The sequence below is a fragment of the Carassius gibelio genome, chromosome B6 (assembly GCF_023724105.1).
Source record: "Carassius gibelio isolate Cgi1373 ecotype wild population from Czech Republic chromosome B6, carGib1.2-hapl.c, whole genome shotgun sequence".
Classification (NCBI taxonomy): domain Eukaryota; kingdom Metazoa; phylum Chordata; class Actinopteri; order Cypriniformes; family Cyprinidae; genus Carassius; species Carassius gibelio.
Window position 1 is genome coordinate 3468714 of NC_068401.1, and position 51323 is coordinate 3520036.

At 36.6% G+C, this 51323-nt stretch overlaps 3 protein-coding genes and 1 long non-coding RNA gene across 6 annotated transcripts; 3 read left to right on the top strand and 1 right to left on the bottom strand.

Annotated features, from left to right (window-relative positions):
• Positions 1-498: 498 nt before the first annotated feature.
• On the top strand, positions 499-16114 carry LOC127959371 (guanine nucleotide-binding protein G(I)/G(S)/G(T) subunit beta-1). 3 transcript variants are annotated; one of them, XM_052558508.1, is made up of 11 exons: positions 499-935; positions 8211-8318; positions 9541-9579; positions 9721-9827; positions 10264-10327; positions 10891-11053; positions 11511-11577; positions 12284-12485; positions 12621-12837; positions 13235-13378; positions 15330-16114. In XM_052558508.1, exons 2-10 carry the CDS (start codon positions 8262-8264, stop codon positions 13339-13341), a joined length of 1023 nt encoding a protein of 340 aa, XP_052414468.1. In that variant the 5' UTR covers positions 499-935; positions 8211-8261; the 3' UTR covers positions 13342-13378; positions 15330-16114. The 3 variants fall into 3 exon arrangements, with proteins under 3 accessions (XP_052414468.1, XP_052414470.1, XP_052414469.1); XM_052558510.1 differs by having other exon boundaries at positions 568-935; positions 13235-13350; XM_052558509.1 differs by lacking the exon at positions 499-935 and adding an exon at positions 4546-4582.
• A 562-nt stretch (positions 16115-16676) lies between these two features.
• LOC127959372 (uncharacterized) lies at positions 16677-20621 on the top strand. The gene is made up of 2 exons (XR_008154249.1): positions 16677-17884; positions 18384-20621. It is a non-coding gene; the product is annotated as an uncharacterized LOC127959372 (long non-coding RNA).
• On the bottom strand, positions 20207-24283 carry LOC127959370 (cysteinyl leukotriene receptor 2-like). The gene is made up of 2 exons (XM_052558507.1): positions 23856-24283; positions 20207-22673 (listed from the first exon to the last, which is right to left on the bottom strand). Exons 1-2 carry the CDS (start codon positions 23860-23862, stop codon positions 21502-21504), a joined length of 1179 nt encoding a protein of 392 aa, XP_052414467.1. The 5' UTR covers positions 23863-24283; the 3' UTR covers positions 20207-21501.
• A 381-nt stretch (positions 24284-24664) lies between these two features.
• On the top strand, positions 24665-38632 carry LOC127959404 (RNA-binding protein 5-B). Its single transcript, XM_052558569.1, has 25 exons — positions 24665-24912; positions 25474-25511; positions 25617-25806; positions 27710-27865; positions 28414-28483; positions 29068-29141; positions 29902-29985; positions 30514-30574; positions 31041-31106; positions 31314-31474; positions 32634-32731; positions 32844-32931; positions 33022-33090; positions 33173-33242; positions 33377-33477; positions 34123-34249; positions 34338-34429; positions 34510-34683; positions 36180-36320; positions 36411-36479; positions 36569-36742; positions 37223-37297; positions 37397-37497; positions 37609-37738; positions 38212-38632. The coding sequence occupies exons 2-25, from the start codon at positions 25495-25497 to the stop codon at positions 38335-38337; spliced, it is 2514 nt and encodes an 837-aa protein (XP_052414529.1). The 5' UTR covers positions 24665-24912; positions 25474-25494; the 3' UTR covers positions 38338-38632.
• The last annotated feature ends 12691 nt before the right edge of the window (positions 38633-51323 follow it).

A 51323-nucleotide genomic window follows, 5' to 3' on the forward strand; every position in this document is an offset into this window, starting at 1 on the left:
TCAAAATTCCTGTTGGTCTTAGCTCATTACTCTAAATTTGGAAGTTGTCCGTCTTTATAAGAACAATTTATTTGCCGAGTCTGGTGTCTGTAGCTAAAACTACCCCCCCCCCCCCCCCCACCACCACCACCACCACCACCACTACCACCACTTTTGCCAAAATGTGGTGCTATAGATTCCCTCCTCCACGCCTTTTAATAAGACCAAGGAGTGAATTCAAAATGCTTTGAATTCAGCATCTTATTTTTACTCGTTTTGTTTGCAGACAAATTCTTTGTGTGTGTGAAAGCAAGCATATTTGGCAATAAATCTCTTCCTGATTCTGAAAAAGTGTGACTACTAGCCCCGTCTTCTCCTCTAAAAAAGACTGTTGTTCAAGTGTATCTTATAAGTTTGTTATAATTGTGTATCTGTTTTATAATAACACCATCTCTATGCAACTGTAGAAGACATGTACCTGTGTATATACATTTTGCTAAACTGTCTTTGAAATGTTTCTGCCAATTCCATTCCTGCGTAAGAGCGCCGCTGTTCTCGCTCGCGCGCGCGCGCGGGGTTTCCCAAAGCAGACTGCAGGGTTACCGCGCCCATCTCCGTCTGATGGCCGGATGAGAGGTGAACTGAACTGGAGAGAAGTGCTCCTTCAAGGAAGGCAACGGGAAGTGGCCACCGACGGATTTATTCGTTGACCAAAATCTGCAATCGGACATTAATGACTGCAGTTTTTCATCGCAGTTGAGATCCCCTCTCAAACAGGCTCATTTCCCGCCCGCTGGAGCGAGTTTTGTCGCTGTGGCAGTTGGACTCGGTACTTCTCCCGCTGCTAGTTAGCGAGCTAGCTCGTCTTGTTCGTTGATGCGTGGATTTGACAGCCACACCATCGTTTTTTTTCGGTCAATGCCATATAAACAAAACCCATTTACGACTGAGAACAGGTATGGAACACTAAATACCTATTTAAAGTGTGTGGAACTGGTTGTTTCGTTTAAAACAAACGAATTTGTTTGATAAAATGCTGGTCACCATAGAGAATGAAGGGGGGTGGGGTGAGGCGCAGGTAACGTTAGCGGCTAGCCGACCGATTTACATACACAATACCAGGCAAATATACCAGAAACGAAATGTCATTTCGAACAGTTATTTGAGTTTATTGCAATTTTTAGTTAATTTAATCGCTTCTTTCTTTAATGGAGTCCGCCGACTTCACTGAAGGCCGTTTTGCGCGAGTCCGTTTGCTAAAAAACGGCGTTAACGTTACCTCAGAAATCAAACACTTTGTGAGAAATCGGTTGTGTGGTTGTGGTTAGGGCTGTTTTAGAAGCATTAAAGGTCAATTTTGGGAAGGGTGGTAGGGATTTTGGTTGAGAAGCTGGTCTGTAAGCTAACTGGCTAATTACAGGAGCTTCTGCTGGCAAAATATTTGGCTTTTCAACCCAGCTAGGCCTTCCTCTGTGTTACAGAATCGATGATTTTTGCTCCCCAAATACTGGATAAGACATTGCCTGTACTGGATGTGAATATTGATCGATTTGCAGTCGGTATATAAAGATTAGCCATTTATTTGTTCACCTGATTGTGTATTACAATATGCACCATCTGGCTTAATATTACAAGGTATTCTTGCGTGCGCGTGTTTTATTTATATGTAACGAAACGTACGTGCAAATGGATTTATTACACATGACCAAATGGCTTAACCTGAATCCCAGAGTGCATTTAAGCGACTTAGCATGTAAGTGTTTGTCTTTATTGCATTAAGCGTGCATTGCTGCTTTTAACTAGTCTTTAAAACAACCTAATTGGATTTCCTTAACTATTTAACGTAGGAGTCTCTATTTAAAAGGCCTTGCTGGTCAGGTACATAGGTGCACTGCCTCCCTACCCGACATCTCACTGATGCTCCACTACGATCCTCCCTTAACTGCTTTTGCTGCTGATGATAAAGACATGTTAAATGTGGTTTCTCCTGCGAAACCAACCGGCCAACATTTATCACAGTAATGCAGCAGAAAGCGCTGTAGCTCTTCAGATAACGTTACGCGAAATTAATGGAGCCTGATGGCTTTTATTATCGCTGCTGGAATATTTTAAGAACGGGCGAGCAGCTCAGTATTGAGGTCACTATTAAGGGATTGGTCGGGGGAATATAGGCTATGGGATAAATATGTTGCGCCCCCCTCCTTTTTTCCCCTACCGATCGAGTTTGCCTTTCTCTTCGCTGGCATTTAGATAAAGGAACACCGTTCATGAATAAATAAACGGAATCAATGAATTCTTCAATGTGGGGCCCAAGAACAAGATGGCGTTCGTAGCCTCTCTCCGGCTTCCCTCTTCGCACTCATATCAGCATGCCGTTCATTTAACCCACTGTAAAGGCGAGGAAATGCACCTTTCCGCTGTTAACACGGCGATTTATTTTTAAAAAGAGCTTTGGTAAGCATTTCGATGCAAATGTTAATGCATTTTTGGAATGAAACGCTTATTACGTGTCTAGTGCACTTAAGCTGCACGTCCATCATTTAACGCCAAAATCAGTTGTGAAATAATCGCGTATCGAATAGTATTTGGTGTACGTCGTGACGTAATCGTTAACCCATCAAACACATTTTTGATTTCTACTTGTGCTATTCGGTGCTCTGCACTTCTGTCGGTGTTTTATCTGTAGAGGTTTGTGTATTAACGTGCACATAACGCTCACAATGCCATGTCGTGTTTAGGTAATGCGAATGTAAATGCTTTATTAATTCAAAAGAAAAGCAAAGTGTGTGCTGCAAGGCAAATATTGATTTTATAGTTGTGAAAGCCAGGCAAACATCCTGCTTTTTGTCCATCAGAGTTAGTTCCCTTGAGTTCATTTGTTATTTATTATATTCAATGTTGTTCAATTTTTAATTGAACTTTATTTGCTAACGCATTATTTGTAATCCATATGCATTTATATGTTGGAAATCATTCTGAATGGCTCACTTATGATATGCAATACACACATTGATTTGCTTTGGAAGCTAAAAGCATCAGTTTGATTCCCATTGGATGCCTTAGAAGCTAAGTGGGGGGCTATGATGGCTAAATTGATTTCTGTTCAGATATCAGAGTTTCTGAATATCCTTTTTTATTTTCAGGTTGACACCCTTTTGTCATTCAGATATCGAGATTGTTCATGTAAAATCAGTGTGTCTTTCTCCTAAATTTGTGACCTTTTCCAGAAAGGCGGTTCCTGTGGCATGGATCCGAAGCAACTTCATTTTTTTCTTTTATGCAAGAAATATACATAGAAGTCAATATGACAAATAGCAAAAGTTCAGTATTTTGTTGAATGCATAGTGCAAGGCCTTAAAACAGTCCCACAAATTCTTCGACTGCAAGCCCAGCTCCGGACAGCTGTTTTTTCCATGAGTGACGCTGAGGGGGATTACAGATTTACTGTACGAGGATTTGAGCTTTTAGGATTACAGGCTTGGATAGTGATAGTGCTGGTTACTGTCTTTCCTGTGATCCAGCTTTAGCGATATGCATTTTATTTTTCTTCTGTTAATGCCTAATAAGCCGCATCATCCTCCAGCAGTTGGAATAATTTATGTTGATGGAATAAAGTTCTGTTTGGAGATCAGCGACGGCATGCGTTATCAAACATTTTTAGTGTGTTTGGATCATTTACAAAGGGTTTTGTGAAATAAATGTTTTCTAAAAGGATCTAAGAAAGATTTGCCCTAAAGTGACCTGTGAATACGCAATCTGTGGCACCTTAAGGCCATTTCTTACAGCCCCCTGTTTGTCCTGCAATCAGCTGACTCTGATCAAGTGTTTGTTGAGAGGGTGAGATTGAGCTCTGCTAGCACATATGTTGATGCCTTACTGCATTCAACCATTCGACTTTGCTTTGTGCTATCTTATACTCTGGTCTTTGACACAGAAAAGTCAGTATTTGTGCATTTTATTTCAGCAGACAATAAAGGGTGAACCCCGCTCATGATGTGGCTTTGTGACACTGAACTACATCATGTTTGTGTATATCGATGAAAATATCATTTGTTATATCTTACTTTTTAAATGATCAGCATGATCCTGATTATTCTGATACTGTACACCTGTAATATCCTGGCTTAATTTTTCCATTCCTTGTTTTTGATGGAATAATAGTTATAAATGGTTAATACATGGTTCTCAGCTGTTTATTATGTTTTTATTTTATTTATGCTGTTTTCTAAGAAAAGTCTTTTTCTGCTTTTGTTATAATATCAGGGACTTTTTTTCAGTTTAAGCTTTTTTGTTTTTTATGCTGTGTTATAAAAGCATAGACCGTTACATTTATTGGCACACAATTTTTTTTTCCTGGGATAGTTTGGATTGATATTAAAGCATTGAGTAGTTGTGCTGTACTAAAGGTGAGATGAGGGACTTACCTTTTGTAAGTAATTTTGATCAGCAAGATTAGAGGACTTAGGCGTATTGTCTTGATGCAGGCCCATTTAAGAGGTCAGCCAATCGGGAAGAAGCAAGTGTATAGGAAAGAATAAGACGTTCACCAAGAGAAACATTTTCTGGCTGTCAAACACAAGGAGCCTTGTGCAAGCCACATAAGGTAAGAAATTCAGGGTATAACCTGAAACTTTTAAAGCTCTCGGCCACAAGACAGTGATTCTGGTGTCTCAGGAAATTCTTGGCAAGTTAGCAGGAAGTTACTTGCAAGTGCTTGTCATAATCAACATACTTTTAAGTATTTTGTTTCTGTAAGCGAATTGAATTTTAAGTATGTTTTCTTATCAGTTGCCTGCCTTTATCAGTTTTTGAGTTATGTTTGTTATCCGTGTAACTTCCCAAATGTTTTTTTAACCGTTTGATCACCCAGGAAGCTTTACATGGTATGCTTAATTTTTTAATAGGGTGACATTCAAGAAACCTGTATAGAAATGTTTTAGAGATTATTCTTTTGATAGCACATATGCCTTGCTCATTCACTCAGACGCCTTTCACTTTTCAAACATGAAACCATTGATTTCACAATTAGGACATGGCATAATGCACCAGAGGGCAGTGGCAATTACAGGAAACGGATCCAACCAAATTTTTAGTGCTCCACTTCGATTGCCCGACCACAGACATCTGGGAGTAACAAGCACATGTGTGGCTTCGCTGATTTGTACTGCTAATATCACTCAAAAGTACTGATCGTTGTCTGACGCTCCTCAGCTGACCCATGCAGTGTAATTGTCATGATTTCTTCATCCTTTCTTTAATCATTCCTTCCCTGGTCTGGATGTTCTTCTAAACCGTCTTTACTCAAGCTTGAACCTGCATTCATCTTGCTCAAATTGGGATGACTAAGACCAGGCTAATGGGAAAGATGACAGCTGCTTGAGAATCGAGATTTTGTGCAGCTCCAAATTGCTCTATATTTAAATTAAAAGTCATTTTTCAGGACTCTTTTCTAAAGTAGGTCATACGATGTTGGCCTAGAATGGTCCATTCACTTTTTTTTAGAACCTGAGACAGTATTTGATGTGCAAAATGGTATTTATTGAAATGCATGAGATGTTCAGTCCAGGGATGCAATGAAACCATTTTTTCCTGATCCAATACAGTGCCGTTTATTTTTTCTTTTAAATCAAAGTAAAATTTCTGTACTTCTGTGTGTTGACCTGATAGTCACACTTTTGTCTGTTAAACACTGCTATATATAGACAACTAATTTAGCAGCAAAAGTTATTCTATAAAAATCATGAGTAGACAATTTTATAAAATCTAAATGCGTAGTGAAATAAAATTTAGTGGGGAACAAATAAAAGTGAACAATTGTAGGACTAAATCTGGTAAAGTGTTACACATTGCTCTTTGTATTGTTGTAAAATACATTAATAAAAACAAGTAAATGTATTTATTTATAATTTATAAAATTAAAAGCCATTTCTTTTAAATGTATAGCAGAGTAATGAAGGCAGTAAAATATGATAGGAGTCATGTCTATAATATGTTACTGCCTCCAAGACTATGCTATACATGAGATTATTAATAGCCTTATAGGACAGAAACGCTATAAATAATCTTCCATTGCACAAAAGTATTCTAATACGAAAAGCTCCAATACAGAGTGGCACAAAGCGCTTATGCGTATCCTGTGCGCAGAATGATGCGCTTGAAGCAATGCAGTCACAATGCACTGCACTCTGCATAGAGGAAAGAAAGAAATATGGATGCATAGTATGTGAAGTCTGTGCAATAGTTTATTGAGCCTTTTAACAGTTTTAAATCTCAGTTATTGAGCGCTCTTCATGAGTTTTTCATTGTTTTGACTGTAGTAACCGAACGCAGCACGCAGTTTGAAAGCTGAATGGAGGATGATAGACACAGCTGAGAGAAGAGTTCACATGAATTTCGAATATAACGACCTAAATATATATCTGTACCTCACATTAAACTATGGAATGGTATATTAAACTTGGACTTTGACTTTATGGTGCTTTATAGTGTTTTTGTGCTTTCGTAGGGCTTAACAGTGACACAGAATGGTATACGCACAATATCAGATTTGGATAGGTTCGTCTGACTGATACTCGATCCGGCATAAAATGCTGGTATCAGAGCCGATACCAATTCTGAGTATCTGATCGATGCATCCTTTTGTTCAGTTTCCTGCTAAAGAGCAAAGGTTAATGTTTATGCATTTAAAAAAATCACTATTTTTTTGTATGCACCAGCACCTTAAAGTCGTAATAGTAGTAGTAGTTTATTTAATTCAATTTTTTTTTATTTTAGTAATATGCTATCAGAAATGGTACGTACTTAAATTAGTCAACCATAAATGCAACTTGGCCTTGGTTACTCATCTAAATATTCCTCAGTATATCGTTGGAAGACCACAAATGTGCCACAGTTGCTTTAACTTGAAACCTTTGTCTGGCATTACATCTCCTGCAGCTTGCAGATCCTTTCCTTGCTCTTCACGTACCTCTAAAATTTAATCCCATCATTAGCTGCCTTTCTCCAGCGTTAGATGCATACACTGTTGGCCCATTAAAACAGCTGCCTTCATCAGCCGTTCGTCTGAGCGCAGGAAGGATTTGGGTCAGCAGGATAGGTGCTGCTCTTCCTATCAGTCTCCCCGGTGTGTCTTAACTGGATTTGCCTGAAGGAGCTGAATCAAGCGTGTCCCAGGATTATGTCAATGACACTGTGGAGAGAGAGGTGTGAAAACACTGCTGTGGGCTGGGAACACTAATAGGATGAGAGCTGGCCTAGAAGGACTCGAATCTCTAAATCGAGATTAAAACGGACAGGCTTTAAGTGTTTCAGAGTGCATCGGGTTATTTTTATAAAGGAATCGCTGTTTAGAATCAGCATTTCATCCTGGAAACCAGACAAAGAATAGTTGACCAGTATGGACATTTCAGCATATTAACATTTAATTCTAGCTATTATAGTTGATTGCCATTAGTCTTTGGGATGAAATGAAAATGACCTCATTTACTCTCCTAATTCACATGCCCGATTGTTTGCTTGCTTGATTGTTCCTTTAAATTAAATAACTTGCTCCGCCTTTGAAACGACTTTGCTTTTCAGCTGATGTCATCAAGCTCTTAATTTTTTTTCAGTCCCTCCCTCCAACCACATGACCCCATTCTCGGATGTAGCGCCCAGTTTTCATCATCCAATCAATTCCCAATGGATAAAATCGAGTTCTGCCCTAAATTCTCATTGAATATCTTGTTTCACTTGTACTTTGGCACATTATGGGGAAAAATGCCATTTTATGTTGTCTTTTAAATGTTTTTCTCATGCCAGACTTTAGGGTAAGGTATTTTTTTTTTCCTTTGCCGAATTATTGACATCATAAAAGGACAGAATCACAGCTCGTTTCTTGCTGTTGTTCTCTTTGTACTTCTGTATTTTTCATTAAGGAGCAACAACTCATTTCACCACAAGAGGAAATGGTTCTTTGGTTGCTTTCAGTAGCTAATGTGGTGGGGTGGGATCTTGAATTTATAAGATCGTGTGTTGATAAATATACATCTACTAGCGATCCATTAACAAATGTTATGTGTCATGGTAAATGCAGACTGAGTGCAATATTAGTGTGAACAATATGGGCGTTTCTATATCTTAAAACCAGTTTAATTGTTTTCAAACGGGAACTTCAGACTAAAGGCCAGATATTCCTCCCATTAATATCTTTTGAAGGGATAACCTTTTCTCTCTCTTGTTCTCTGCTGTAGATCAGAACGTGTCCTGGCAGTAGGAGTGAGGCAGAGCTTTAGAAGAGGAAAATGAGTGAACTGGACCAGTTACGCCAGGAGGCCGAGCAGCTGAAGAACCAGATCAGAGTGAGGATCTCTCTGTTCTCATACACAACTGCATTTATTAATCCCTAATCCATACCTGGAACACAAGACATGCAATTTGCAACATTTACTCAAAATGTATATGGTATAATGCTATTGAAACTTAAAGTTGCTAAAATCGAATGAATGGCGATTTGACAATGAATATTGTTCTCCAAAATTGCAAAATATGAATTGGCCTGGTTTATAATAATTTTATTACTTTTTTTAAAAATAGAAAAAAATATCTACTGATTATTCAGTGTCAAATTAAATGGACCGTTCTCCCAAAAAGGTAAAATTGCCATTTAATGACCTACAAGTTGTTCCAAAACCTGTGTCTGACTTTCTTCTGCTGAAAACAAAAGATATATTCAATTTTTTATTTAACCAACAGTTGTTGGTCTCCATTGACTTCCGCAGTAATTTTTCTTACACTATGGGAGTCAGTGGGGACCAGCAACTGTTTGGTTACCCACATTCTTCAAAGTATCTACTTTTGTGTATAGCAGAAGAAAGAAACCCATACATGTGTGAAACAACTTTTCAAGACTCCAGGTTGGAAGAGGTCTGTGTAACCTCCAGTTGCTGTTGTGGTAAATGGCAACCACCAGGAAAAAAATAACTGTCACATTCATGATTAGAGAATTTGACATTTCTGCTATATTTAAAATAGCGAAGCATATTTCCAGTCTAGCTGTAAAGTATGTGCATGTTTGTTTTTGTTTTTACAGCCTGATTACTTGGTAGTCTCTTTTACTCAAAAGTATTTGGATAACCAAAAGACATTTAAATACAGAGGGTGGTTATTTACATAGTTCTAAACTATGCAGGATAAACATTTACTGTAACTCTACTGTTCTCATTTTTCACTGAGTTCCAGAAAGTATTTACACCCGATACTTCCTCCATGAAGCCAGTTTACATTTGAGATATTTTACCAATCCTAAACTATTGTGTTATAAAATTACCAAATTTGTCTCTAATTTTTAACCTTTTAGATTAACATTAACAGGTCAATAACTCTACCAATTTGATTAATCCATTTAGTAAGGTATTTTTTAAAAGAAGGAATTGTATATCACTGTTAAAACATGTCTTATGTTACTATATGGTTATTTTACACTAAACATTAACCCTAAATATTTTAAATATTACATAATCATGAAACAATGCCCTGTTCTACAGTATCGAAACTTGTTTTCTCCATTTCTTATCTTTCTAGGATGCAAGGAAAGCTTGTGCAGATGCCACACTATCACAGGTAAGAAAATGTTTGATTCTAATGTTCTGTTAAAATGTGTTAATTTAAGCAAACATAATTTAAATAAACAGATTAATCTCTTTACCGCTGCCATGTGTGTGGATAATTCCACAGTTTTTTAATTCTCACACTCATTTTCAGATCACAGCCAACATCGACCCTGTTGGCCGAATCCAGATGCGCACAAGAAGAACACTGCGAGGACATTTGGCTAAAATCTACGCCATGCACTGGGGCACCGATTCCAGGTACAGAACCGCTCCGTCACCTCATTTGCATGATGGCATGACCTTATTTTTAAGCCCTTTGAAAACATCCTTGTACATCATGGTGAGCTACACCGCGGGGTTTCCCGTTCACAGTGGAGGTGGATGGGTTCATGGCTCGAGTGGTGGCCACTGCATGCTATCCCTATTGCATTGAATCATGTTCTTTTATTGTGTTTGAGTAGGTGGTGAGCGATGGTTGTAAGTAGGTGTTATGACTAAGCATGTTGTTACTATTCTAGCTACAGCCAAGAAAAATCCATAACGGTACCATTTTTGTGCCGAATGGTGCTGGGAATAGTTTCGGCTTGTTCTGGGAGACAATCCTCCTGATTGTTGTTGTTCAGGCTGTGATTTTACATCCATGTACCCTCTTAGGGATGCATCACTCAATTGTGCTCTTCTGCTTTCTGTGCAGGCTGCTTGTCAGTGCCTCCCAGGATGGAAAACTCATTATTTGGGACAGTTATACCACAAATAAGGTATTATATTTGTACTTGAGAATTTGAATGTCGTATAGAACATTTAAGTATCACAACATTTTGTTTTGGTAAGAGTTTTGAGAAGTTGCACCTGTTTTCTAGGGTGGATACTTGCAGCCATACTGATTTTTTTTTATTTTTATGGAATTGTTCTAAATAGGCAGCTGTTGTAGTCATTTCAGAGGATTTACAATGCTAATGACTGTTAAACGTGTCATCCATTGTTATCAACCAAATAAAAAAAATTCATGTGAAAATAAATATATATACTTTATATATATACTTTATATATATCTTTGTGTATGTATACCTTGTGCCATTGTTGCAGAATTGAAACCTAAAATGCTCAAATCACTTCAGTAAAAGTGACCCATCTTTTGCATAGGCAAACACTGTTAACACTGTTTTTCTGTTATGTCCTTATAAATATTACAGTTTTGCCCTAAAACGAAGTAATATAGACCCTCTGATGATCAGCTATTTGAAATGGTTTCTGCTACAGATTTGTAATACTTCCTGTTTTCTTCCATATGTCTTTCCTGAGCATTTGTGTGTTGTTTCAGGTCCACGCCATTCCTCTGCGCTCCTCCTGGGTGATGACCTGTGCCTATGCTCCTTCAGGGAATTACGTTGCTTGTGGAGGCTTAGACAACATCTGCTCCATCTACAGCCTCAAGACTCGCGAGGGGAACGTGCGCGTCAGCCGTGAGCTGGCCGGACACACAGGTACAGGACGTGTCCTCCTGAGACACACACACACACACACACACTCAGACCCTTGTGTATATTCACAAGAGCCAAGATCAGTGTTTAGCAAAGCTGTAATTAAAGCATGAAACTGCACTGCATCTGATGGACTTTAATGACAGCGTCAGCAATTAAATAATGCACTCTCATTCTGTTCAGTTGCTTTATGGGTGAAGAAATGTTCAGGTCATATTTCCCCTAAATCAAGAGAAAAATGGGAAAATATGTTTTGGATAAATTAGGACAATTTTTTCCTCACTTTGTGATATGTTTTCATGACATAAGCACCTTTCCCCTTTAAACTATCATTAGTGTAATACGGCAATATAAATCATCCTCCTCACAATGACTTATTGTTCTTTCAAATATTATTTAAAGTATTGTACATTTCTTAAGATTGAGAAGAATCATGTGTTAAGTTTTCTCCCGTCTACAGGATACCTCTCTTGCTGCCGCTTCCTTGATGACAACCAGATTGTGACAAGTTCTGGCGACACCACCTGGTGAGTGTGAGGAACTGTATCCCAGCAAACCAAAGCTTGGAGATCTCAGATATACTAAAGCTTACATCTGCAGTTAGGACCAGATTTTGTGCCAAAAGGAATATTTTTATATTTTCATTTTTCTTTCAAATCAGGAATCAGATTATACATATAAAAGAGAATTTAAATGGCATGCGCTTTATTCACGTTATGTTTGCATTCTCTTATAAAAAAAAAAAGACCATTCTATAAAATCAACACTCAGGAAGTAAAATCATTTGAACCACTGCTACAACATTATAGTGAGGACAAAAATAATTTCTTCACTTTTTCTTCACATTTTTAACCCAATTTATGGTGTTAATTGCTTCCTTGTGCACAAGAAAAATAATCAAAGACAAATTCAATTTATGGGAAAAATTTATATCATAAACTACAAACTAACATTAGGGCCCATTAAGGTTATAGACTGAATCTTCAATTTATTTTGTTTCATTAAGTTAATTTTGATATTTATGAATACATTATTAAATACAAATAATAAGATTGTAAAAATATGTAATAAGATATAGGCGATAATAAACCAATTTAGTATACAACCTATAATATTTATAATAAGATATTTAATTATTTTCATGTATTTTTCTTGTAAATGTAGACATGATCAGATTTTGCAGCTCTGAGAAATGTTGCAGCTCATTTTGAAGGACTGTGATCTTTCCCGCAGTGCTCTCTGGGACATAGAGACCGGTCAGCAGACGACCACATTCGCAGGTCACACCGGTGATGTGATGAGTCTGTCTCTGGCTCCGGACACCAGGCTGTTTGTGTCAGGAGCCTGCGATGCTTCCGCTAAACTCTGGGATGTCCGTGAGGGCATGTGCAGACAGACTTTCACTGGCCACGAGTCGGACATCAACGCCATCTGTGTGAGTGTCCCTGCCTCATTCTGATTAGCAACAGTACAGATTAAAACTTAAATCTGTGTTCTTAAGAATAGGCGCTGTATTGCATGTAATTTCCTGAAGAATTGAAGCTAAAAGGAGCTTATATTCCCCCCACAGTTCTTCCCCAACGGAAATGCGTTTGCGACTGGCTCTGATGATGCCACCTGCAGGCTCTTTGACCTGCGCGCTGACCAGGAGCTCATGGTCTACTCTCACGACAACATCATCTGTGGCATAACCTCTGTGGCCTTCTCGAAGAGCGGCCGCCTGTTGCTCGCCGGCTATGATGACTTCAACTGCAACGTGTGGGACACCCTCAAGGCTGACCGTGCTGGTGAGATACACGCACATGCAGATGGCTGAAAAACTGCAAACATATGCTAGTAATAGTTACTATCAGTGTTCTGGTGACTGCCCCAAAAGCAAGCAAACAAACTGTACTACACACACACATACACAGAGTGGTGTTGTTTTATATATGGTCAATGCTTGCTTCCTAACGTGCTACATTGGTTTGTCTCTTTTGCATATGGCAACATGCACATTTCAAGCGAACTGTATTCCAGCTCATTTGAAAATTTAAAACATTACCTTTTAAGACTTTAATATGTGGATTGTTTATCAACTGACCATTTGTACTGTGCATATATATTTCTATTTCCAGTAACAAATTTTTGTTTTAAAGTTGTGAATAAAAGACTATAGCTTGCTGACAAATGGACTTTTTTCAGGTGTGCTGGCTGGCCACGACAACAGAGTTAGCTGTCTGGGTGTAACTGATGACGGTATGGCAGTGGCTACAGGGTCCTGGGACAGCTTCCTCAAGATCTGGAACTGAACGCTGAAGGTGCTTTCAATACATCGTGTCCGATACAGTAAGAGTCAGCCTCTTCCAGCACAACCTAATGTCAAACAAGAGATACTTTGTGTGTTTTACATGCTTTTATAATGTGTCCTTGTATCACCTTCGGCTATTGTTGGCTACACGTTAGTGAAGATCAGAGGGCCGATATGTAAAATGGCCACTTTTTATATGTTTATACTTTCTTTTTTTTATATATTTCTATCTATATCAATCTCTCGCTCGCTCTGTCTCTCTCTGTGTCTCTCTCTCTCTCTCTCTATCTATATATATATATATATGTGTGTGTGTGTGTGTGTGTGTGTGTGAAGAGTTTGGTTCCAAAACGCAATAAATCAATGATTAATTTGAGCAAAAATGTGTTTTCTTTTCCAAGAAAAAGTGTCAAGATGAAAGCCACTATATTTCGGTTTCAAACTTTCACATACCATTTAAAAATGTAAATCCAGGTTCTGATTTTCAAATATTTATTATAAAATTGTTTTATTATTTTCCAAAATGCTATAAATCTATTGAATCAATATGAAAGTTATTTTTCATATTGAAACAGTTGAAAATACACAACATAGTAAGTTGATCCACATATGACACCCTCTAAACTTGGTCAATACTAATCTCATATACAGGCACTGGACTAAAAATACGTTCATCAGTCATCAATCCCAACATGAATTCAATGGACCATCTGGTTAATGCTATAATTTAATTACAGCATTTAAATAAAATTTCATCATTAACAAGAACAACAATATCACATTAGACCACAGAAATTCCAAAATGTAATTTCCCTTACATTCAACTTCTAAAAGTGTATTTATCTTTGCCATGTTACATTCATTTAGTTGACTAGTGTTATATGCTGTATTAACAAACATAAATGGAATTAATAAAAACATTGACAAGCTACACTATCCCGTTCTCGACTGCGATTCATGTAATGATCGCGATATTTCATAGCTTGTTGGTGCTCTATGACTTAATGTAATAAGAGCCACTCCATCTGAAAGCACGTAATGGAGATTTACCAATACTATTAATAACAGAATTGATTTTACTGACGAGATGCACATGACAATCAAGTGACTTATTGTGCAGCCCTTGTTTGTTGATCACAAAGAACAAAGTAGATGAGGAAAACTAGGATGCCAGGTGTATTCAAAGCGCCGCCATTACTGTCTATAGTGCGTGGAATGGTGCGCTGTGATTGGTTGTTACTGTTTACATTGTGTGGAATGGTGCAATGTGATTGGTTGAGCGGATATATCGTATTCTGCAAAAAAAGGGAGACTGGCATCTGTCAGGGTTTGGATAAAAAGGGATAAAACATGACCTAATAACTCTGTGAATATGGCGTTTTGCGTGAAATAAATTTACTTTTTAATACAGACCAGATACAATACTGATTTTGGATTTACTGTACTCAAAAAAAGAAAAAATGGCGTATCATGTTTTGAAACCAAACTCTTCTCTCTCTCTCACACACTATATATATATATATATATATATATATATATATATATATATATATATATATATATATATATATATATATACACATTATAAAATGTTATGATTAAATGTGATGTATAAATATATTTTGTAATTTAATTACATTTTAATTATTTTTTTTTCCATCAATCAATCATAATATTTTAGTTTCATGTTTACTTGCAGGTTTACTAATTCATTCAGGAATTGTTGAATAAATTGTACAAATCATTTCAAAGAAAAATTTAATTAAACATAACATTTTAAAGATTTTGAAGTAGAAAGACATTTTTTTGGTGTAGTTTCTCAGAATTCAATTTACAAATAAGAGTATTTCTTGTAGTATAATTGAAACGTTACGTTTTAACTTGTGTATTTATAACGCAGGATTATATAGAGTTGTCTGATCTAAATGAGTCATTCTATGAATATCTGCTTTATCATTTTGGTCTTTTTTTTTTTTTATCTGTCCGCAGATATCATTTGAGCTCCAAAGTTGACTGGAAGACCATTCCAACTTTAGAATGTTAAATTTCACAGCATCGTCAACAACAAAACACCTTATAAAACTGACTGACACCACCATGAAAAGAAATAAAACTTCTGAGGGAAAACAATGCCTTTCCTACACAAAGAAGAGCACAATTTGTTTTATCACCCAACTTAAAAAAAAAAACTAAAAAAAAAAAAAAAGAGAGAGAAAAGAAGATTTCCTGTGGTATCAAATGAATAACTTGCATTCCTTCTCGGACCATTCTGTCACCCTGTAAGAGAAAACACAAAACACTATCATCCTACGCTTATGTACCATGTGTCTAGAAAGCAAATGTTGGCGTGTAATTGTACAAATTATTTAACTTTTTTTTTTCTTTTTCTTCTTTAGTTCCTTTTATCTGATAGTTCCATTTTCTAGATCTTTTTCCCGCCTGTTTTTTTTTTTCTGTTTAGATATGTTTCTGATTAGTAAAATATTTTAATCCTGTTATAAAACCATGTGAAAACAAGAAGAGTCATGTAAAATGCTGAAACTAGACCAGGAAGGAAGAGCAGCTTTTTTGACGATGCCAATCATGTGTTTTGTTTTGTTATTTTTGTGAGCACTAGAGGTTGTGTATTTTTCATGAACATTACTTGAGCTAGAGGTAAAGTTCAAGCGCCCTCTTGTGAAAGCTTAATTTTCATATTTTTGGGCATCCCCAGACAGCGCTCACCTCTGATTGTTAACATCGCTAGGCTGTTGCCGATCACTGGCTAATAAGAACAGCCTTAGCTTTCTAAAAAAAAAAAAAAAAAAAAAAATGTAATCCTGATCTGTGCATTAGTTACCTTTCAGTGTGAATCCTGATCCCTTGTCATTAAAGAAAAAAAAAGAAAATGCCATAAAAATGCCATATCTCTTTGAAATACTTTGCCATTTCTGAGTCCGAGGTCCTTGCTTCATTTATCTTTGATAGGCCGTTGTAAATATGGGTATCCGACTTGCACGCGAATGCAGCATTATATCCTAGCTAATGTTTCTTTCCAGTCTCGTCACAGCTTTGTTTGCACAATAAGAAACTTGACTAACGTTTTAAGCGTTAACTAACCAAGCACATGCCGTTAATCACATTGAATGCCAATTTTAACATAGAAAAGAAAAAAGAAAAAAAAAGTGGAAAAAAAAAAACTTGCAAAAAATACAATCCTCTCTTTCATCGGAATAAAAACAGTTCAGACTAACCCCTTAGCTTTTCTTCTGGTCTCACGTTTGTACGTTCCTTCGAGCTTTTGGCTTTAATTCCTGGATCGTTTTTTTGTTTTTGGAGGGGGGGAGGGGGGTCATTTTGGTCGGTGGGCGGGGAGTGTTTAGGTTTTCTTGTATTGTTTTTTCAGCGGTGTCGGGATCGGTGCTTGGAAAAACCAAAACCTTTATCTTTTTAGCCCAGTTCCAGAGAGAGAACAGATAGCCCTGTCTGTGCTTGGAAATACAGTTACTATTATGTGAATGAAATGTTGTACAAATCAGTGTCTGAAAATAATGATAATTCTGAAATTTTTAAGTTAAGCGTTTTATTTCACCTGCCATGAATTAACGTAGTCGCATGCTGTAGAATTTGCTTAAACAGGAGCTGACGTCTTTAGGCCCACTTACCTCCACCGGGACGACGAAACCGATATGAAACTGAGAAATTTTGACCATTGAAGTTTGAGACATGCTGTGCATACATCCTTTACTTTTACTGGCGAAGCTATGCACCTGTGTGAGAAACTGTGAGGGAGAAATGACATAGGCCTATATTTCCTGCAGATGGCCTGTAAATCATGGCCATGCTTCCTGAAATTGTCTCGAATTAAAAAGCGACGGTTGCGAAATGTCCTGTTTGAGAAAAACCTTTGCGTGAGTTTTCTAAATCAAAACGTTCGATCTGAGAATCGCGAGAAACCCTTTTGGCTTTTCTTTAAACGTTTTGAAGTGGCATCTGACATGGCAGAGTCTTCTGTTCTTTTTCCACTGTAAACAGATGCACTTTCTTTAATAGTTGTGACTTTTTTTAATGGTTTTTTTTTCTTTCTCTGCGATAATGTACAATAATTGTGATGTATTTGTGTGTGCTGCCACCAGTAAAGATTAATTGCAGTTCAATTAAAATGGATTCCCCTTATTTTCTCTCTCCATTTAATAACTGTAGATCTCAGCACTCCCTATCTCACCTTTTGTATTTAAGTTCAGTCTGTCGGTGTACCACAGAAAGCTGGATGCAAAATAGATACTATATTAAAATGTACTGTTATTTAAGATGTAATAAAACAAGTTTGCGATGTCTCTGATGTGCTGATGTTTTGCAATAGAGTTTGCCGCAGCAGAAAGTAACCGTAGTAAAATAGCTTTTTTTAAGGTCCGTTCTGATGTTTTTATCAGCTGTTTGGACTCGTTCTGGCGGCACCCATTCGCTGCAGAGGATGCATTGCTAAACAAAAGATGTAATGCTAAATTTGTCCAAATCTGTTGTGATGAACAAACAAACTCATCTGCATCTTGGATGTCCTGAGGGTGAGTAAATTTTTATCAAAATGTTTTTTTTTTTTTTTTAAGGATTCTATTCTTTTAAAGGAAATTGAAAAGTTTATTTCTTCTGTGGAACAGCAAATGAGATGCTTTGAAGATAGTTTGTGTCCAAATAACATTGGATTCCATTATCTTTCATTGAACGGATTTAAAATAATTTAAAAAAATTATGTTCTTCAGAAGAAAGTCTTACAGATTTTCAACTATATGAGGGAGAATCTGTATTTTTGATGGAACTGTCCCTTTAAGGGTGCAGGTATTGCTCTGAAATCAATAAAACATAATGGACTTCATTTAAAAACAATTGCTAATTTTGCATGCGAATGTGTCTTTGAACATGTAGGCTATCTACAACAATGCATTCTTTGTGGAGTTGTACAAGTGGCTCAGTGTTACCACTTATTATGCAATAGTCAGCAGTTATCTTCAGGAAAAGCAGACAAGCATAATAAAACCTTATTTTTTATTTATTTATTTATTTTAGGTACGCCTGCTTGTTAATACAATCTAACGAGCCAATCATGAACCAGCAACTCGGTGCATAAGAGCATGTTGAAATTGTACAGAAGTTCAGCTGTTCTAGAAACCGAGCATCAGAATTGCTAAGAAACATGGTGTTATTGCAAACATGAATATGTAGTCAAAAACAAGATGCTATCATGCCTCTTATGTGTCTCTAGGCAAGATATCCAGTGCTTTCATGCTTTATTGATGCATGTTAATAAATGGTTTTCAATGCAATATTCTTTGGTGGTCGAGAATGTTTAGATGAGAACACGTGCCTCAATAATAACTGTCAGATGTGATCTCTTTCTTGTGTGTTGTTTTTCCTCCTTTTCTCCAAAGGAAATGATTTTGGGCCAATTATACCTTATCTGACAGACCTATTGGTGTTTCTTGGGAAAAGTATGCATGCTAAGCCACATGTATGGAAGATGCCTCAGTTTGGCAGTGTCTTTCTTTAGAAACAAACCAGTTTCTGAGACAAAATATCACTCTTGATTATGTTGTTAGAAATCAGATACCAGCTAATTACTTCCCATATGCATTTACTAAAATAGACCACTTTATTTAAAAGCAAATTAGGACACAGAATGCTTTACTCTTTGTTAAAGGTTTCAAATGGTCTCAAATTGTAGAATTCAGATTCTTAGTGAATTTCTGTGACTCTGGCAGAGGAAATGTTTATAACGAAGTATAGCTTTTAAAACCTAGCAAGTAGGAGACCGTATATATTGCAGTATACTAATATTCTCATGCTGTATAGTTCAAACAGTAGTCAAGACCAATCATTTGGTTTTTGTGAGTTTATTAAAACGGACTTCATGAACAACCCTCTTCACATAGTGCTTTACAAACAAAATTTTACTTGCAGCTTGGCAACAAAAAGTCCATCGTATAAAATTAAATGTTAAGAATGTCAATAAGACACAAAAGTAGTAAAGCTTTGCAGGATCCCTTCGTGAATGCATTGATCATACTGGTCCTATGCAATGAGAAAGCAAAATGTTTTTTGCAAATCCGCAGATATAATTTTTAACAATTTGCCTCTAATATATAATGCATACTTAAAGACTGATTAACCTTATCTTGGTATTTAGAAGCAATCAGTGAAACCACACTCTTCCCGTCTTCAATCACATTACCTAGAGCTGCAGCCATCATACGTTCCACTGAATTTCCTCTCAATGGAGAAACAGATGATGGTCTTTTATGTAGGCCCAGTTGTTGTTGTTTTTTGGAATAGCATGTTTCTTTGAAGTTTTGAAATTCTAATTTTCGGAATTTATATGATCCAGTGATCTAAATGAACGCAATGAATCATTTCTGATAAATGCCGATGAATGTTTCAGTGGTGCGATCAGCAGAACAAGCTGCTTTGAAAACACCTTCTGCTTGCCTGGACACTTGACTAAAAGTGCAACTTGCAATAATCTGTTCAAATGTGTAGCTTAGGGAAGTTCATAAACGAATCAACTGTTGTCATACATTAAATAAAAATGAAATAAAAACACATTTTAGTCTTGGAAGAATATGATGGGAGATGTCTAAAATTTGTAAAGGTTCTTAAATCTATGCCATTTTTGAGATTTCTTCTGAAACTAGAAAACATTTAACCTCATTGCTGTCTAGGGAATCATTTCTGAGATTCAGATACTGACAAGATTCCATTTGTGACTTTTATTTCCTGTAGGGAACAATGATTTTTGTGTCTTACAACAATGTCCTCTAGTAACAACAAAACATATCTTCTTGAATAAACTTGAGTAAAACTATATATGCACTCTTAAATACAGAGTTTCTTTCTTTTATTACCATGTTTTATTGTGTTTATACAGTTCTGTGTTTTACCAGAGTGAGCGTGCAAAACTACAATGTTTTATTAATTATTTGTTAACTCTTTTAATCCTCATTTTAGGTATTTATTCTAAAGAAAGGGTTAATTCTATTGAAAAAAGAACAAGAAAAATATGTATGTAAGGTAGGGAGCAACATTTGAGGTGTTGTGTAACTTGTGAGAGATGAGGAAGGTTTGTTATGAGTGTTTTTCCCGATTAATCCTATTTCTCTAATGTATTTTACTATAGCACCATATTTTACATTGTTCTGCATGCTCTTTCAAAAGGCTTGCCAAATTAAATTATTCAACAACCATGTTTCTTAATGAGGTTTATCCTTTCCTTTTCAGATTTTTGACATTCTATTAAAACATGCTCTATTATTTCTGTCTGATTACAATAAATACATTAACCTTTTTCATGTTTTCCTATAATAAACGGAGAGTGATTTAATCTAGTATGCCATATTTGGATGCAAGAAATAATTGTTTCTTCTTTCCTTTTCCTAAAAACACTTTTTCCATTTCCTACTTGCTGTTGAATATTAAACATATGTCTGCTGTTTCTTACATGGCCGTCCAGCACGTTTAGATAGAAAAACAATGTAAAAGTAGCAACAAAAAAAGAATAAAAAACAATGGAAAAGTAGCACAACAGAATGGCAAAATGAGCTCTGTGTGAAACTGAAAAGTCTTATAAGATGTCTTCTATTTTGTTTACTTAACCTGTTTTTATTAAACGATCTCAGAAGCCAATTTCGGTATTGTAGTGTGCTGTGATTCTCATTGCGATCCCTTGGGTTGCTATCACAGGCATTTATGGTTCTACGAAGAACATTTGGTGTTAATAATATTATTAAAACGTTCTAAACACCAAGAAAAAAAAATTCTATGAAGAACGGTTTACTAAAAGGTTTTTTGGGAAACCCAAATGGTTATTAAATGGCAATGCTGTAAACCCACATTATTTTTAAGTGTGTACCCGGATGAATCTTGCAAGAACATGTCCAGAATGCGGTTTTCTTGGGAGAAAAGCATTTGCCAAAATCTAAATCTCTGCACAAATCTAAATGAGGTTGTGTAAGATTCACCCACATTTTATCTAAAGCACAGAATCTTTTACATCTAAGTCTTTCAGTTGAGAACTTAAAAAAAAAAAAATGGAAATGGAAAACCGACAGTAGTTTCACTTTTTCAAGACAACAAAGACATCTATTTTATATACTTTGATTTCTTCCTCTTCATCAAGTGCAACTATCTTTTACTACTGCAAATCATCACAGGCTTGCTTTTCTTCAGGGTCAGACAGTTTGCGTTGCTTGTCAGACTTGCACCCATCAGAATTATTTTCATTTATGACTTGGCAGGAGCAGGGCAGACAGTCTTGGTGTACAAAAGTGAAGCCTTGGCGCCTTGACTTCTGCGAGCTGCTTCGACGTCGGAAAGACGGATAAACACCACTATTGCTGAATGAACCTAAACTCCTTCGATCTGACACTCTACGGATGGCCGTGCGGAAAGTCTCTCCAGCAAAGTAGTACAACAAGGGGTTGAAGCAACTGTTGGACGTCGCCAAGCACAACGAGATGACCAGAACTTTCACCAGGAACTCAAGGACCGGGCAGCTCTGATTTAAAACCTTGGCATAAAGATGGACCGTGCGAGCGACGTGATATGGTAGGAAACACAGCAGGAATGTGCTCAGGACAACGGCGATCAAATACACAGATCGCCTGCGGGTGTTTCCTCTTCGGTTACCAATTTTTCGTCCTTTGAGTTTGCAAATGATGCATCCGTAGCAGACCAGTATTATAATGAACGGAATGACGAATCCAAACGAAACCCCCACGAAATTCAAGCTGTGTATGAGATTCCATGACTTGTTGTTCCCTGGTTCAAAGCAACGCGTCTTGTTATGCCGCTCTATAGTTCCTGTCATGAGGAATGGTATTGACGAGCAGGCCACAAAAACCCAGATCGCAAAGCATGATATTCTGGCTCTCAGCACCGTAACCAGGGACTTGTTGCGAATGGGGTGAACTACGGCGATGTAGCGTAGCACGCTGAGACCTGTAAGAAACAATACACTTGTGTACAGGTTGACGTAAAAAGAAAATACACACAAGCGACAAAACCAGTCAGGAAAGTCCCACTGACCACCCCTAAAATAGTAGACCAGACGGAAGGGCAATGTCAAGGAGAAGCCGACATCTGAAATAGCCATGTTAGTCATAAATACGGTGTTGGCCGTCTTCTTAGGAGTGAGACGCAGGAACACAAACAAAGCCACAGAGTTGCTGATAAATCCAATAGGGAAGACGACACAGTATGTGACTTTGTACGCCAAATATTTGAAATCTTCACTTTCCTCACAAGTCATGTTAGGTTGTTGGGTGACGTTGAGCCAAGATGGAGTTACCGATGTAATCACAGGAGCTGGAGGCAAAAAGAATAACAATTAGACATGAAACATTTGTGTTGCCATTAGAAAAGCCGCAGTCATAACACGCTTTAAGCATGAAAAATAACTTCATACTTTGCTACAACAAGATGTCATGTGTTTATGGTTTTCTCATAAAACACAGTAGTAAAAAAAATCAATTTGAAATGTTCATATTTCCTTCTGCAAATGTTATCGTGCCAATTAGTCAATCTGTCAATTATTTCTAATCTTGTACATTTTTTAAAGCAGTTATATATATAATAGAGTTTATATTATTTTGTATGTAACAATTTAGTATTTAAATATAAAAAAATCTATATGCTGAATAAGTGAACTGCAAAAAGGGGGTTAAAATTATTACGATTATTATCATTTGAATTAAGGAAATGTAATACTTTATATTTGTGTCTCTATAATTGGCTCATGTTTTTTTTTTTCATCTACTCAAATATTATTTTAGCAAGAAGGCTGTTGTTTCCAGTCGTCCCAATCCATAGTTCATATGCAAAACATATGCAAAAGAATTTTCAGAGAGTGAAATGAAAACAGTTGCACATGAACAATATTCAAACGACGGCTGTAAATATACACCTGCAAAACAAAACATGGCCTGTTATTCGGCTCTTAGAAAGACTTTGTTAATTATTAATGTGACTAACGAACAAATTCTCTGTAAGTAACTTAACTGGTGTGGTTATGCTTCTGAAATAATGAATGTAGTGGGTAATAAAGTAAGGCTGTTCTTCACTGGAATAACTAACAGAACAACTCTAACGAGTTTCCCAACGAGTCTTGCACTACAACTACCTTAAGGTATCAGCATATTTTTCAAAACATTCCAAAATGGTACAGAAATGGTAAAAATAGTTGATATTTTTAATTTATACCATGATACTGAAAAAAAAGTATTTAAGGTTCTTCTAAGAATAGCCTACTGTGGTACTAGTGGAAATCCAAAATAAAGTTTTTGGTCACCAAATTTGAGCATATTGATGTCAAAGACGTAGGCTACCCCAGTAAAATAAATAAATAAATATAACTGAACGCACCATTGAAATACCCTGCAAATATTGTAAATTAATTTCAGAACTATTAAATCACACCCTCACTGTACCTTAATATTATTAAAATGAATATCAAAATGCGTGTGAGACTCTAGCTGGAGTTTTCCTCACCTGTCATTCTCTCTTGACCATCCTCCTCCTCATCATCAGCGGACTGATGAATCCGGATGCGTTCAAACTACTAGAGACTATGAGAGCGTTATTTAACAAAATGTCAAAATGTTCCTCTCTCGGCAGTTTCAAGTGTCTGCTTCCTTTATCATGGTCTTGAAGAGTGCTTCCTCTGTAGCCTACCTCGGTGTCCCATCTTTGCTTCCAACACGCAAAGTGCACCGAACTCTCCCAATAGTAGAGAAAAGTTACGTCCGAATCTTTTATAGAATCGTTTGCTTTCAATGATTCACACGAACCGATTCGCACAACATTTTATTCGTCTCCAGAGATGCAATAACTACACGGTATATTTAAAAAAGAGATCGGTAAACAGCATATTTTCGCTAACATAAAAATTAACGGAAATTTGTAAACCTACTTCTGATTTAAACGAATACGCGAAATGTTTTATGGGGCACATATATTGAACGAAACGAGTCGATTCAACTTCCCAAAGATTTCAAGACAAACCACACCTTCAGGGTTTTTTCTTTTTTTTTCTTCTTCTTCTTTTTTTCTGTGGGTAGTTTCTCTGAGTAGGTGTAATAGCTTTCTATACGTAATTGATGTGAATTGCTTAATTCTCTTAACTTAATTCTTTTCCATAATATATGTTTAATAACGGTCTACTATGTTTTTTAATAAACTTATAAAACAAGAAAAATATATATGTATTAATAATAAGATTAAAAATATAAAATAAAATCACCATGATACATACTTTAAGGATTTCATTCAGTCAAACTGTTATTCTCTAACCACAGCTGGACATTAGAGGAAGAGCGGCTTTAAGAAAATAAACTACATTTCCCATCATGCAACAGCAACAACACGCCATCTCACCTAAAAGCATTCTGGGAAGGAGAAGCTTGTAGACCATTTTAAGCTGCAGATGACATCGAGTGACCTGAAGGAGAGTTTGTTCTGTCGTCGAGAAGGGATCTGTCAGCAGCCGTTAAATTTCTCAGTATATATGAGAAATATTTAATTTCAACGCTTCTTTGAAATATATCTGGTAAGTTTTCGTCGTTTGGTGCGTGTTTTGCGCCTTTTTCCAACGACATTTCGACGACAAGGTCTCCATTTTGAAGCGTCTTCCTGTAACGTAGCTCACTGAACTTCTCAGACAACGAAAAAAAAGAGACCACACCAACAAAACATATTATGATTCTACTACTATACGTTTTTTTTTTTAGACATGTCGCCAAGGAAATGTCATATATCTTTTATGGGTATTCTGGTAACTTACGTAACGTTACATTGATATGAACTTTACCAAGTAAATAACGTTACTGCGCCATTGAAATGCATTCAACTTGTATAAATATCATAGTATTTTCTTTTACAAAAGTTTTGTGATCTTATCAAATAGTAAAACCATGGTAATTTGATATGTAACTTACCGTGGAATTTATTGACCGTGTATTTGCATTTTAAACTAAGAAGCAAGTTCGTCACTCCAGCACAAGGCTTTATAATGTCATATGTGCAACGAACTAATATTTTTATATGTCGATTTATTTTATGTTTGTTCTATATTCAATGTATATATTAACTAATATATATTTTTTAACAGGCCTTAAATTGAAAAACAAAGATGGGTGCAGATAAACGGTGAGCGTTTTATGATTTATGAAGGTTTTACTTCAACAGATTTTCTGTAATCTAATTTATATGTTTAACATCCTGGTAATGTTCATTGCTTATTGTTTTAACTAGGATTAGCCGTACGGAACGCAGCGGCAGGTACGGCTCTGATCAGTATCGTGATGATGACCGTAGGGACCGGCGAGATCGTGATGACCGCGGATACGACTCGCATCGCTGGAGTGACGACCGCAGAAGTGACCGCTACGATGGTGAACGAAGTGACCGAGGAGATCGATACTGGAGCAGAGACAGTCCTGAGGTGAGGACTACAGTGACATGCAAAAAATTATGAGAAAAATCTTTTTTAAGGTCCTGCAGATTCTTCAGTTTTCCAGCATCTTTGCATATTTTAACCCTTTCCAGCAGTGACTATGATTTTGAGATCCATTTTTTTTTTTTACACTGAGGACAATTGAGGCACTCAAACACAACTATTAAAAAAGGTTCAAACATTCACTGATGCTCCAACAGTCACTGCTGGAAAGGGTTCAAATATGCATAGATGCTGGGAAAATGAAGAATCTGCAGGACCTTAATGATTTTTCTGAAGAACAGTTCTCAGTTTAACTGTTCAGAACAAGCAAGGGACTCATGCACAATATGGGTGTAACGGTACGTGTATTCGTACCGGACCGTTTCGGTACAGGGCTTTCGGTACGGTGCACGTGTGTACCGAATGCAATATTTTGTATGTGGAACATAGGTACATTTTCGTGTTTCCAAAGGAACATTAAGTGGTGGAAGTCTCCGCGTTCAGCGCAAATCCTGCCCTGCAGCTGATTCTAATAACCCGTTTAACACCGCAAGCGTGAGCGGCGTGTGAGCAGCACATATTTTTCCCGGCATCAATGTTAATCAATGAGTGCTTTCTCACCGGGAGCAGGAGCCGCGTGTGAACAGCAGTGCAGTGGGGGTGTCGGCTTCCGGTCTATTTTTGCTGTGCTGCTCACGCTCAATTAAAGTGAAAGCACACTTTTGATGGACAAAATAAATATGACTTAACACAAAACGTGTTAAAAATGCACAGAATAAGAATGTCAAGAGGCCGCCAACAGACCAGGCTATTGTCTTCACGACAACAATATCTATACTTCATGTTGAGCATAAATATAAAGCCTACTGATAAAGGACACCATCAACAGTATTGACGGCAAAATAGACAATGTTTGACAGGTGCAATATGCAGTGTGTCACAGGCCTAAGGTTTTCAATAGGCATCACGCGAGTGTGAACATCACTACAACTAGGAAAAAAAACGATTGTAATTCAAATGCAGCTCCCGTCAGCATTTAAACAGACCTTTGCTGTTAATTCTTATCGATCCAACGCAATAACGAAATCTGAGCAGGTCTGACAACTGATTGGTACCATGAACAAAACTGTTGATGCTGCATTTTACACTTTGGAAAAGTTATATTTTTTAATTATGAGCAGGCCTACATGCTGGGATTGGTAATGCTGCACAGTAATCATAGTTATTTATATTTTTCATTATATTTTATTATATGATATTGGTTTGATACTGAGAGTCTTTGTTTAGTGGAGAACTTTGCAGCAGTATTTTATTTCTTATTCTTTTTTTATTTTATATACATCTTATTAAAAAGTATAAAATAAAAAGTGTAAACAAATTGTAAAAAAAAAAGTTTACAGTAATAAAGAACCTGCAGTTTAATGTTTGCATTTCTTTCCCTTACTGTACCGAAAATGAACCGAACCGTGACTTTAAAACCAAGGTACGTACTAAACCGTGATTTTTTTTTTTTTTTTTGCGTACCGTTACACCCCTAATGCACAACCATCACAAAACAGAAAGACAGTCATGGATCATCCGGGTAACCACACACAGTATTAAGAACCTAGAGTTTCCAAACTTTGGAATCGGGTTATTTTAATAATTTCAGCAATTTGTTTGTGTTGAGCACTAAATATAAACATCTTTTATGTACAATATCTTACTCAGGACAGTACTAAATAAGAAATAACATTCATTTATATATCTCTTATTTTGTTAAAATTATTCACATTTTCACAGATTCTGCAAGGGGTTCCCAAACTTTTGCATGCCACTGTACCAATATATGTGTTTGTTGTCTTTTTATATCAAATATCTTTTGATATGAGAATGATGTTAACTTTACCAAATCTCACTGGTGTTACAGCGAGGAAGGAAGCGGCGCAGCAGTGATGGATCTGATGATGGACACCATTCGGATGGTGATTACTCTGAACATGATTACAGAGGAGACCCGGCTGACGAGAAGGAGAGCAAGACCATCATGCTCCGGGGTCTGCCCATGAACACTTTAGAAGCAGATGTAAGTTGTAACCATTTATAAAACACCCAAAAGCAGTGTTTTATATGGTTTCCACAGTATTGGAAAACCTGAATATATCAGAGAGTTTTCTGAAATTGCATGGAAATTTCTATAAACATAATTATGAATAATAAATGTAACGCACATTTCAGAACTAGAATAAAATCTATATCATGGACATTTTTGCACTTAATAATAACAACAGTAACAAACATTTGAAAAAATATTTCCAGGCCCAAAATAAATAAATAAAAATCTTAGGGAATTTTAGGCTGTGAATAAAATTTAATAGTAATAAATTTAGTAAGTATTCCAGGCATGGAATCCTAAAAATAGTATCATGGAAATTTCAGAATTATTATGATTAATAATAATAATAAAAAATCCAGGCCCAGAATTAATAATAATAACAAATTAATTCAGTAAATATTCAAGGCATGCAGTCAGTAAATTGAAAATAAAATAATAATCATCTTAATAAATACATTACAAATAAAATCTGGCTTGGTTTTAGCAAACTTGATCTGACTTTTCCTTGTAATCCACAGATTCGAGCGGCCATTGAGCATCTGGAGGGTCCAAAGCCAATGGACGTGAGGCTGATGAAAAAGAGAACAGGTGAGACTGATGTACCGCGGATCCTTCCTCTCCCAAACAAACCTGTGTCCACTGGGCCAACCTGCTTCCGCTCAAGCGCCTTTTGCCATAGCAACATGTTAAATGTCAAGGTTTACTCTTTCAGACTGCGGAGTTAAAAAAAAAAAAAAAAAGGTTGCACATTTCATGTTTGGAGGTAAGTTTTGTGTGGATCGAAATTGGCACAGTTTTATGCCAATTGAAGTTACATGAACATAGATGCAGTCATGTAGCTTCTTTATCTTGAAGTACAATTATATTAAAGATCATCCAAAAGTCGATCTGATGGCAGCATCTGTCTTATAAATATTATTTGCTTGTTAATACTAGCTATGTTTATGACTGTTTGCTTGGTTTTGATTATTGAGTCAACGTGTTAGAACAGCTATAATATTATTAGCTGCTGTTGCTATGGTAAAAGCTTCCAGGCGACCCCCCCCCTACATCTCTTTGGCCTCTCCGGGTCAAGGGGGTCACGAAGCAGTTTGTGACAGAGTTTGAATGTTGTACCACTGAACCATATAAACTAACACGCCTCCCGTCTGTATATCTGAATGCCTCTCTAGGTATAAGCCGAGGTTTCGCCTTCGTGGAGTTTTATCACTTGCAAGATGCTACCCGATGGATGGAGACCAATCAGGTTGCTTCCTAATCACCAAGTCTAGCTTTTGCCCTGGGGAATAATGCTAATTAAGTAGAAAAATATAAATGGAAGGAAAACAAAAAACAAAGTTGCTGCCCCAGCAGACTATATGGACACAAATGGACCAAAGCCGCTGTTTTTGAAGGCAAGGTGTGACCAAAACATAGAAGAGCCATTTGATGGATGCTCTGGCTTCATGTTATTAACTTTACCAGAACTCTGTTTGTTAGCACGGGTAAAATAATCACTGATTTTATAAAAGGGAAGTACATAATACAGTTCAGGTGTGACTTGATTGACTCAAATGGGGTTTAAGCCACAATTTTTTGTCATCACACTCTAAAAATGTTTTTTGTTTGTTTTTTCATTAAATGATGTTAAGTTTCAAGGCTTGAAGTAGAAGTGTTGGTGCTGTATTGAACATCACATTTCATGGAAATCACTATTCAAATATACAAACAGTTTTTAATTGTAATTAGTAGTTTTGTGCAGAGAAAGTAAATGTGGTAAGCCTATGCTTCGTCTTGAAAGTCCCCCCACACGCCGTTTAAGAAAGGAGTGCCTTTTTTTTTTTTTTTTTTTTAACACTCTGTTCCGGCCCCATCCGGACACTCGGGTCCCAAACACACACCATCTTACACATAAACCCTCCCGGGCGATCCTCACCCTAAACCCTCGTGGCTAATGTGGTTGTTCTTGGGCTGAGATTTAACCTTCGTAAGAGAGGAAATAACCAAACCCTTTCTTCCTTTTCCAGAAACTGCTGTCCATTCAAGGCAAGACTGTTGCCATGCACTACAGCAACAACCGTCACAAGTTTGAGGACTGGCTCTGCAACTCAGTAAGTTTCATGGGCTTCCCAAGATTTTGAACTGCATTTACAGTACCAGTTTCATATTCTGAAATTTCATTCTAAGATATTTTTTAAATTGTTTCGGCGGAATAACCAAGAGGTTCTGGTTCAGCGTTTTTTGTTTTTGGATAAAACCCCGCCAACAAAAACTAATACTTTTATTACTCAAGGTTGCATTAAATTGATCAAAAGCTACAGTAAAGATACTTACTATTTTAAGAAGGATTTCTATTTTAAATCAATCAACTTTGAAAGTATCCTAAAAATGTATTATGTAAATGATGGGATACTGTAGAAAAATAAATGACTCCTCTAAGGTCTTAGAAATGTTGTCTAAACATCCCTAGCTAAGCTTTGTTTTGGAAAAATAGTTAATATATGAAGCATCTCAGTTTTTCAAATGGTCCACTTGGTGGATGTCCATCACGGTGAGTGTTCAAGCCACTCTAGTGTGCTTGTTACCTGGTGCCCCATAGCAGAAGTGTCAATTAAAACACTATGACCGGTTGCTTTCAGTGTGGCCTGTACAATTTCCGGAGGAGGCTGAAGTGCTTCAGGTGTGGCGCAGCTAAAGCGGGTAAGTAGCTCCCTGAACAGGAAACCGCTGTGTGCAACCATCTGGATGGTCCAGTCAAACACAGTCATGTCTTTGGAGCATTTTTTTTTTTTTTTTTTAACTAATGAGTTCTTTATTGGGGGTGTTATCATGGTACCAAATGACTCTGTGTTCCAAACTAATATATAACAGTAATTGTTTTTATCACTCAGCTGGTAGCTGGTATTTTCTTTTTCTATAGCTGGTAACTTATGGCTCCACTTAATGTTTTATATGCTTGCTAGTAAAATCAGGGATTAAAAGGTATAAGAATTCATATTATTAGTTTATAATACCTGCCTACATAATGCCAATATTTTAAAAACAAAACACTCGTTTTGACTGAGGACGGTCTCTGGGATTGTAGGGATTATGTATAATGTTGTTTGATCAGGTTTCTGTGTTTAAAGAAACTCAGTGTGCTTTTATTCTTTGTGCTTATTTTTAGATGCTGAGTCCAGCAGCACCAAAGGAACCACAGACGCCCAACCCAGCGGAGATTATTATGGCGATAGTAAGAACTTTTCCATAAATATCACCTCTGAATTAGGGATGCACCAAGAAATATTATCTAAAAGTCAATTGCATATAATTTGGTACCAAAATGATCTAGTGTAGGCTGATATTTGAATGCAAATGTTGGCTGATACAGGTATGACCTGTAGTGTGATGTGCTGTTCTTGTTTTGCATTGACGCTGATATGTTTGCATGTTTTGACAGCCATCATCCTGAGAAACATCGCCCCTCATTCCACGGTTGAAGCCATTCTGACGGCACTCGCCCCCTACGCCAACCTCTCGCCCGGCAACATCCGCCTAATTAAAGACAAACAAACGGGCCAGAACAGAGGGTTTGCCTTCGTCCAACTTGCCTCTCCTTTGGTATGTTTTATCCCTTCCTCAGTCTATACAAATCTTTTTTGTTCCAAAGATTATCTTAAACAAATAGAGAGAGTAGTGTTGTAACGGTACCAAAATGTCAGTATCGGGTACCAAAAATCCACATACCTCAGTACCAAAGCAAAACACAAAACATGCTAATTAAAAATGTCTATGCTTTTTATTTAATTTTAAAGGGCTTTTGAATTATGAACCATATGTACATTCTCTTAACGCGAATTAGCGTCAATTTCGTGTTTACAGTGTCTAGATTGCCACTTGAACATTTTGAATGCATTTGCGCATCTAGAGCAAAATAGACGCGTGTACAAAGCAAAAGTTTGAAGCGAAATTGACGCGTGTCTGAGGCGAAATCCGCTTCTTGTGGGAGGGGCAAGTGCTTGTCTGTTTGCAAGATGGCTGATGTTGATCAAGCATTCGGGGCTTTTCCACTTTTTCCTGCACACGTCCTCTGAATAAACACATTATCTTGTTAGCGAAAAGTAGCTGTAGGCTATATTAGAGGGGAAATAGTTGTAAAAAACAGTGGGAAGGCCGCGAGTTGAAAAACGTGTATGTGACTCAAAACTTCAATGTGTAATTACAAAACACACTCTTCCAAGCAAGGTCCTTTTTTATTCCTGAAATATGAACTTGTGTGTGATACTTGTCATAAAGCTCCGGTTGAGTGCTCACTGACAACATCAGTCATTCCTCCATGCTGAATGATTGACTCCTGAGCAGGCTCCTGATTGGTTAACGTGGCATGAATTGATGGCAATTTTTCAACTTGTGCGGCAGTAGCGAATTGGCATCAAACACAAATGCACAAAAGCACCATTTGTGCCAGACACTCAATTCACGTCATTCGCGCAAACGAGGCAAATTCGCGTCTGCCACGCTAAACGCCTCATTTGTACATCAAGAACCGGGTACTCTGTACCACTGGTACAAAAAAAAAAAAAAAAAACTGGTACCATAACGGTTTCATTTTTTTTTTTACCAACTTAGTACCCAAGTACCAGGTCTTTTGACAACATCAAGAGAAAGAATGATCTTGTAAGGGGAAACCAGTGTACATGATTAATGATCAATAATATTAAACCTGCATGTACTTTTGTACTGTTTAAAGCAGATTTTGATGATGTTTGTGCTTTTGCAGGAAGCGTCACAGCTCCTAACCATCCTTCAGGGATTACAGCCACCTCTCAAGCTGGATGGGAAGACTATTGGGGTCGACTTTGCCAAGAGTGCTCGAAAGTATGCATCTCTCGCTCGTATCCCAATGCGGTTGATTTACTCTGAATAATTTTTCCACTTACTGTAGCTTGATTAATAATTCAGTTTACCGAAATGCCTTTTTGTTTTTCAGGGACCTTTTATTGCCAGATGGAAACCGTGTTAGTGCTTTTTCGGTCGCAAGTACAGCCATTGCAGCTGCTCAGTGGTCCTCCAGTCAGGTATGTACAACTTTATTGTAACCGTGCCTCAATGTTTAAACCTAATTATGCATGCATGAATAGTTTAATTGAATAGATTTCTCTTTGCAGCCTCAGCAGAGTGTGGAGCCAACATCAGAATACAGCTACCTGCAGGAGGGATATGTACCCTATTCACAGGTCAGCTGCGCCATCTATAACGTCACCGCATTTATATAAATCATTTTACTATTGTGTTGAGCTAAGATGGGTTTGTGTTTAGGAGTACCAGGCATACTATCAGCAGCAGGCTGGAGTTGTGGACCCTTCCCAGGCTAACGGCTTACTTGGAGGTAGCATTCGCATGGCATTGTCTATTTATTTTAGTTGGGGAATCGTAGTAGGACTTTGCCAGATCACAACATGTTCTTTTATGAACGTAAAAGCATTTTAAAAAAGTTGAAAACTGGTATGTTTGGATTTGCAGCGGCTCCAGGTGTGAAGGTTCTTCCTGCTGCCACAGGAGTGGTGATCTCTCAGAGTGCGCAGGTCTATCAGCCTCATATCATTGGCCAGCCAGCTGCTCAGGTGACTTTTTATGCTGTGACTTGTTTATTAGATAACTTTTACTATCACTAACTATTATATTCTAGTGCAGTGCTTCTTAACTAGGGACAAGGATGCACTTGAGGGCTTTGTCAAATTTCAAAGTGCTGCAAGATGACTAAAGGTTTCCAAAAAAGACATTGCTTCAACTTTGTTGTTTAAGCATTTGTTTTTCCCAACCTTGAATAAGTTGAAATAATAAAGTCATTTTTAATAATTATTGTAAGTGTGCTACTTGAATGAACCTTGATAATTGATATCTGTGAATGTAAACAGTCTTAAATATCCAGTAATCATGAACCTCATAGCTTACCTTGTGAACTTGGCTGAAAGTAGCTCTATTCCAATATCAGATTTTTCCTAAATGATTTAAATGGGTGAATCCAAAAAAGTTTTTGGGGAAAAAAAACCCCCATTCAATTATTGAAAGTTCTGCAACTTATTAGATGGATTTGTTTGTAATTATTTTAATGTATTGCCACTCCTAGTTTCTGTAAACAAAAATTCGTAGCAAATAAGCAGCTTTGATATTACAGCAGAAGTGCTAGAAAAATCTTTGGGGGTTTGAGAACCACTGTGCTAGTGTAATGATCATTCTAATCTCATTATAACCCTTTTTATTGTCAGGCATTGCAGATGGAAGGCAAAGCTCAGCTCATCACAGCTGCTGCCACCATTTCTGCCTCAGCAACCTCTGCAGTCACAGCTGCGACAAGCAGCACAGCAACAGCTACCTCTCAGGAAAACCAAGCCAGTAAGAGCAGATCATTAAATCCACATCATCAAATCAGAAGTCCTCATGCTACAGGTTTCTGATTCTTTTGCCATCTTATTTCCTCTAGCTATCCCAGACACTTCATCTTATCAGTACGATGAGTCTTCTGGGTATTATTATGACCCCAGCACTGGCCTGTACTATGACCCAAACACCCATGTATGTATGCCATGTGCATTTCGACAAGGCAATACTTTGAGTGTGTGTAGAGGGTTCTAAGTAATATTGTTTTTCTATAGTACTACTACAATTCCCAGACTCAGCAGTATCTGTACTGGGATGGGGAGAAGCAGGCCTATGTGCCAGCAGTGGACGCCAACAACGCGGCTCAAAGTGCTGCTGCCTCCACATCCACTTCTCAGAAGGAGAGCAAAGAGAAGAAAGAGAAACCTAAAAGCAAAACAGCTCAGCAGGTAATAACTATTCAATATGCTTGGAAGCTTTTAAAAGTACTGCTGTGTTCTAAGACTTCATGTTTTGCTTTCTTGTCAATGAAACAGGTAAAAAAAAAAATTAAATGGACTGTAGGGCATTGTCATGTGGCTTAATAGTCAAATCATGATGGTTGTGATTTAACTATATAAGTATTCACTGGCAATTGTAGAATGCTTGTATATTTACATGCATGCAGTTAGGGGTGTGCGATATGACTTTTCATCTCTAAACATCTCTACAATTTCTGAGAACGTAACGTTACACTTGCAGCGTGTACCTTAGAAAGTCTGTCACACAGCGCATGATTACTTGATTAATCTTTCATGTCTAACAGTTGAGAGAAAAACTGATATGTGCCTGTATATTAGATGAGTGAAAGTTTTAAAGGGACAGTAGTAAACATGCTGCCACTTGTCATTAAAGGGATAGTTCACGCAAAAATTTAATTTCTGTTATTTACTCCCTCACATGTTGTCCCAAACCTGTATTAATTTCTTTCTTATGCTGAACACAAAACATATTATTTTAAAGAATGTGGCCAACTTAATTGACTTTGATTAGTATTTAAAAAATGACTATGTAAATTTGTGAGGACCAGCGACTGTTTGCTTACTCATATTCTTCAAATTAATGTTCAACGGAAGAGAAACCAAGCTCACTCAGGTTTAAAACATATGGAGAGTGAGTAAATGAATTAATATGAGTGAACTACAAAACTCGAAGAGAAAAATCATTCACTGCTCTTGACTGAAGAATTTTAATACAGTTGGATTAATAAGAATCAATGTTTAATGTCTATAGTTTTATTTTTATTTGTTAATTCAATTTCTTGAATGCTATGTTAAATACACCTACTTATTTTGTGTTTTTGTAATGCATATCTTTTGTTGTTGTTTTTTTTATAAACGAATATAAAATAATGACAAAGATTTTTATCTTTGCCCACTTTTGGTTTCTTTTTATATTATTTTATTTAATATTTTGTTACAGTGTAAGACTTTGTTTTTAAAATAGAGAAATTAGTTTGTCTGTACTGCCCAGACAGTTTGCAAAATAGTAAAACCAACATGACAAAGAATAGTGATGAAATCATGAATTGTGATATTCCTGTAAAATATCACAAAGCCCCGCCCCTTTGTGCAATTCACGAGTCAGTGTCTTGGCTTCTCAGAGCACCAAACATAAAAGCTGGATTATCTAACATTTGAAACATTGAGAAATGAACACTTAATATTTGTATTGTAATTTTGGGTTTGCATTATAAAATGTTGTACAGTCCAAATAGACTCCATGGGATTTAAATCTAGAAATCAGACAATTGTATTGTATTAGAACACCCTAGCAAGCTTTTAGCATTGCCTTAGCAGCCAGGTACAAAACCCTGTCAACATGCTGGCAGCACTCACATGTTCAGAAGATCTAAATCTAGCTATTTCAGTCCTCTGCTGGTTCTAAAAATATCTTTATTTGTCAGATTGCGAAGGACATGGAGCGCTGGGCCAAGAGTATGAACAAACAGAAAGAAAACTTCAAAGGCAGCTTCCAGCCCATCAGTCAGGAGGAGAGGAAGGAGGCGGCGGCGGCAGATGCTGGATTCACGCTATTTGAGAAGAAGGTATGAAAGCTGAAGACACTTAAATTATCTCTTTTAATGATGATGGTTTTGTCATAATGCATGGTTTGTGTTTTCTTTGCATGTGAGCAGACGGGAGCACTGGAGAGGCTTGTAACGGAGGCATCCAAAGCCACAGAAGAAGAGATCACCTCATCAAAGGTCCCGGATGCACTCTTCACCATTACAAAACATGTCACGTTATGAAGTTGTGTTTGATGATTAGTTGAACTCTCTGTGCTCTGCTGCAGGTTGGGCTGGTGGCGGCGTACAGCGGTGACAGTGAGCCTGAGGAGGTCACGGAGGCTGAAGACCGGGAGGACAAGCTGACCGACTGGAAAAAGATGGCCTGTCTGCTGTGCCGAAGACAGTTCCCCAATAAAGAAGCTTTGATCCGCCATCAACAGCTCTCAGACCTGCACAAGGTAATGAGCCTGTGCTGTTTGAGTTGGTTTACAATCATTGCCATCACTTTTAAACATTTTAAAACCATTTCAACTTCATCTTTAACAAATAAATAGGTTGTTATTAAGTTTCTAAAAGAAGTCTTCTCACCATGGCTGCATTTAGTTGACCAAAACTACAGTAAAAACACTTATATTGTGAAAATTAAAATATTTAAATCGTTTAAATCTGCTTCAAAATGTAATTTATTCCTGTTGCAAAACTGAATTTTCATCATCATTACTCAAGTCTTCTAATTTGCTGATTTGCTGTTCAACAAACATTTTTTATAATTAATATTAAATATAAGAATTGATAATATAATATTAAAAAACTTGTCATTTTTTTGTAAGCATATGAGACTTCTTTCAGGAACATTCAAAATCTTAAACATTCCAAACTTTTGACCGGTAGAGCGTTATTTATTTACATATTTAAATATCTACATCTGTGCATTCTAGCAAAACTTGGAGGTTTTCAGGAGATCCAAACTGAGTGAAGCAGAACTGGAGGAGCTGGAGAGGAAAGAGACAGAGGTGTGAAAACTCATTACAAATTCAGCCACACGTCCTCCTTTTAAAGAGCATTTTCTTAATGTAACTGACACTCCTGTTCCTGTACCTTGTTCTGAACAGATGAAGTACAGAGACAGGGCTGCTGAGAGAAGAGAGAAATATGGTATCCCTGAACCCCCTGTGCCTAAGAAAAGGAAGTTTACCCAGCCAACACCTGTAGTGTAAGTTCAAGTGTTTTTGACGCACAAGTTTATTTCAGTAGAGATGTTCACTAATACAATACAATTGCAGTAGCAATATAACAGTGCATGTTGTGTCATGTGATCTTACAGAAATTACGAACAGCCCACTAAAGATGGTCTGAACAGTGATAATATTGGTAATAAGATGCTGCAGGCCATGGGCTGGAAGGAAGGCAAAGGTCTGGGTCGAAACCAGCAGGGCATCACCGCACCTATTGAGGTACGACGCCTGTTACCATGGTATACCTAGTATTTAGATTAACACACATGGGTCTTGAACAATTAGCATAAATGTGTTTGTCATTGTAGGCGGTGTCTGTTAGTATATGAAAAACACACGTGCATGGACAAGCATCAAAAAATAGTTGCATAGATTTATCAATCTTTTCAGCAGTGTTATTTTAGTATAGAGTTAATATTATAACTTTCATATATAATTTCTATTTTCATTTGATTTTCAATTAGATTTGAAAAGAGTAATTAGATTTTGTTGTTTGACTTGAATATACTAATTAAAATAGTGTTTTTTCACAATGAATGATGCTGTGAGCATTGTGATGAGCTGTGTTGTGACATGCAGTGGGAAAAATGAACTATATATGTATATTTTTGTTTTTGCAACCCAATAATTGTATACAGGTGTTGCAGATGGTTAATTTTGAATGACATGAATCTTTGTCATCTTGTCTGCAGGCTCAGTTGAGAATGAAGGGAGCTGGTCTGGGAACTAAAGGAAGCAACTACAGCCTCTCTGCTTCAGATACTTACAAAGATGCCGTCCGGAAAGCCATGTTTGCACGCTTTACAGAAATGGAATAAGTTAAGATCTGTCATGTCAGTTTGACAAAAAACAAACAAAAAAAGTCTGGATTGTGACTTTGATCGTTTGTGCTGAGGAGCATTGTGTATTTTATTCTGACTTCATCTCAATTAATGAACATGAAATATGTGACTAGAAGAATGTGTACATATGTACAAAGTCCTCGAGAAATGTGAAGAACGTGTTTTTGATTTAGATTTTTATTTGCTTTTTCCAAAATAGATCTTGAACTGTGTAAAGTTTATATATGATCTCATTTTTTGTACATAAGAAAATAAATGAGACTCAACTGAATTTGAATGCTTTCATCTTTTGGGTGTAATGTTCAGAGGATATTGTTTGTTTTTGATAAGTCCATTTACAAGTCAAATCTGAAATGCTATTATGCTGAAAGCTACAAAATTCTCTAGAAAAGACTTTCCTCTTCGAGTTCACCACAACACCTCTACTAAACACATGACAGTGTTTGCTAAATTAATGCTCTGTCATGCTACCAAAAGTTGAGCATTTTTTGCTTTCAAAATGAAGAACTCTGATGTGCCATATACATATATAATTTAGTAGATTCTTTCTATCCAAAGTGACTTGCAGGCAGGCATGGTGCATCTGAATCCACTTAAACAAACATTCAAACAAATCTGACTGGCCTTTTAAAGTACATTTAATAAAAGTTTCTGCTGTACTGTGAATGTAGTAACTATGACTGTTGTCATAATGTTACGTTTACATTTAGTCATTATCCAGATCAACTTACAAATGAGGACAATGGAAGTAATCGAAATAAACAAAAGAGCAATGATATACAAGAGCTATTAAGTCTAAATTTAACCCTTAAGAGGCAAACTTCTGTCAACAAGTACTGCAATTTTCTAATTCACTCCATTATGTAATATTGTGAGATATTTATAAAGGTTAAGATGTAGGATGGGGACATGACAATGTACTGTATAGTGTTTGTAGGCCTATAAACCGTCATGGTTTACGAACAAAAGGGATGCGGTTACTTTTATTTTCCTGTGTAAAGGAAAGTTACGTTGCTTTGGTGAAAGTCTGTTGGTGTCAAGTTTCTTAATGAAGCAAACAAGTTAATTGTTCTCTTGAAAGAACAAAGAAAAGTCGATTCCTGTGAAAAAGGTGTTGCTCGAGCATTCCGTGGATTAAAACGGTCACAGGCGATGAATGAATGAAACCAGAAAAAACAAACAACGCGTTTGAACACGCAGGTGATTTGCGAGAACCTTGAGAAGCAAAAGCCATGCAACATTACATTAGCATTTAATTAGTTATTACCTGAGCTTGACTGGAACATTTATGACATGCTGGTATGCAAACTTTTATTTTATTTTTAATTACACTTACAGGTACATCCCAGTAAATTAGAATGCATGGCAAAGTTCATTTCAGTAATTCAACTCAAATTGTTAAACTAGTGTATTAAATTCAGTGCACACAGACTGAAGTAGTTTAAGTCTTTGGTTCTTTTAATGGTGATGATTTTGCCTCGCATTTAATAAAAACACACCAATTCACAATCTCAGCAAATTAGAATACTTCATAAGACCAATTTGGCGTGGCATGGAGGTGATCAGTTTGTGGCACTGCTGAGGTGGAATGGAAGCCCAGATTTCTTTGACAGTGGCCTTCAGCTCACCCGCATTGTTTGGTCTCGTTTTTCATCTTCTTCACAATAGCCCATAGTTTCTCTCTGGGGTTCAGGTCTGGTGAGTTTGTTGGCCAGTCAAGCACACCAACACCATGGTCATTTAACCAACTTTTGGTGAAATCAGCATCTTCAAAAAGCTGGTCAGCAGAAGGAAGCATGAAGTGCTACAAAATTCCTTGGTAAACGGGTGCAGTGACTTTGGTTTTCAAAAAACACAATGGACCAACACCAGCAGATGACTTTGCACCCCAAATCACAGACTGTGGAAGCTTAACACTGGACTTTAAGGACTTAAAGCAGCTTGGGCTATGAGCTTCTCCACCCTACCTCCAGACTCTAGGACCTTGGTTTCCAAATGAAATATAAAACTTGCTCTCATCTGAAAAGAGGACTTTGGACCATTGGGCAACAGTCCAGTTCTTCTTTTCCTTAGCCCAGGTAAGACACCTCTGACGTTGTCAGTGGTTCAGCGAAATTTCTTGACATGTCTGTGTGTGGTGGCTCTTGATGCCTTGACCCCAGCCTCAGTCCATTCCTTGTGAAGTTCACTCAAATTCTTGAATCGATTTTGCTTGACAATCCTCATCAGGCTGTGGTTCTCTTGGTTAGTTGTACATCTTTTTCTTCCACACTTTTTCCTTCCACTCAACTTTCTGCTAACATGCTTGGATACAGCACTCTGTGAACAGCCAGCTTCTTTCTCAATGAATGTTTGTGTCTCACCCTCCTTGTGAAGGGTGTCAATGATTGTCTTCTGGACAGCTGTCAGATCAGCAGTCTTCCCCATGATTGTGTAGCCTAGTGAACCAAACTGAGAGACCATTTTGAAGGCTCAGGAAACCTTTGCAGGTGTTTTGAGTTGATTAGCTGATTGTGTGTGACCATATTCTAATTTTTTGAGATAGTGAATTGGTGGGTTTTTGTTAAATGTGAGCCAAAATCATCACAATTAAAAGAACCAAAGACTTAAACTACTTCAGTCTGTGTGCACTCAATTTATTTAGTATTCACAATTTGAGTTGAATTACTGAAATAAATGAACTTTTCCACGACATTCTAATTTATTATGATGCACCTGTATTTAGAATAACCCTCCACCGTTAACTCATACAGTATAAATCTGCAGTCCGCTCATCCGGGTAAATTAAACCATAAATGTAGGGACCATTAAAGCCATTTTGAGTGAAATACAGAGGGGTAACAGATTTTGTCAGATTTGGTGACCCTGCTATATCAGAGTAAAGTGAATCTGGGTAACATTAATGCTGTTTTATCGCTTATCAAATACAGAGAGGTAACCGATTGCAGTGACCTCTAATGCTGAATATTGGTGACCTCATGTTAAATCTGCTTACATCAGACCAAAACTCTCTAGCAAAGTTAATATATTTATGCATGTATATATGTAAAATAAGTGACACACTGAAAAAAAACCCTGATAATTGAGAAAGCAATAAAATAAATAAATAATACAAAATAATTATAAGGGAAAGCTGACCGAAATTGCATGATCATATGTCAATGCTCACCATTTGATACCATACCTGTACCACGGTATCTCCACAGTACTTTTAGTAAGAGCATTTTGACATTTAGCCACATCTCAGCGTTAATGTTGGTATGCAGGAGATTCACGTTCACCTTTACGGTTTGCAGTTATTTTATTAGATGTTTCCCAGATAAGCAGTGCAGTGTCTGTATTGCTGCTACGGACACATGAACATGAGATCACGGTCATATCTGATGGATCAAAATGTCAAGGTGTAGAAGAACACCATCATTTGGAGCCTTAGATTTATCCATGTTTCAGGTGACTGCAGCATCTTCAGCAGTTCACAGTGGATGCATTCTTGCAAATGTTAGTGAAAGACATCATTTTATTTACTGTCATCATTTATTTCCTGTCATAGTACTTTAAAGGGCAGGTCTAAATTTTTGATAATTACAGCATTACTTTAAATCAGAAATACTGGAAATAAAAGTATTTTCAAATATGATTTAATGCATACCGAATGTGCAAACAGCATTGTTTTTGCATTGGACAAAAATGTGAACTGGCTTCCAAGCATGCAGATGCATGGCATTACAAGCATTTAACTAATTCTGAGGTATGTTTTTGACAGTCACGAGGAGTGGTTATTGGTGACAGACATGGGTACTAGTTGAAAACCGAGCTAAAAGGAATTCAAAATTTACAAAATCCACCTTCTCACCTCTAAACCAGAGCTCTTGCTTCGGCCATGGGTGAGTTTGAGTCACTAAACTACATGCACTGATACAATGACTTATGTGAATGAAAACAAAATAGTTCACATACACATATGATGGAAACACTGCTGGAAGAATCAGGCCAAAGGTTTTAAACTAATACCAAGAGACTAATACCAACACTTTTCTGATACCAAGAGAAAACCAGATCTACTTGGTTGTAAGAAAAACAGATCCACTGGACTACAGTAGTTAAGTCAGCAATGCCACCAGTTCCAGTGTTATAATTTACATGCAAATAAATGCATACAGTATGTGTAAAATAAATGTTAAAATGTAAACATTAGTTTCCAAAATCCATCATACTGAAACATGAAATTGAAATTGTTCTGACTTCTGTACAGATGTTTTATGCTGGTCTACACATTCAGCTGGTTTATCTTCACGGCTCTTCTCTTCAACGCACCTAAATTCCTCATTTTTCTCAGCCATATCTAATCCTGTCTTATGGGTATCTACTATCTGGTTTCTCTCTGTAATCTGGCCAGGGCTTTCTTGGAAATCAGATGCTGCTCTCACAGAATGAGAAGTAAATTGTTGTGTAGTGTGTTGCTGATCACAGATACCACTGATTGCCACACAGATCCCACACAGTGACTTTATCAACAAAAAAAAACATGTAAGTCATACTTATGCTATTGCATTGTAAGTGCAAAAAAAAAAAAAGTCTTAAGAGAAGTACAAACTGAGTTTTCACAGAAGTCAGTGTTGTTTTGCATTGTGTTTTCCAAAAAATATATTTATGAAGTTAATGAGTTATAGTTGTCATCAAGCATAATCTGTTCTCATATGCTGCAGGAGCTTTCCTCAGAAGGAACAGCAATATTGTGAGTTTTTTCACTGTGACTTTCATTTAACCAGTTGCAGTAAAATCCATTGCTGCAGTTTATACATATGCCATTGAAATTTTCTGGCTGGTTGGAAGTTTTTTTTTTTTTTCACCAAGGCTGCATTTATTTGATCAACAATACATTAATATTGTGAAATATGATGACAATGTTCCTGTGATGCACAGCTGAATTGCCTTCAATTTCACATGATCTTTCAGAAATCATTCTTATATGCCGATTTGCTGCTAAAGACATTACTTATTACGATCCATGTTGAAACAGTTGTGCTGCTTCATATTTTTGAGGAAACTGGGATAAATGAAGGATTCTTTGACGAGTAGATAGCACAGCATTTATCTGAAATAGAAATCTTTTCTAACATTGCAAATGTTTTAATGTCACTTAATCAATGTAATGCATCCTTGCTAAAAGTGTTAATTTCTATCACTAATAAAAAAAATTAGGAATTAAAAAAAGAAGCCTATCCATGTGATTCATTCAGTCCTTTCCTCCACTGGGTGTCAGTAGTGAATGTGTCTGCAGTGGCTCCTGCATTCTGTGATGGGCTGTTGTTCATTAACCGTCTCCTTTCTATACTAGACCATAATTCACCTCTTTGACCAGTACTCCTTCACAGCCTTCAACAACAACATTCATGTTATCAACAGCATCCAGACCGCCGTTGATCTGTTGTTGTCCTCCACACCAGTTCATCTCACCCACTTCTCCTACGCTGTGCTGGCCGGGGCCCTTTATGTCATATTTATCTCTGGATTTTTTCGGTTGTTTTTTGGCTAATGGGTGGCACCAACTTGTTTGGTCAACCCTACATCTACAGCATTCTTGATTTCAGTGGGCGCCCCCTAGTGGCAACACTTTGCATTCTGGGAGTTTGTCTGCTTTGTTTACCATCCTGTCAGTGTGCTGTGGAACCTGTTCTTACTGAGGGAGTGGATGGTGAGCAGAGAGGAATCGAGTAGAATTGCTTTAAGGAGAGAGGTTTGGTGGTGGGTGAAGGTGTCTGGAGGTTGCTAATAATATTTTCCAATCTCTTTGCAGAGCTTAATAATAAACTCTTTGGACTTGAATCTGTTTGCTCCTAATTGTGTTGGTCTGAAATGCCCTAAAACAGTTTCAGAAAAATCAACCCACACTGTGCTAAATATATATATATATAAAAAAAAAATTTAATCAGAAATTGACAGTAAAAAATGGCACTCTCTCAGAATAAAAAAAGAGGTACAAAAGATGTCACTGGGATGGTACCTTTTTAAAAGGTAAACTTTTGTTCCTTTTAATTTGTACTTTTAAGGTAACAATATGGACCCTTAAGGTACAAAATGTACCTTTTTAAAGAGTACCACCCCAGGGAAAAGGGGATTTACCATTAACAGGTTTTACTTTTTCTCTCTTTCTTAATAATGGTCACTGTGTAAACTGGGACAGATGTATACTGTACACAATTTATCTCAATTTTTATTTAAATTTTTTCAGATGATGTGACCTAGTTTTTCACAACTGCAGCAACAATCTAATGTATCAAACTTTGATTGGTAGAGGGCAAATCTGGAGATATCTTTCTCAGGCGTAGATCAGAAAAGATCTCTGTGATGAGACTGTAAAATATGTGAAACAAATGTATTATTCAGAGGTTTAATGATGTGACATCCAGGATCTCAAGCTGAGTTAAGCTCATGCTAAAAACATGTCAAGCACTAGAGGTCAGCAGTGTACTCTGACTATAATTCTACATATACTGTACACTCCTGCTTCTACATGAGCTGACATATCTGATATACAGAAGGATTCAAAATATGTGCCCGCTTCGAAAATCTAGGATTAAAAATGAAATTTTAAAGACATTTTTGAGTAGACATATTAAGATTTTTCTTATTTGCCTGAATATTTTATTTTTATTTTTTTATTTTTATAAAAATAGAAAAATTCCAAATGTAAGCATTTTTATGATCTTTTTTGTTTTTTGTTGCCCCAATATATATGTTTATTTGGAGTTAATAACCATAATTGTTGTCAGAGACATGTTGTCATGAAGAAGTAATGTGCTATTCATAATCCACAGTTTAAAAAAAATATTTTTAAAAACACATTTTTCATTTAATATTTTGATATTTTTCAGTTATTTAGAATTGTTTTGCATTAGCATTTGTATTTTGCAAGAAAACTAACATATTTTACTATTATACTATTGGGTACAAAAAGTATTTTTAATGTCAGTTAAATTACTTGAGTGTGCTTAATTTTCATGAAAATAATAATAATAAAGCTAAATAGTTCTTTAAAAAAAACAATGTATGGCCTGAATACACTATAAGTTGCTTTGGATACAAGCGTCTGCTAAATGCATAAATTTAAATATTAATAGTTTTAAATATAATGAAGTTTTTCATGATGCTGAGCTGAAATGTAACACTCAGTTGAATTTAAGATTGTTAAGTTATGGAGTCTCTCAGTCAGAGCAGTTAAAGCAGCAATGCTGGACTTTGGCCTGTGGTCTCCCGTCGAGTGGAAGTGGGTCTGTGCTGTTTGCCCTTCAGCGCTGGTATAATAACACTCATGCTCGGTTGAGAGGGGCAATGGCAGCGGCACACAACAGCCTTTAGCCTGAGTCACTCTAGTTGTTTTTGGTCTCTCATCTCTGCCATCATCATGACCCCTGCTGAATCAAAGCTTTCAATATCCGTCTGTGTGATTCAGAGCTGAGTCAGAGCGCTGAAGCAGTGCCACTGAGATGCTAGTGTTTGTTATGTGCGTGTTTGTGTTTGCTTTTATGATTCATTCTAGCTTTAAATTTCTCAAATTTGTGCCTTTGGGTATTTTATAACTTCCCGGCCTCGTATTAAAGAAATATTGAGCCATAAGTTGAAGGAGTGTAGAATTTTACTTTTTAATATCTACAAATTTGTGTGTGTGTGTGTGTGTTTATATTCCATAAAGGTTCATACAGTAGATTCATTGATTTCCTTTCGCACACCAAATAATTTGACATGTTTGGTTTCTGATGTTTGTTTAGTCAACTCGGGTTCTAAAAATGCTCGTCTTGACAAATTCACACTCAGTTCCCTTGTGTCTTGTATTTGAACACTGTATTCCACCAGATCTAAACAGATAATTGATGACATTCTGGAACTTTCTGACATGACATGTACTTTGGGAAGGAGCATGTTTATCAGTCGGGGTTTGTTTTCCAGTGTGGATCCTTTGAAGAGAGTCTTTTTAAAGAGCATTGATCTGATCTGTGGACCCACGAGACCAAGGTCTGCGTACATGTGAGTTTGTTTTCAAGAGGTTAACTCTTTAGGAAAGCATCTAATACCAGTTCTGTTTGGTTCTACTTGGTGTACTATCCTGTTTTTTGCACCTTTTTTGGGGGGTTTGTTTGTTTATCTTAGTTTGGATTTCTTAGAATCGTCTGATGACGTTACAAAGCTTGATCTAATAGTTCATATCCACTGTATGGATGCCCAGCTCTACTATATAGCCTACTACAGAGAGAGTTTTAAACTGAGCATTGCTCAAAATCAAATCTAGATCTGATTAGACTTTTGTGAAGACCTATTTATTAGGAAAATAATGAGGAATTGATGTGTTCTGTCTGTGTTCAGGTTGTCGGTTAGATTTTTTCAGATGTGTATTTACTTAAACTTTCTGAACTGACCTAGAAATACTTCAGCTTTCCACAGTTCATATCGCTTAGTTTTACAGTGGCTTCCATTTGTTCCTAGTGTACAGTGCACTGATTCGGAAAGTATTCACAGCACTTCATGTTTTCCACATTTTGTTAAGTTACTGCCTTATTTCAAAATGGATTAAATTCATTATTTTCCTCAATATTCTACAATCAATACCCCATAATTACAACGTGAAAGAAGTTTGTTTGAAATGTTTGCACATTTTTTAAAGTGTCTCTGTTATGGATTTTTTAAAAATACCTTTCCTGCAGTGTGTAACAGAGCTCTAAGTGAATAAAAACATCCTACAAAGTTTTAAATCTGAAAGTTCACCGTGTATAAAGTTATCGTCTCTCAGAAGAAAGAGTCCATTCTGAAACATTTAAATAAGTCATTTTTAAAACGAATTCCAAGCCATTTCATGTTGACACCAACATTAAACATTAGCATAGGCCCATTGTTGATGCCACTTGTTGGTCTTTTCGAATTGGTCTGAATGCAAAATAAAACAACAATAATAGTTTCCCAGGTAATGCTGTAAACAAAGCAGCACTGCACTCACAAACGCTGCTTTATCAGGCGTTACAGACAAGAAGCAATCAAACTGAGACCAATCACCACAGAGTAGCGTCACGCAAAGGAGGGGTTCAGAAAAATTGATAGTTGAGAGAATTGTTTGGGAGTCGTTGAGCAAATAGGGTAAAAAAAAAATTGAGTAAAAATAAGTGAATATAACAAGACAATGAAAGTGTTTTTTGACCTTGCCTGCATGACAGTCTGTTGTTGGGGACTCCCAAAACCAAAATATGAACCTTTCATTAACTTTAAAAATAAAAAATAAAAAAGCCTTTGCTCAATACTTTATTGAAGCACCTTTGGCACCATATACAGGCTCAAATCTTGGGGATCATCTTAATTTGGCAGTTATCTGTTATCCTTCTCATTATCTCTTCACCTCTCAAGCTCTGTCTGGATAGATGCAGGCAGACGCACATCTTCAGGTTTCTCCAGAAATATGTGATTGGGTTCAAGCTCAGGCTGTGGCTGGGCCACTCAAGGACATTCACTTGTCTATAACCCACTCTTGCTGTGTGCTTAGGGACATTGTCCTTTTGGAAGGTGAACCTTCTGTCCAGTCTGTCCCAGTTCTGAATGCTCTGGCATGGGTTTTAATTAAGGTTAATGAAACTGCATGAATATCTTTCAGCTGAACACATAAAAAGATATTGTGAATACCAAATAGCTGACGGTAGCCATTGACTTCCATAGTGCTTCCACTGACTTCCATAGTATTTATTCCATAATATGCAAGTCAATGGCCATCAGCTGCTTTTCTATATTATTTTATATAGAAAGTCTTTTCATAGTTGAAATTGCATTACAGTTTTATGAAAATATATATTTTCATATAAGAACATGCACAGATGATCAATTCAAATGACTTTTTTTCTGTTGTATTTGTAACAAATGTGACATCACTCTTAAATATAAGGTTATTTATTGTCATTGATGAGGAAAATTGAACTTCCAAATATCCATTCAAAAAAAGGTTGTTTATAATTTAGGTTTTTAAAATACTCTTCTGTTTCTTTTTAGAACTGTTAACTGAAAGGTTCTCTAGAAAACCTCAAAACCTTTATTTTTAGGAGTTTAGTGGATAATGATTAGCTCTGACAATTTAAAGGTAGCAGGTTCAAACCCCAGTAGGAGTGGTTCATTATCTGAAGACTTGCTGTGTTCTACTATCCACTAAAACACTTCATGCAAACTGAGCCTGCACTTTGTGTTTGCGTGTTTTCTGATTGGTTGGGTGGTGTTGCTTTGTGGTTGCTGTGATGTTCTGGTTTCTTTGGGGTGTAAGATGCATGCCAAAGTTTAATATTTAGGGTTAGTAGTCCTGAAGTACTTCATGTTGGCTGCTGTTCAGCCCTCATTAGTAAACTCTTAGCCAAATTGACTTCTGTCTGGACTCAGCATTCCCATGCATTCCCATCACTGTGCGAGAGCACCCTGCTGACAGAAGCTGACGAGGGATGCTGATTAACTAATCTAAGCTTGTTAGGCCTGTTGATGCTGATTCGAGATGCCTGATTGTGGATACACTCATTAATAACATGCCACACATATTATACTTTATTTAACCATTATCCGTCCCTCGGGTCATTTTGACCCGAAAATGATTTTCAAAGAAACTCTAAAAATCGTGTGCTGATTGTACTGGTCCAGCATTTCTTTACTTTTTTCACACTTGCACCAGGAATACACAAAAACAATTGAGTGGATTCGAAGAGTTTAAATGGGTGAAATAAAAATAGTAACAAAAGTCATTTTGACCTCCTAAGGAATGAATGGAATTAATGAGAAAAGATTAGATTTTTATATATATATATATATATATATATATATATATATATATATATATATATATATACTCTGAGACAATCCAGTAAAGATTTATACCCAAATGAAGGGCTGAGACTACAGAATATCCCCAATGCTGAAAAAACTCACATACATACATACACACATGCACAGACAATCACATGGTACACACACTCCCATAAAACACATTATAAAATGTTTCATGTTTCTGCTGAAAAATGACTGTCATTTTTCAATTTTTTTTTACTAAACACTGTGGTAATGTGGTGGAGACCATTGAGTTTATATCGAATTTATATTTTAAAAAATATATTCAATATTTAATTCATATTTATGAAATTGAATGGAATATACATATATTTAGGTTATAATTCAGTTAGAATTTTTTTTAATGTTTAAATATATACTTTAATCCATAAACAACCAAACTGAGACTAATTTCTCTTGTTTCTCATGTCTCACTCAGTTAAAAATCACCATAGGCCCCTTTAAAAACATCCAGAATTAAAGGTAAATATAATAAAAATCACCAAAAAAAAATTATAGAAAAAGCTAAATAAATATCTAGAAAATAAATTATAAAAATGGATCAATATAAGATTTCTGGACCCCCCCCCCCCCCACACACACACACACACACGCCAAAAAAATTGGTGTCATGTTTGGCCTTCGGGTCATTTTGTATATATGGGTCAATATATATATATATATATATATATATGTGTGTGTGTGTGTGTGTGTGTGTGTGTGTGTGTGGATAGATAATATAATATAATATAACCATTATGTGACCCTCTTGCATATGGAAACATCCAGTAATGTGTTGTTTTACATGCTGGAGACTTTTATCAGTATTGAGGATGTTTGTGGATGTTAGTAGGTTGTTGTTCAGATTTGTACCAGATCACCCAGTCACCTCAGTCCATGTGAGCGAACGCCCACTGCACTCTGTAAACAGTACATCACGGATAAAAGCTTAAACTCTAAGAAAAAATAGACAGTTGCGAAAGTAGTTTCACAATCAAAAGAGCGGATGAGCTGTATTAGTCAAAAGTCCTGCTGCAAACCTGACAAATCTGAAAGAATCCAAACAATGCAACAACATTTGAAGATGTTTCAGTCACATGAAAGAGCTGAAGGATTTCTGTAATCTCTTCTGGTCAGGTGTGAGTCAGGAGGGCACGTTTACCCTCAGATTATGAGCAAATGCTCCACGGAAACATTTCATTAGAGTAATTAGTCTGGTTGAGCAGACCTGTACAGTGGTTTTGACAGTGTTGGCAGATGCTAATTTACCGCTTGCTGTGACTCACACACATATGCAGAAGCAGTGTGTTGTTTTCTGTGATGGAAAGGCAGCTGCAGTCTTTCATTAGCAGAAAGAGTGACGAAAAGCAACGTGAATCTAATGAACTGGCATGGCAACCGTCTCATCAGAGGGCTGAACCTGATTGAGTGTTATTACTAATACAAGCATCATAGTACTATTCAGGTGTAAAGATCTGAACATTCAGCTATCTTTATTAAACTTCAGTATGAAAGACATTGTTTATTAGTATTATTTATATAGTATTATATATGTTTAGCAATATTTTGCTTTTGCTCTATTTTTATGTTTTATTTTAGTTGAAGTAATTTTATGTGATTTTAGATTAAAAAAAATCTTAGAAGTAGTTTCATTTGTTTTATTTCAGTTTTATTTAAATTTACAAAATCTTTTAATAGTTTTAGATATAGTTAATGATAACCACATTATATTTATTGCACCAAAATGTGTTGCTTGTTATTCACATTGGAACTTTTATTTTTATACTTTCATTTTAGTTTAGATTTTAGTAATTTTGTCATGCGCATTTGACATTTATTATAGCATTATATATAAAATAAATATATATATATTTTTAATTTCAGGTAGTAGTTTTTGTCATTAAACTTGACATTTAAAAAGATTTAGTTTAGTTTAAAATTTTCATTTTATATTTTTATTTCAATTCAGCTTAATGTCAATTAACAACATTTTAGTAGTAGTTAAATAACAACACTGATGGCAAGTTGTTCTCAATTCAAAAAGTAACATGCTTATAAACAGACAATAAATACAGGTGAGGGATCAGGCTGTATATCAGCTCCGAAAACTTAGTCGAAATATACTT

What these genes read in the sequence shown, in the direction of transcription:
- LOC127959371 (XM_052558508.1), top strand. Translation starts at nt 8,262, where the DNA reads ATGAGTGAACTGGACCAGTTACGCCAGGAGGCCGAGCAGCTGAAGAAC. An exon ending in ACAGTTATACCACAAATAAG is followed by an intron (nt 10,328 to 10,890) that starts GTATTATATTTG and finishes GTGTTGTTTCAG; the next exon opens with GTCCACGCCATTCCTCTGCG. An exon ending in CCTCAAGGCTGACCGTGCTG is followed by an intron (nt 12,838 to 13,234) that starts GTGAGATACACG and finishes GACTTTTTTCAG; the next exon opens with GTGTGCTGGCTGGCCACGAC.
- LOC127959404 (XM_052558569.1), top strand. An exon ending in GTGTGGCGCAGCTAAAGCGG is followed by an intron (nt 30,575 to 31,040) that starts GTAAGTAGCTCC and finishes GCTTATTTTTAG; the next exon opens with ATGCTGAGTCCAGCAGCACC. An exon ending in CGGAGATTATTATGGCGATA is followed by an intron (nt 31,107 to 31,313) that starts GTAAGAACTTTT and finishes ATGTTTTGACAG; the next exon opens with CCATCATCCTGAGAAACATC.